Source organism: Moschus berezovskii, chromosome 17 (assembly GCF_049115385.1).
Source record: "Moschus berezovskii isolate FMDL1 chromosome 17, NW_MosBer_1.0, whole genome shotgun sequence".
In the NCBI taxonomy this organism is placed as follows: Eukaryota; Metazoa; Chordata; class Mammalia; order Artiodactyla; family Moschidae; genus Moschus; species Moschus berezovskii.
Window position 1 is genome coordinate 7994438 of NC_142476.1, and position 72089 is coordinate 8066526.

The window sequence follows — 72089 nt, forward strand, 5'->3', positions numbered from 1 at the left end:
GTGCTGTGATTCATGGGGTCGCGGAGAGTCGGACACGACTGAGCGACTGAACTGAACTGAACTGAACTGAAGGTTTACTAGTTGCTAATATAAAGGTTGTCTCATTTTCAGAAAAATCAGCAAATACATAAACATTTTTACTCTTCATTCTTTAGTGAAACATTTTTTGGTAAGAGTTGTGGATGATAAGAAATATGAAATATACTCTTTACACTAAACTAACAGCCATGACAGCTAATATTTAGTTGGTTTAAAATGTATACCAAGCATTATTCCAAGCATTTAAATTATCTCACTTAATTCCATGAGATAGATACTATTATTATCTCCATTTTATAGATGAGGCCCAGTAAAATGAAGTAACTTATCCAGGTCATAGGACTTGTAAGAGATGGGGTCAGGATTCAAACCCAAGCAGAAGACTTGAGAACCAGTGCTATTACCCACTGTGTCACACTGCTTTATAACCTAGTTGAGGAAAAGAACAGACAGAACTAAACAACCTTATAAGATCTAAAAGAGTTCAACATAATGCTGGAAGAGATGTCTCAGATGCATGTAAGCATACTTTCAGGAAAATAAGTGTATTACTGTTGGATTCAGAAGAGATGGAGAATCCTTCTGGCTGATGGTCAAGGAACACTTTTCTTGGACCAACCTGGGCAGGGAGGGCATTCTTTGAGAGAGAGTCAAGATGTGGAGGTAGGAACTGGATGCCAGAGGTCAGCGAGAAAAGAGGTTTCACCAGGGCATTGAAAATTTTGTTCATTCATACATGAGACTGATGAGAACAAGGCAGGGAGGACCTAATGTCAAATTACAAAGAGACCTGGTGTCAGGCTAAGAAGACGACTTGATCCTCTGCAAATGGGAAGTCATTTTTGAACAGATGATAGTTTAATCTGGACATGGTACACATAATTAATGAAGAGCAGGTGACAAAAACAGGGAAGGGTTTATTGTGACAGTCTGGATGACAGTTTTTGAGATCAGACAGTGGTTAGTGAGAGTACAAATAAAGGGCTGCATTCTGGATGGGAAGAATTTGACTTGCCAAAAAATGCTGGGTTTTGTCTTCTCTACCAAGGAGAAATTTTTTCAAACTAGAAACGATGGAACCGATATGATTAAAATGGAGTTAAATTGTAAGAAGTTCAAGTAGAATGAATTAAAATCACTAGATTCAACCAAGTTACAACTGAGGGCGATCCAATCAAATACTGAGCAATTATGATCTTGAATCAGATGACAGGATTTCTTTTAAAATAAGAGAAAGATTTCTAGAATTAATAGTAATGTATGCTCAATAGACAAAATACAGAAAGAAGAAAAATCAGTAAGCTTACTCCACAGGTATATACTTTGATGACATTTGTGGTTACTTTTTTCTTTTATTCATAGCTTTTTTTCATGTTGATAAATAGTCGATTTGATGATGCTATTATATACAGAACTTATCATTTTTATCTTGCTTGAATAATATTGTAATAAAACATTCCGTATTCTGTTACAAATTTATTTGTATATATAATTCTTAATCATTATATAACATTCAGTAATGTAGGTATACATACTAAAATACATTTAACCAAATATAGTTGGATATTTAAACACTTTCTAAAAAAATTCTTTTTACATAAGTGTAGTATCCTTTTAGGGCTTCCCTGGTGGCTCAGAGTTTAAAGCGTCTGCCTCCAGTGTGGGAGACCTTTTACTTAGTCTTTTCTGAATTGTGAACTGTGTCCACAAACTAATACTCCAGATAAAGCTTTTTGGAAAAAACAGGAGAGTATGAAAAGAGCAGCCAGTTTAAACATAATTTCTATTTAGTCGGGGATGAAACAGTTAAACTGCAAAACCTTAGTGAGACAACAAAATGACCGTTTGTTTTAACCACACTGCTGCCCCTGAAGGACAGCTGATAAAGACACATGGGAAATAGCACGTAGAAAACGTCCACAGAGGCACAACTAGGGTTTGATAATTAACTGCAGAAGCACACTAGTTAGGTATAGAGTTGTGTGTTTTTATATTGCATTTACATCTATTTATATGCATTTGAGGGTCTTTTGGACTGCAAGGAGATCCATCCAGTCCATCTTAAAGGAAATCACTCCTGAATATTCCTTGGAAGGACTGATGCTGAAGCTGAATTTCCAATACTTTGGCCAGCTGATGGGAAGAACTGACTCACTGGAAAAGACTCTGGTGCTGGGAAAGACTGAAGGCAGGAGGAGAAGGGGACGACAGAGGCTGAGATGATTGGATGGCATCACCGACTTGATTAACATGAGTTTGAGCATGCTCTGGGAGTTGGTGATGGACAGGGAAGCCTGGTGTGCTGCAGTCCATAGGGTTGCAAAGAGTCGGACATGACTGAGCGACTGAACCGAACTGATATATATTTGTTAACTGGGAAGAAGGACATTGTACATTCTTAAGTATGGGTACAATTATCCCCTAATTCATCCTATTGTTGTTTAAAAACCCTGAATTCATGGAAATGGTAAAGTTTATGGAAAAGCAATATCTGAGACACTTCATAACCCACTGACACTTAACAGTGAAGACAGCGTGTTTGGAATGAGCAGACCAAATATATAGCACTCTGTGGTGTCTGCAGAAGTTGTTTCGTTTTGCAAGACTGTATACTGTGATGTGTGAGTGGTGTGATGGATCAAGTGCAAAATCTGATCATCACTTTTGTATAACTTTGCACTGGTTAGGTAACCCTTGAAATTCACTTAAGGGAGGATCACAACACTTATATCAAGGAGTGGATGGAAGACTAACTGAGGTGTCGGTGATGAACACCCCAGCACGTCTAAATTACCTCCATATCATGCTAGCACAAGACATAGTGGGAACTTATAGGACAGGTCATTGGAGGACAGCCAGAAATCCTCCTCACTAGTTCTGAGAAAACATTACTAGCTCCTCAGATGGAGCAGTGAGAATAAGTTGGGGTCAAAATTGTATGGATGATGGAATCTCCTAGGTTTTCACTTAATGGGAAGTCACACTTGGAAGTTCCCATGGATGTACTGGTAATAATGAGCCCTCTGATTTGACCATGTGCCTCTCAGAATATAGTAAACAACCAGGGTTATACTATCCAAATCAAAAGGTTTATCCAACATGCTTATAAGTTTCTGTCATGTTGTCAGTTTTCTCACATATGTAAAAAACAGGTTTTTGGAAGTCAGCAAAGGTCACTACTGTTGTTCCTTATAGGCGAAGATTACTGCACAGGCTGAAATTATAGCAGAAGTAAACTTTGGTCACCTCATGTGACGAGTTGACTCACTGGAAAAGACTCTGATGCTGGGAAGGATTGGGGGCGGGAGGAGAAGGGGACGACAGAGAATGAGATGGCTGGATGGCATCACCGACTCGATGGACATGAGTTTGAGTGAACTCCAGGAGTTAGTGATGGACAGGGAGGCGTGGCGTGCTGTGATTCATGGGGTTGCAAAGAGTCGGACACGACTGAGCGACTGAACTGAACTGAACTGAAGGTTAACACTACTTAATTAAATCTGATCTATTAGATGAGGGGACAAAAAGGAAAAAGATACTTTTGATTGTAGGACTTCCTTGGTGGGAAGCAGTAAAGAACCAGCCTGCAATGTGGGAGATTCAGGTTTGATCCCTGGGTCAGAAAGATCCCCTGGAGAAAAAAATGGCAACCCACTCCAGTATTCTGGCCTGGGAAATCCCATGGACGGAGGAGCCTGGAAAGCTACAGTGCATGGAGTCACAAAAGAGCCAGACACACTTTGAGACTAAACAACAACACATTTGATTGTGCTGTTCTTGATAAAATGACTTATTTGGTCCTTTGTTGCTAAAGCCCACCAACCCCAGAGCTGAAAACTCTGATCTCATATTTTATCAACTTTATGGGGGTGCGATTTACATAAGCCACATGGAATCATTGACAGTATTCAGTTTGATGAATTTTGACAAATGCATACACACATAACCACCACCCCAATGGATGTTATACAAAGCTTTTTTTGTCACCCTCAGAATTTCCCTGTTGCCCTTTTGCAGTCAGTTCTCCTGCCTCTTTGGCATGCCTACTTTAGATGGCCATTAATTATATTTCTATCATAGTAAATATTTTGCTTGTTCTAGAATCTCACACAAATGAAATCATATAGTATGTATTCTTATGTGTCTAGGTTCTCTTGGCCAAACATGTTTTTCAGATTCATTCATACTGTTGATGGTATCACTGCTGCTGCTGCTGCTGCTAAGTCACGTCAGTCATCTCCAACTATGTGCGACCCCATAGACGGCATAGGCTCCCCAGTCCCTGGGATTCTCCAGGCAAGAACACTGGAGTGGGTTGCCATTTCCTTCTCCAATGTATGAAAGTGAAAAGTGAAAAGTGAAAATGAAGTCGCTCAGTCGTGTCTGACTCTGTGCGACCCCATGGACTGTAGCCCACCAGGCTCCTCTGTCCATGGGATTTTTCCAGGCAAGAGTACTGGAGTGGGGTGCCATCGCCGTGTCCGATGGCATCGCTCATCTGTTCCTTTTTAATACTGAGTGCATATGGAAGTACCGATGTACTCATGCACTACGGTTTTCTTAATCCATTCAGCTGTTGATGGACATTTGAACTGTTTCCATGTGTGGCTATGATGAATAAAGCTGCTAGGAGCATTTATGTGCAAGTCTTTTGTAGATATGTTTTTCTTTTCCTTGGATCAATACTTAGAATCGGAATTGCTAGGTCATGGGGTTGCAAAGAGTCAGACACAACTGAAGGACTAACATACAAGGTATCCATTTAACTTTTTAAGAAGTGACCAAAGTGTTTCCCAAAGTGGTTGCACTATTTTACATTCTCACTAGCAATGTACAAGAATTCCAGGTGTTCTTGTCCTCACTAATAAAAGGTCTTTTAAAACTTTAGTCTCTCTAATGGGGAGTTAGTAGTAACCTACTGCTTTTGATTTTCATTTCCTTGATGAATAATAATGTTGAACTTCCCCCCCCCCCCATGCTTATTTTGGCCATTTGAAATTTTTTTTTTCCATAAAATGTCTTCAAGTAATAGAAGCAAGAGATGGGGAGGTACCTAAATCTGAATGGATAATGATACCATTCTTTGAATAAAGCAGATTTGAAGTAGAGAGAGAGGTGGCTGAAAGTTAAAAGAAGATCATATATTTCTCAAATAAATTCAAAATCATCTTATATAGGTGTTTTATCCTGGAAAATTCTTTACTCTCTTTTCTACCTACTGAGGTTCTAATCAGATACAGAGATCATGGAAGATTTATCTAAATTATGGATTATGAGAGAGAAATGGCCAAAGTTGAAAAAAAGCTTTCAGTCCTTATCTTAGTATATCTGCTGTATTTATTAAACAAATAAATAAATTCCAGGGTCAGAAGGAAGATAGACCGGTAAATATAACAACCATTTATTCAATACTTACTCTGTGCATGAAATTGCACTAGGGAATAAAAGACAAAATGATAAATTAGAACTTGTAATTGCCATAAAGAAGTTCAAACCTTCTTGCAATTTAGAGTTATCCTTCAGTGAGCCCATATGTGGCAGAATGTACTAAAAAAGAATCAGCAAGGAGGGGCAAAGGGCTTTGAAGTACAAGGATTAATATGTAGGAGGGAGAAGAAAGGATGATACTAGAGAAGTACAAGGATTAATATGTAGGAGGGAGAAGAAAGGATGATACTAGAGAAGTACAAGGATTAATATGTAGGAGGGAGAAGAATGGATGATACTAGAGAAGTACAAGGATTAATATGTAGGAGGGAGAAGAAAGGATGATACTACAGAAGTCTTAGAGGAGGTGGTAAAAAATGGAGACCTTGAGGAAAGAGCATTTTCACCAGTGATTGCAGTCAATGCTTGTTTGAATTGCCTTCTTTATAGCAGACTATTTGGCTTTATATGAAAAAGTGCAATTTATTCCAGGGACATGCTCATATTTAGGTAACTGGCTTTTATTTGACAACTAAAAGCAAAGCGGTAAGAAAATATTTACCGAGGGTAAATATCAAGGGGAAATATTCTGGGAAATATCAAGGAACAGTTATCTTTAATTATGTACCAACAAATATAAAGTAACGTGTAGTGGATGGAGTGCAATTTTAAAGCTACCGAGACCTGGATTCCAATCCTGGTTTTACTATATGTATCTCTTGACCCAATCATTTTCTCCTCTGAGCATTTGTGTTATGTGAAAATGCATGTAGTAGTCATTTGCTTGTGGCATTGCCATGATGGCTAAGCAGTGAGGTTAGTCCTCAAACTGAGAGTAGGACGTGTGATGTGATCCTTAATTACACATTTCTTTTTCCTCTCCTCACCCTTGTGCAATTCTAATGAGCTCAGAGTAATTTTGCTTTTTAATTTGCAAGATCATAAATCAAGGCAAACAAAAGGCAGATGGGATTACAGGGGAAGTAGGGAGGGGGACAAGGTTAAACAAATGCAAATCTTCGTAAATGACCTAATTTTGCCAATGGTGAAATTCTACTGGGTGGGGAAAGAATAAGGCGAATAGTGGAATGGTCTCAACACTATTAGCATCTCCTTGATACTTCTTTTATAGATTTTTCAGATTCTTTGTCATGATTTTTTTTTTTTAAATACATTACACGAAAAGTGAGCATGTCCTGGTTTATGAAGTGCTCATTCATGCCTGCCATTGTCATCAGTTGTTGGTAATAGTCATTGAGTATTTACTGTGAGTCACACAGAGTTCCAAGTGTTTTACATATATCACCTCATTCATCTTTCACAAAAACCCTATGAGGTAGGCACCATTATCACATCTGAGTTACAAATAAGTGATCTGTGTCACAGTGGTTGGGCACACTGCCACATAGAAAGTAAGAGAGCAACAGCGTCAGGATTTGGAATTAAGACAGTATGACTCCCAAACTGCCCACTCAGCCTTTGTGCTATGTCGCTTCCCATCACACAGTCACACATACACACTAATACACATATGCTCACACATAGGAACATACATACACACGCATACACGTACATACTCACACATTTGCATGCATTCAGAAGCACGGCCACCCACACATTAATACACATACACACATGTATACAGACACAGACTCAAATACACAGATACACACACACACACACACACACACACACACACACACACACACAGGTTTCTGGTTCCTTCCACCACCTCCACTTCGGCAAAAATTCAGTTGTCTCACAAAATCAGGGCTTGGCTAGAAACATTTGCTCATGTGAGTCAAGCATCATGCTTCCATTTGGCCTCTGAGCCTTTCTTCACACACAAGGAAGCCGGAGGCAGGGAAGGATGCCACCATGCCAAGTGCAAATATCACATGGTATTGTCACTTTCATGGGGTACTGCTAAACCTGCCCCTAGTGGAAAAAAAAAAAAAAAGCTAAATTTGATGTAGGACACTGATACCTTGATTAGTGAATTCCTGAGGAATAAACACTCCTTAAAAGAAGCAGGAGTCTTCTCTTCAGTTTTCACTTACTTTTTATGAATACACTTATTCTGTGCAGCATAGCTGCCCTGGTTTGCAACTGTGAGACAAAATATCTCAGAAAAAAGTTTTGTTTTTCATTGGCCACTTTAAGATTGACTGGGGATATTTCTAGGCTGAGTTATGAATGCAAATATGAAATAGACTGATTTAGAATTGAGGAACTGAAAGATACTGAAAGGTGGTGGTCCTTTGGTACTGGGTCTGACTTTGTGAGCAGGGCATTTTGCAGAGGGGGTGATGCTGAGCAGTGTAACAGAGGGGTTAAGGTCCTAAGCCCCAGCTCCACCCTTCATTGCTAAGTGATCTGGAGACACTTAACCTCCGTAAACACCAACTGCCTCCCTGACAGATAGAATGATAATATCTGCCTTAAGGTTTTGTGTCTCTAGGCTTCCAGGAAATGGCACTTCTTTTCTTTCCACCGTTCCCTCCTTCCCCTTTATTATTTGTACTGTATGTGGAGGTGAGGGATTGATGGGGCAAGGCTCACGCCTCAGGCCTCTTCGAGTTTCTGTTTATATTCTCTCCCTTGGTTACTGTGCCTTCAGCCATATCATCCAAGCTCCAGCTCAACCTTATCTACGTTTTCATCTTATGCTATAGACCCCCACGTGGACGCCCTGCCAAGGCATTTTACATTCAACAAGTGCACAGCCAAATTTTTATTTCTTCCCTAAATTACCTCTTGACTTGGAAACAATTCTTTCAAATGGGACCTCTAGGCTCAAACACCAAAGTGCTGAGTCAACTTTAACACTTTTTTCCCCTTGTTTTCTTATCTATGAGTCACCAAATTGTAAGTTCTTCCATTAAAACATGTTTTGTAAGAACAATCATAAAAACTCAAACGGCTATAATAATTGTGTCAAGGGTTTTTCAGAATAACAAGATTGTTTCCTTAACATGCATTTATTAATTTAAAATTAAAGACATTTCTGTTCTCCAATCTTAAGTGACTCGACCATTGCACGGTTAGTTATAATAAACCGCGTCTTTGCTCAGTCACCCCCATTGCAACATCCTACACACAACTGTGAAATTCACTCAACTTCCTGCTTAAAATCCTCAACAGTCGTTCAGTGCTTCTGAGCAGCACTAAATGTGGAAGCCTTGCATTTAAGTTTCCCTCAAATCTATTGCCAGTCTATGTTTCAACCTTTTATTGCTCCAATTCAGTTCTACAAGCTCTCCCTAAACGGAACTCCTTACTCCTTTTGGAATAAACTGTGCTTTTCCTGACCCCAAATCTCTGCTCATACCATTCTTATCTATTTTCATATTTTCCCTATTACAATGATATTCATTTGTTGTATTTAGTTGAATCACTAGGATGTCAGCCTCCTCTGCCCCAACAGCCATGTTCCTTTCTGTCTTCTCTGAACCCACTGATTGTGGCACGCTCGTGGCATTTATCACATGAAACCTCTCTGTTAGGTTACAGATTCTGGAACACAAGTATCACCACTTTCTTAGTGTGCTTCTGAGTACTAAGTGGCCCTCAGTATATTAAAAACCTTTGATGTAGTTACTGAATGGTGCCTGGGACAGCGGTGGAAACCATGTTTTCTAACCTCAGAAAATTGTAGAGCTATTTTCTATTTTGTTAAATGTTTTTCAACCTAATTATATAAACATTGCTTTGGAATTGCAAAGCTCTGTAGAGCCTATTTTTGTCCCAAATCTTTCTTGATCAATGGGTCCCTGAGTCCCTGAGAATACACAGATGGTTTTTTATGGATCAAGTGTGAAGGCTCAGGACCACTGCTGTCATCAGATGTAGCTGGGTCTCAAATTATCTCCCCAAATTGCCTAATTCAGAGTCCTTCACATGGAAGAAAACTTTGCTGATTAATTCCAACAAAAAGAATGTAGTGTGGTATAGTAGGGTAGGTAAGTAGAGGTTACCTGGATTTAGATTCTGACCTGGTCACTTATTAGCTGCACAGATTTGGGTAAATTGCCTACCTTCTCAGCTTGCTTCCTCATCTATAAAATGTGGACAGTTATCTCTGCTTTAAGAAGTTGTCACAGCAAAATGGTGTATAATGTCTATATTGGAACACAACAAATTGTGGCCAAAATAATCTTCAGTAAATTACAAATTTGAATATTTACTTTTTATTAATCATGCATAGATTTTTATCATAGAAACTTTTTCTAAGTTGAATAAGTGGAATTTTGTTTTTCCTTTTTTCAACATTCAGAGGAAATGTTGAAATTTTGGGAGTGCTATTACTGAAAGCATTACTAGAGTCCACTCAGTTACTTCTCATAAAAGGTCCTTTAAAAAAAGATGAATTATCAACTAAGTAGTTTGGAAGGTAAATGCTTAGAGCATTTAGTGTGGTTAAGCTGGGTGATAGACATTTTTTTTTTCCTACATTTGCAGCCTTCAATGTTTTCTTTGAATAAAAAATTATTATATTCACTTAATAAACACTTAGTTCTAACAGGCCACATAGTTAAGTCTTCTAGCAACTCCATAACTGGCCTTAATCTCCAACTATTTTTTATGATGCCACTTTGCCTTTCACACCACTTCTATGAGCTCAAGCAGGAATGTACACTACCTGCCAATGATGGTGTAGCAAAAGGGAGTGGCAGTTAAAGTCAAGGGAGGCTTTTTGGAAAAATAAATGAATACCTAGTATAACTTCTAAAACACTCTGAGCCCTTATACACTTTGTGATTTTATGCCAAATATGGAAGTAAAAATAAGGTATTTTGATATCAAGGATGAGGATCACATTAGATGGTTTTAAAAGCACTCCCCTCCCCTTCTAAACTCTAAGGTGTTTTAATACCGATTGGCTTCAGTGGAAGCCTGTAGGAGTTCCTTTCCTGGAATGGTCCTAGCACTGGGTGACACAGAGTTCTGTTCAGTACAGTAAGCATGAGTCAGAGAAAATACTGTTGTTGAAATTGTTGTTTTCCTCCTTATAAAGCTCACACTAACCAATAAAGAGTGATCAGAAAGCATTTAGGAAAGGATAAGAGGCATGAACTCCACAGCTGGTCCACGGACCAAGGCATAATTTCAAACTGGGGATCTCATTTAATCAGGTAAAGTGTCTGGGGGGATAGGACACCCAGGCTAGGGCTCTGCTAACCAGCTCAGCTAAACTATTGAAAGGACATATGTTCTGAGTTGTTTCCGGTGAGGATGAATAACTGGCCCTTTCATCAATGTCCTTTGGTGTTTTTGACTACCACTGTCATAGCTCTGTGGTTCTCAACCTGGCTGCAAAGTAGAATTACGTGGAGCGCTTTAAACAATCCTGATGTCCTCCCGGTCCCATCTCCAGGGATTCTAATTTAACTTCAGGTGTAGCTTGAACATTTGGATTTTAAAAACATCCCCATGTCATTCTAAGGTGTGGCCACCCTGGCAAACCCCTGGTATATACTTAAGGTTTTTCTAACAAAGCTTTCTCTTAAAATCCACCCTCTTACTATTTAGCGTTCTAGAGCTCAGTTTTTGGTTTTACAACTTTCTCCCAGCCGACACATGCCTACAGCACAGGACGGTGACTTTCTACTTTCAGTCACACTACAGCAATCCCTAAGTAGAATCCAAGAGGTGTCCTTGGTTTATAAGGAATACCCTTGGCGATGAAAGCGATTCTCACGCAGACATGCTAAGAACACCGTTCACTCCCTGCTGTTTCTCGACCTGTTTTCTCCGATGGTTTCCCGTTTGCTGTTTTCAGATTACAGAATGTTCAAGGAGACAGCACGCGGTGGTTCTCCCCTCTCATCTTCTTGTTGCCATTTGACAGAGCTCCAAGTTGAAGACGCCAGGTCCCTGGGTGGGTCCTGTTTCTCAGCTCCCGGGGCAAACTCCAAGCCCGCCGCACCTACCGCTCAGCTCTGCAGCACTCAAAGGCGCTTCATTTCCACTTAAACTAACCCAGATTCCGTGGGGAGGAACGCCGAGGCCGCTTAACCAGTCCTCTCGCCTCCTTTCCCCCACTATTTTGTTTGCGTAAGAAAGCAGATATTTACATTTCCACTCAGCGGCTCACAGCAGGCCCCACCCTAGCAAAGAGAAAGCAAGGGTCCCAGCGTCCGGCGTCGACGAGCTGCTCTCCCTGCCCCGGGCGGCTCTTTTCCCCCTTTTTCGGATCCCCAGGGCCCGTGAAGATGGGGCACCCGCCCTTACCCCGCCCAGCACCTGGTGTGAGAAAAGCCCTCGCCCACTCATCTCGTTCCCAGTCCTTTGGTGATTCAGCGCCCCGGCCCCGCCCAGGGCGCTAATCTAACTGTTATTGCTTAACTTAGAGCGCTGCCGCGACTTCAGCCCCGGTCTCCAGCCCGCTGTGTCCTCACCGCGGAGGCCCGCGCCCGGTCCCCGGCCCCGCGCGCCATGAGCCCCGCGCGCCCGCGCGCCCGCGCGCTGCTGTGCCTCCTGGGCGGGCTGGGCCCGCAGCTGCTGCTGCTACTCCTGCGTCCTCCGGCTGCGGCGGGTGAGTGGGGGTCCGCGGCCGAAGCCCACCGCTGCGGCTCAACCTTCGGGCAGGGTGGAAGGGCTGGAGGTCGTCGGCGCGGCAGCCGAGGAGTCCGCGGAGCGCGGCGGGAGAGCCATGTGGGCATCCCTAATCGCTCCCGGAATCCCCCACCTGTAAGGGTCAGCCCTCCTACTGGCACGATCCCTGCGAACCGAAAGAGGCTCTTCGCTGCTCACCTGCCCCTAGGAGGTTTACTATGCTGGACCCCCGCTGGCAGGGTTTTAGGAGTGAGCCATCGAGGGGAGGGGGGCAAACATCGAGAAGCCAAAAAGACAGGCAGAGGTCGAAGAGAGTGAATCCGTAGCGTCTCCTTAAGGTTGGGAAGCCAGATCGTTGACCGGCACAGGGTCCAGTCACGCACAGACTTGGCACTACGAGTTTGCACGTCGTCTCCTCCAGGTGTAACGTTCCAAGGGGCCGTCTGTCTGTATTGTGTGCCTGGAAACAGTACCTCTGTGGAAGTCTAAAGCTCTCTCTGTATGTGTATAACGAGGGGCAGGAATTTCTTTTAGTTTTGAAGTTAATTGACAGACAGGAAGCCTGGCAAGTTCTTGATGTGTCAGCTCAGCACTGGATGGAAATATTCTGTAGGCATCAAAAGCCTTTGCTGCCTCCCTTATTTGTCTTGGGAAAAGAATGTTGCTATGAATTGAAAAGTGTTTCCTTCAGTTTTTTTTATTCCTTCCTAGGTGACTGCAGCCTTCCCCCAGATGTGCCTAATGCCCAAGCAACTTTGAGACATCATACAAGTTTTCCTGAACAAATCACAGTAACCTACAAATGTAACAAAGGCTTTGTAAAAGTTCCTGGCAAGGCAGATTCAGTGGTCTGTCAGAATAGTAAATGGTCAGAGCTTGCAGAATTTTGTAATCGTAAGTGCTTCATTTCAGAAAAGTTATGGGAATGGAATGTTTCTTAAGTTTAATTTTATCCCTCTTTGGAATGACTGGTAATTGATAGTTTTCTAGCGTTATTAATCACCTGGGCATACCTTTTGGCAATTCACAATCTAGCTAATTGATGGCATTACTTCCTGGAATAGGTCCTGCTCTTCATTAACAGGTTTATTTATTTATTTATTTTTCCTAACACTGTAACTCTTGAACTGATTAATAGCGAAAATAAACAATAGGTACTGTTTAGGGAGTAAATTATCTATAACTATGTTTGGCAGTTACCTTGAGACACATAACAGAGTCCTCTGTAGGACTGCCCAGTACAACTCTGTGGTGATACTTTTAAAAATTCTCAATTTTCATTTCAAAATCTATCTTTATAGTCATTGCACTAGTTTAGCCTTGACATGTAGAAGTAAATATAAACATTTAATATCTGCGTTTGAACAACTTGAAGCAATAGAAGCTACAGTGAACATAGAAACTGCCACAAGTACTTTTTGAAATCAGGTGTGAAATCAGCTTTAACTTTTTGTTTTTATTTATCCATGATCCCAAGGCAGGAGGTTGAAGTACATGTCTTTGCACATGTATCATGTTTTAGTGTTTATAACTATTCTGCATAGAGTACTTTGTCTAATTCTTCAAACAACTCCCTGAGGGTAGTTAAGGACTTATCCACATTTTACAGCTGAGGAAGCAGCTCCCAGTTAAACAATTTCCTTGGGATCAGGAGCTCCTTATGCAGAAGAGCCAGCGAGTCTGTTGATTATAGATCTAATGCCCCTTACACTATATGATGCCACTATAAATTCGCATTTGTCTGGATGTTTCCAGTTTTTAAATACTTTATGTGCTCCATTGGCTCATCTGATTCTTGCCTCCATAGGTTGTCCTGAGGATTAAATGAGTTTATATGTGTAAAACATTTACAAGTACTCAATAAATGTTAGTTATCATTGGTAACTATTATTGTTGTCCAGGACACTAGCCCAGGGATCTGGAAATGCTGGTTCTTATCTATTCCTATGATACATGGGACAGGGTAAGGGAATTGGCATTAATAGAGTCAATGCCAGAATGATGCCAGGCAACTTAAATAAGTTACATTTTCTGAGTTGTGGACATAGCGACTTTGGTGTACCAAATCTACTTCACAGGGCTCTAGTAATTAGGGAATGAAAATTTACATGTGAATATCCTGATACACTATCAATGCCATAGTGACATTAATGGGAATACTAAATGTACAAAGGCATACAGAGAAGGGTGATTTAAGGACCAGATAATTAGACATAGATATAACATCAAGTGATACTCATTTTTTGTTGTTGTTGCTTTTGTTAATACTTTTAGGTAGCTGTGATGTTCCAACCAGGCTACTTTTTGCATCTCTCAAAAAGTCTTATAGCCAACAGAATTATTTCCCAGAAGGTTCCACTGTGGAATATGAGTGCCGTCTGGGCTACATAAGGGACCCTTCTCTCTCAGGAAACATAACTTGTCTTCAGAATTTTACGTGGTCCAAACCTGATGGATTTTGTAAAAGTGAGTATAGTTTTAAAGAGTAATCTTAATCATATGGTGTTTGGGGAAAATAATATTTCTTCCTTCACTCATAGTGGAAGTCTATGTGTACATATTATTATTTAGAATGTTCCTTAAATGAACCATTAGAGCCTATTTGTTTTAAATTAGGCAAACTAAATACTTGTGAGCTAGAAATATTACTTTGCTCACTGATTTCACATTTAAGATTTCAGTTCAGTTCAGTTCAGTCCCTCAGTCATGTCTGACTCTTTGTGACCCCATGAACCGCAGCACACCAGGCCTCCCTCTCCATCACCAACTCCCGAAGTTTACCCAAACCCAAGTCCATTGAGTTGGTGATGCCATCCAACCATCTTATCCTCTGTCGTCCCCTTTTCCTCCTGCCCTCAATCTTTCCCAGCATCGGGGTCTTTTCAAATGAGTCAACTCTTCACATCAGGTGGCCAAAATATTGGAGTTTCAGCTTCAGCATCAGTCCTTCCAATGAACACCCAGGACCGATCTCCTTTAGGATGGACTGGTTGGATCTCCTTGCAGTCCAAGGGACTCTCAAGAGTCTTTTCCAACACCACAGTTTAAAAGCATCAATTCTTCGGCGCTCAGCTTTCTTCACAATCCAACTCTCACATCCATACATGACCACTTTCTTTAACCTAAGATTAAGGTTACCTAAACCTTTAACCTAGTTTAAGGTTACCTAAAAATGAAATATTGGTAAAGAACTCTCCTGACAATGCAGGAGACTTAAGAGACATGAGTTCGATCCCTGGGTCGGGAAGATCCCCTGGAGAAGGAAATAGCCCACTCCAGTATTCTTACCTGGAGAATCCCATGGATTGAGGAGCCTGGCAGGCTACAGTCCACAGTTTCTCATGGAGTTGGAGGTGACTGAAGAGACTTAACATAGCAGAAAATGACTTAAGTGTATATTTTAAAGAGAATGAAAGTTGCTCAGTCATGTTTGACTCTTTGTGACCCCGTGGACTAATACGTTGCTTTCTTGAAACTGATAAAATGAAGGTACAATTTAAATAATTGGATAAATAATAGCAATGGTTCAGATGGTGAATTTGCATAGATGTGCCTGATAATTTAATGAAAAAAATCAATTTATATTCTTTCCTAGAAAAATCATGTCCTAAGCCTAGAGAAATAGAAAAAGGTCATGTCAATATAACAACTGACATACTACTTGGTGCGACCATCTATTTTTCATGTAACGCAGGGTAAGTTTGAGCATATGAAACACTATATTTAACAACTGGAAAAACAAATTAGGATTTAAGATGGAAACTTTGAGATTTGTGACCAGTGTTTACAAGCAATAAAACCACCCTCTGCTCAATGATGAACTCACTGCAGTTAAAGTTAGTAAAATGGGGCAAGAAAGGAATATTTCTTATAATACCACCAAAATTCTCTCAATCATTAGATTTAATTATAAAATTTAATTGTGACTTGTAGAGGAAAAAACTTGTGATAAGTTGATGATCCTTGGAGAAATTAAATCTTTTCAGTGTTGAAACCAGTCTTTACCTAAATAATGAGTTTGCATTTGTTTGTTTTCTTTGTATGCAAACAATCTGTTATAAAATATCAAAGGTTAAAAACAATCATTCCTAGCGTAAAAATATCATTCCAACCTAAGATCCTTTGTAAGTTCTCTATGTATGGGAAAGGAGTATTATCATTGAGGATTATCAGTGTTTCGAGTGCTGCTAAAAATTTTATATTCATTTACTCATTTAATATCTGTAAATTGAACTATGATATTTTATTATGTGTGTATATGTCCCTGTTATTTATAAAGCTACCAGTATCATTTGTCTCCTGTACTAAACACAGATATTTGGATCATTAATAACAAATCTGGGGATACTTTGAACCCTTTAAATATAAGTACATTCCATTATTCTGTGGAATCTGTATTGATTTTTTAGAACTTGGAAATAGAAAAGATTTAAGCATCTGTATTCTTTAAAAATGTTTTTAAACATTTTAATATTTTCTAACATATGCCTTACCCAAATAAAAAATATTTTGCTTATCTTATACTTTTTTATCTTTGATGTCACCCTTTTAGATATAATTTTTTCTTTTCCTTTAAACTGCCAAATGAGCTTTTATCAACTATTGTTTTGTCTCTGTCTACTGGTGTAATGCATATTGTAAGGTGCTATTCTGAAGGGCTTAAGGGAAGTCAAATATGTGTGAATGGAGCTTAATGTTTTTTTCTTCCCTCATTATTTTAGGTACAAATTAGTTGGTGCAGCATCTAGTGTCTGTGCTTTTGTGGGAAATACTGTTGGGTGGACTGCTGAATTTCCAGAGTGCCAAGGTAAGACTGAAAAATTCTAAGCACTCTGCTGTGGGACTGAATAATCAATGATAAATTGCTTCTTGCTCTTTAGGATTACCCTCAGTATATGTTTGTAGCACCCTCACCTTCCAACGTGTGAATGTATTTCCTAGTTTATATAGCTCTATTAGTAATGCTTCTTAATTTATTAACCATGAGGATAAAGGATTAAAAATTAACTGAGGCTTATATTGTGCTTGGTCATTTATTATCTTATCATTCCTTCTAACAGTCAAATAAAATAGATTTGGAAATTCTTTTCCCCTTCATAATTTTTAATTTTGTGGTGTTTAAAATACTATTCATTAGAAGGTCTGTATGACTTGACCCTATAAGCCAAAATAAGTGGCCAAAGTAGGCCCTTAACCCAGACCTCTTGATTTCAAACCCATCATTCTTCTAAGACCTAGTGTTACTTACACTAGATTCCTTTAAGGATTGTCAACTGAGCTAATTATGTTGAAATGTTTTAAACCGTGATATACTTTTATACTTTTATTTTTAGAGAAATAAGCATACATCGTAATGAAGAAATATCTGCACTTGAAAATTCTGTCTTCTCAAGAGGGAAGAGGGGACAGAGATTAATTTCCTAAAAGGGTATATCAAGTTAAATACATGTGCATTAGAGACATGTATCTCCTGAAAACAAAGGAGTAGATATGTGCAGTGTTTTGAAAAGTAGGCTTTATTTCTCTCATCCTCATTGAAATTATTGCTCTTTTCAAGTTTTGGTGTTATTAAGAGCAGGAAACTTGAGTAGATGTAGTGTAATTTAACAAGCATCATGCTCCCTGGTAGGGAACGCGTGGGGTCAACTGATAAGAAGACAAATGAAATGAAGCCTTGCCAACCAGGAGTTTGCTCTTGCCACACCCACCTTGGGTCCCACCTCCTATATATACTATTTCTTCCTTTTTTTCATTATTATTTTCAAATATCCATCCTTACTACCCACCATCACCTTTCTATTTCCATAAGAATGCTGTAAATGACACTAAAGCAAATATGGAAAGCAAGCAGGAGCTAGACCATATCTTTTTTTCTGACAGAGGCAACAACTTGTCACAAAGTCTGGACAAGCAATCTCTCAGTTGAGGCCAACATATTTACAAGCAACTGCTGTCATGAATTTCACAGAAATGTGTACACCAAGCATGCATTCCAGCACAGAAGAACTTTTGCGCTGCAAACCCAGTTTATCTTTGTGTTTGCTTACAGCTAGTCCAGGTCCTGCTCTCTGTCTAATATCTTCAATTCTGTGGTAAAAACCCTAGTGTTCATATTTTCCACTCTGACTCTCTTACCTGACTCTGCAACTCTGCAAACACTGACATCTGTATTCTGTGGGAAAGAGCCATTCAGCAACCTCATGTCTTCAACTATCCCTATTAAAGCCCTTCTTCTAGTTTAGACTTTCCACCAAAAACTTCAAGTGGAAAGTATAAACTCTTAAGCAATGAGGTTTTTGACCTCAACTGAGCACCCAGCATATCTCAAGTATGCAGCCTGGGCCTTTATCAACACATGAGGCAGCATTGATGTCCCTTTGTGGATGTGGATATGGAGGTGTGGATCTAAAGAGGGAAAGAACGATGGACATATTCAGAACTTTTCCTTGGTCATGCGTCAATCAGAGGTGATACTTGTTCACCTCTGAAGAAAGCCTCAGTGTCAGAAACACCTGTTTTCCTGTCTCTCTGCCAATATTTTCTTTTCAAAAATAATTTTAGTTGACTGCTAGTACACACTAGCCTAGAATCAGTTGCTGCTATATAATATCTGTCATTCCAGGCCCCTCTCTTTATCTTAACCTCTCACTTGTAATCACCAAATATTTTTCCTTTATCTCCTTAATATATTTCTCAAACCTGTATTTTATCTTCTATATATAACGCTTTTAATATGGTTTACTAGCCTTCATTTAGACTTTGCAATAAGGGCTATTCCTAACATTTTCAGGGCCTAGGACAAGAGTATAAATGGAGGTCCCTAACCTAAGATTCAGCCTTTCTCAAGTTGGTGCCCCCTTCTTGCACTGTGAGGGGTCTCTGATGCCTGTAAATGGATAGCTCAATCTACACACCCAAATCATATCCCCTATAATCCTTAGCTCCACTCTGTTGAATTCTGGCCTAAAGGTGGACACATCAGCGGTAAAGACTATTGTCAAGAATATGGACTAGGAGAAGCCCTGAAAGGAGTGTTGGCCCAGGGAGTTCTGAGCACCAGTTCCTGGAGCGTGATTTAGAATGGGGTGGGGAGGAGCTCTCATGAGCATACCGTCTGAGCCCTGCAGATTCCCCATCTAGTAGAGAGAGGCACACCCAGAGGAGAGCAAGAGCATGGCCTTTCCATGTGGGAGCTAGGCAGGAGTTCCACTTGCTCAAGTGATGCTGACTGCAGTGGCCCCCGGCCTCCATTCTCACACACCTTTAGTGTTTTATCCAGCCTCTACCCAGTGATCCATCTGAAACACAAATGTGACTTGACTCTTTCCTTCTTGAAAGAGACTTGATAGTATCTCCTCATCACGTCCAGCATACCAGGTCTAAACCCCTTCATATAGTGTACAAGTCTAGCCATGGTCTACCCAATTCTCCACACTTTATGTCATGCCCTCCTCCTTCACAAACTGCTGAGGTTGTCTGGATACCTCAGACTTCTTCATGTCCCCACATCATTCCTTATGATACTGCCTTTGCTGGGAAATCCCTTCAGCGCCCCCCACCCGTTTTATTTTATTTTTTGAGTTTGCTCTCAAATTTCTCCTTGAAGCTTTCCCTGACTATACCCCCAGTCCCAGGCTGGCTAACTGTTCATTCTTTCCACACCACTGTGCATGCTTCTGTGATGATCCTCACCATTTTGTATGGAAATGATCTCTCTGAATGTCTCTTTCCACTATAGTTTAAGACAGAGGAACTGTATCTTACTTGGTTATACTTCTATTTATAGAACAATGCCCACTACGTATTAGGAGCTCAGAAACTGTTGGGACTGAACTGATGGTAATGTGTGTTGTCTATACCCACTCAGCCCAGTGTAAATCAGATTAGCTTGTTTTTGTTCCCTGCTTTGATCAGTGGCCTAAAAGTAATTTATAAATAGCTAGTATTGTCTGGGTACTTAAGAGTATTTGATGTAATATAATTTGACGTCCCCGTGTGATCACATTGCTTACCTACTTAAAAAAAAAAAAAAAAGACAAGAAAAACAGGTTCATGTCTCTAGAGAATGTGGAACCACTGAATTTTTTATCAGGGAAGCTGCCAGGGAGAGGCTTCTTTTTATAATATAACAATCGCTACTTTGCTTGTATTTGTTTTACAAATTCAGCTGCGCAGTAAGATTTACTTCAAATAAAAGGCCAAGAGTCAACACATGTTTTTAAAAATTTTATCCTCAAAGTCTTTTAAAGACTTTTAAAATCTTTTGCTCTATCCAAAATTTCTGTTTCCCGTGCATGCCACTTACATTCCCAGCTCCTTTCATTCAGTATTGTTTCTTCCTGGAATCAAAAGCAGAACCCTCTTCTCTGCTCTAAGGTTCAAACTCAAGTCCTTTTACTCCTTAAATGGAAGTCTCTGCCTTGCTTTCTCTGAGATGAAATGTTTAATTTAGAAGACTGGTATATTTTTATTTTTTAAATAAAATATTTAACATATTTTAATCTTGTTTATAAAATATCTTGGGGATTTAATTAATTTAACATATGTTATGATGTTTTAAAAGAAATTTTATGTCCAGAACCACCAAAAGTTGACCATGGAATGATTCAAGAGAAACAAAGCAGTTATGCATACAGACAACCTGTAACATATAAATGTATGGAAGGCTTCACCCTACATGGACAGAGCTCTATCTATTGTACTATAAAAGATGACCAAGGAGAGTGGAGTGGCCCCCTACCTCAATGCAGAGGTAATCAGTTTGCAAAGTTACATTTCTGTTTATTCTTACCCTTGGGTCTCTATATGGGCTTCAGAGAGTTTACAGACTCCCTGAGAAATGAATGTAAAACGTTGTACATATGCATATTTACATTTGTCTGGGGAATAGACTCTACGAGGGGGTCTATACTTCCAAAAAGGAAGAAGCAGTGATGTGGAGAACATATGTTGTTGCTGTTGTTGTTTAGTTGCTTAGTCGTGTCCGACTCTTTGCGACCCCATGGACTGTAGCCTGCCAGACTCCTCTTCCATGGGATTCTCCAGGCAAGAATACTGGAATGGGTTGCCATTTGCTTCTCCAGGGGATCTTCCCAACCCAGGAATCAAACTCGAATCTCTACTTCTCCTGCATTACAGGCAGATTCTTTTACTGCTGAGCCACCATATGATAAAATACAAATAATACACACAAGACCTCTGTGAATATATGTATATATATAATAGTGCAAGTGTGTGCATACCCAGTCATGTCTGACTCTTTGCGACCCTATGGATTACAGGCTCCTCTGTCCATGGTATTTTCTAGGCAAGAATACTGGAGTGGATTGCCATTTCCTCTTCCAGGGGATCTTCCTGACCCAAAGATCAAACCCATGTCTCCTGTGTCTCCTGCATTGCTGAACTGCAGAGTTTAGTTTACTGCTTGAACTGCAGAGTAGGATGGAGATGTACTATATATATATATATATATATATATGCACACACATATGTCTCATGTTTTTAGTGAATTAGCTTATATTTGCTATTTCTTACCATGTTACTTTCAGTAAGTTAATATAGATATATTCTTGTATATAAAAAAAGTATATAAAGTGATTTATTTAATTGAGAGGAAATCTTAGATTGAACTGGGAGATCTAAATAATGATCTTATATTTTGTGACAACAAAGAGAAACTCTTGCCTACCTGTTGACTTCATTGAATTGTATTGTTTTCTGCCTCCAGAATTTCTCTCTTATTGACAATGCTCTCTTCTTTACATTCAAGAACTTTCCTAGGACGTGGCATTTATTTAAGCAGTATCGTATTCAAATGCCAGTATAACTCAAACAGATACTACTTTTATAATTATACTTGAATTTTATTAGCATGGTTTTTAAATAGCATTGCTTATTAACAGTAGTTTTTTCATATAAGTGGTATACATGAATATTGTGAAGTAATGTTAAAATTAGGTTTCCCAGGTAGCTCAGCTGGTGAAGAATCCACCTGCAATGCAGAAGACCTCAGTTTTATTCCTGGGTCAGGAAGTTTCCCTGGAGAAGGGATAGGCTACCCACTCCAGTATTCTGGGCTTCTCTGGTAGCTCAGACAGTAAGGAATCCACCTGCAATGCAGGAGACCTGGGTTTGATCCCTGGATTGGGAAGATTCTGTGGAGGAGGGCATAGCAACCCACTCCAGTGTTCTTGTCTGGTTAATCCCCGTGGACAGAGGATCCTGGCAGGCTACAGTCCATGGGGTCACAGAGAGTTGGACTCGACTGAGTGACTAAGCACAGCACAGTGTTAAAACCATGTTGATGATTATATAAAAAGAGAGGCGAAAGTCTCATCTAGTCTTACCCTCAGAAGTAGCCACTGTTTACAAATTTTTGCGTTTTATTCTAGGAAATAAATATACATACATATATTTCTTTTTAAAATCATATTAATTATATGGGTATGTTATTTACTTAACCAGTCTCCTATTGAAGGGAATTTAGTATCTGTTCTAGTTTTTTCAAAAATTATTTTAAAAAAGGTTCTACAGTAAATATTACTGTGTTCCTTGTATCTGTGCAAGTACATTTTTTACAATAAATTCCTTGCAATGTAATTACAATATCAAAGATATATGCATCTAAACTTTTGATAGATGTTACCAATATTGTTTCAAAAGAAACTATACCAATTTACTGTCCCAGTAATATTGTATATTTGTTTTCCGTACCATTAATGATAATGATTATTATGATGTGGAGATGTGATAGTTAAAAGGTGGAAATTTCATTTAATTGTTTGGATTCATTTACAGTGAGTAAAATTTTGATATTTTAATATTTAGCCATATGATCCACTTCATATTTATTTTCCCTATTCTATTAAATAATCAGCTATTTATGGTAACGCTCAAGGATGTCATGGCAGGCCAATGCTGGCATGACAATAACTACAAAACCTGGGTAGATTTTTTAAACCGTATTTTAAAGGCAAAGTCGTTCCCTCAGGGGAATAAATGGGGCTGAATGGACGGAAATTCCGAATGAAGGCAAACGGCTGTGATGTGCGCCTAGGCTGGGGACCCATCTTGAACCAGATAAAAGACCATTGCTCTCAGCCACTGTGGTTAGCTAGGATAGCACACTGGAAACTGGAAGTCCTCAAATGCTGACCCGGTTTTTCCTAAGAGCCATTTGCTGATTTCTAGGAATGCAGATGAGACTGGGGAGCTAGACCCCAAGCTGCCCAAGGACACAATGAGGTCTTCCTGAACCTTATGGTATTTGGACAACAAACCCATCACAAGAACAGGCTTGTATCAAGCATACAGCCAGTGTCCTTCTTACAACATTTAAGCTCATTTTGAAGCTTTGTGGAGAGAGAGGCTGTGTTGCTAGAGAGGGCACTGCTGAAGAATAGACTTGGATCTCCCACAGACTCTCAGGGCTGAGGAAAAAAGGTCTGCTTCCAAGCAGCAGAGGCAAGAGCAGAAATAGACTGAGTCATACGGAAACTGTAACCCAGCTCAGTCCCTCACAGGCTGAGGATGTGATCACCTCAAACCAATCTGCCTATCAGAAAAGGATACCCTCCCTTTGGAACATCATATCATCTGAATTTTATACAACATATTGCATATAATAAAAAATTATTAGATATGGAGAGATGCAAGAAATTATAACCAAATTAGGAGAAATGAAAAGCATATAAGAAAGATCTGGATAATTGAGTTAGCAGACAAGAAATTTAAGTGATTAATATATTAAAGATACTAATGTAAAAGACAGAGAACTTCAACAGAGATTTGGAGTCTGTAAAATGGAGTAAAATAGACATTCTTCAGTGGGAAAATACAGTATCTAAAATGAGCAGCACAGTAGACAGGTTTAACAACAATTTGGACATTGCAGGAGATGGTATTGGGAACTGGAAGAAAGGTTAGTTAAAACTGAAGAACAAAGAGAAAAATGAAAGTAAAATACAGACCAAATTTAAGAGACATTTGAGATATGACTGTTCTAATTATGATTAAAAAAATAGAGGCGAGAGAGAGAGGGAGAGAAGCATAAGAAATACACTAAGAGATAATGACTGAAAAATTTCCCAACGTGATGAAATGTATCAACCAAGAGATTCCAAAAACTTTCAGGACTCTCAGCAGAATGAAAACAAAACCATCTCCAGGCACCTCATAGTAAAACTTTTTGGAAACTCGTTCATTTTACAGATGAGAAAACTGAAGCTTAGAGAAGTGGACAGCGGTCTCTAATATGTGGTCACACAGGGTTACACACTGCTTAGTACTGCCTTATGAGGGAGATTGGATCACCAACCTGAAGTCAAACAGACCTAAAATTTTAATGTTAGATTGGTGACTCTCAGAACAGGGTCTTCACTAAATCTGCACTTCAGATGTTTGTTATCTCACCTAAAATCCAAAGAGGAACTAAACTTTTTCTGTGTAAAGTTGGTAACCAACACAAGAGGAAAAAAGGGATTTACTGTAGTCTGATTGAATTTATTGCTTTAAAAGAGAAGTGAAACGAAACAAGTTCCCAAGGTCACTAACATGTCCTGACCACTTTGGAAAAAGTGACTATGTTGTGCTTATCTTTGTTGCTTCAAGGTTGCATCCTGTTCTCCTTTGGTCTTGGCGTGAGGGAAAGAGGACAATTTATGAGAAAAACTCTTTATTTGAGGGGTATTAAGAATGAGATCACTGCCAGTTCTGACTTTGATTTCCTTTTTCAAATAGAAAACAGTTTTAGGAATCTCAATATTACTTTGGTGTAAATCCACTTTAGTTGCCTATAGGTGCAACTTATTTCAAAGCAAATATAATATATAGCATTTCAGTTCCTCGGGAAAGACATGAGAATACTTGGTTTCCTAAAAGTCATACCTAAGATATTTGTTGGGGAAAGACAAGAGTCAGAGCGAACAGTTGGTTCCTAAATCCTAACTTGGACGACATTATTTACCTAATTTTATTATAACATTTTTCTTCTACAGAAACTGATGTCACACCAACAGTTTCGAAATCCACTGAAGTAAATGTTCCAGGTACCAAAGTCCTATCAACTCCTCAGAAACCCACCACAGTGAATGTTTCAGCTACAGAAACCCCACCAACCCCTCAGAAACCCACCACTGTAAATGTTCCAGCTGCAGAAACCCCACCAACTCCTCAGAAACCCACCACTGTAAATGTTCCAGCTGCAGAAACCCCACCAACTCCTCAGAAACCCACCACTGTAAATGTTTCAGCTGCAGAAACCCCACCAACTCCTCAGAAACCCACCACTGTAAATGTTCCAGCTGCAGAAACCCCACCAACTCCTCAGAAACCCACCACTGTAAATGTTCCAGCTGCAGAAACCCCACCAACTCCTCAGAAACCCACCACTGTAAATGTTCCAGCTGCAGAAACCCCACCAACTCCTCAGAAACCCACCACTGTAAATGTTCCAGCTGCAGAAACCCCACCAACTCCTCAGAAACCCACCACTGTAAATGTTCCAGCTGCAGAAACCCCACCAACTCCTCAGAAACCCACCACTGAAAATGTTCCAGCTGCAGAAACCCCACCAACTCCTCAGAAACCCACCACTGTAAATGTTCCAGCTGCAGAAACCCCACCAACTCCTCAGAAACCCACCACTGTAAATGTTCCAGCTACAGAAACCCCACCAACTCCTCAGAAACTAATCACAATAAATTCTTCAGCTACAAAGCCCCCACTAGTTTCTCAGACATACACCACTGTACATGTTCCAGCTACAAAGGTTCCATCACCTCCTCAGAAACCTTCCACAGCAAATGGTTCCACCATGACAGTCTGGAATTCCCAAAAATCAAACACTGTCTCTACAGCAGTTCAGAATCCCATCATGGCAAATGCTTCTGCAACCACACCAACAACCCAAAGATTCACCCCAGCAAAATCTTTACTTACATCGAATCTTAAAGCTACACAGAAGTCCACTTCTGTACATAAGACTAAGGGTCTCCGTATAACACAAAGATTGACCTCTGCTCGTGTTACAGCAGCAAAAAGTACAGCTGTTCCCAGGACAACCTCGCGTTTTCATGCAACAGGCACACCTAAAGGAAGAGGAAGCACTCCTTCAGGTCAGTTGACTCAGTTCAGGTTTCCACATATGGATTTTAAGTGTCATGGTAGAAATTTCAAATTCATCAGGGTTAAAAAATTAAGTAGTCTCTGGTTTATTGTAGGCAGAGTTTCTTCATAGCAATGTTCTGAGTTTCTTCAGAGGCTAACTTTGGATTGTGCTAGAGCATACCTTTAAGAAAGAAATATTTATGCAATGATATAGAAAAAGGTTGTGGTGTCATGAAAGCAATTCTAAATTAAGGTCAGTAAAAAAATGCTGCTTTTCATGTTAGCTTTAGGGAGCCACTGAATTCCTCATGATCCCTCAAAGAACCAAGTATGTATAATCCTTTGGGTCTGATTCAACGACAGAGACCCATCCCTCAAGCATGCTAAAGGAACTCTCCAAATTCCCTAGAGTTGCTGATTTGGTTAAGTACCTTAATAGTATCTTCGAAGTGATTAAAAACACAGAGTTCTTTGAAATCTTTCAGGTTAACTCTTTAAATGACAGTTTTTATGAAAGCAGAGTAACATATGCTTTAGATTTCAGGTAAACCTACTGAGTGAATGAAACCCATCTAACTAATTAATGCTTTTTCAGACCACCATGTTGTCTTCTTATTTTACAACTTGCTTAATGAATAGCCATTTTTATAGACACTCTTGTTCTCTAATAGAGATATGTAGATTTTTGGTTATTTTTATCCATTTGATTTTATCTTTTTTTTTACAAAAAAATCTCAATAGGACTGAGCCGAGGTAATTTTTTAAATTATTTCAACTTTTCATTGATATCAACACACAGAAAATTGTACAAAATATACATACAAGGTTTAATAACTTTCCTAAAGCAAATAGTGTAATTACCACATATGTCAAGAAATAGAGCAGCATCAGCCCCTCACTTTCCAGATGCTCTGTCAATTCTGAACTCCATTCTCTGACTTCTCCAGCCAGTGAAACTGTGGCTTTCTGCTCTCTGTGCCAAGTGGCCTAGGGATTTCTCTCTGCTGCATGCAGGCAAATCCCACTCCCTGCAGCTCATCTGCTGCCTGAGCTCTCTCAGCTTTGATTTATTTCTGCCTGAGTTAGTTTGTTCTTCCATGTCTTCAAATAGTTATCATTGTTGTTTTTTCAGTACATTGTCCAAATTTCATAACTTGCCATACTCAAGCTCATTTGGCCATTACCCAGAATCTTTAAGAACTTAAAACATTACAGATATTATTGTTGAAATTACCTTTGTATGTTTCTTTATTCTTTTAGGTAAAAGGTCAAATACACAAAATCTCACTCTAATTAGTTCCCTTTTTAAAAAAGGGAACCTCAATTCCTGCCTACTTCATAAAAAAAATTATCAAAGTATTGTTGATTTACAATGTTGTGTTCATTTCTTCCATACAGCAAAGTGACTCAGCTTATAGATATAAATCCCAACCTTCTAATTTCTCTCTCCCTCCGACCTTTCCCCTTTGGTAACTATACGTTTCGTGTTCTAAGTCTGTGAGTCTGTCTCTGTTTCGTAAATAAGTTCATTTGTATCATTTTTGTTTTTAGAGTTCACAGTATGTGACATCATATGATATTCGTCTTTGTCCGACTTGCTTCACTCAGTGTGGCAGCCTAAAGGCCCATCCGTGTTGCACGTGGCATTGTTTCATTCTTTCTGTGGCTGGGTAATAGTACACTGTGCATGTGTACCACCTCTTCCTTACCCGTTCCTCTGCTGATGGACCTTTAGGCTGCCCCCGTGTCTTGTCTACTGTGAACAGTGCCGCAGTGAACATTGGGGTGCATGCATCTTTTCACATTAGAATGTTTATCTTTCCTGGGTCTATATTCAGGAGTATTGGATCATATGGCAACCGGACGTCCTTGGTAGCTTAGCTGGTAAAGAATCTGCCTGCAATGCAGGAGACCCCGGATCTTCCTGGGTTGGGAAGATCCCCTTGAGAAGGGATAGGCTACCTACTCTAGTATTCTTGGGCTTCCCTGGTGGCTCAGATGGTAAAGAATCTTCCTACAGTGCAGGAGACCTGGGTTCGATCCCTGGGTTGGGACGATCACCTGGAGGAGGGCATGGTAATCCGCTCCAGTAATCTTGTCTGGAGAATCCCCATGGACAGGGCAGCCTGGAGGGAGTCCATGGGTTTGCACAGAGTCAGGCACAGCTGACCGACTAAGCCCACACACACAGCAACACTATTCTAAGGTTTTAAGGACTCTCATACTGTTCTCCATAGTGGGTGTACCAATTTACATTCCCTTTTCTCCACATCCTCTCCAGCATTTATTGTTTGTAAACTTTTTGATGATGGCCTTTCTGACTGGTGTGAGATAGCACCTCATTGTGCAAACTCCCTGTGTTTTTATTCTTATGTTACGTGTATGTCATCATAAGTAGTACATATTATTGCTTTGCATGTTTTTTTATAATTTGCGTAAACAGTATGTCATATGTTTCACTACCCAACTTGACTTTTTGCCCTCAACATTGCTTTTGTGGCTTATATTGATCTAATTAGATTCAGTTCATTAATTTTAACATTTATGGGTGGTTACTGACTTCTTAAAATTTTACAACATCTCTGGCCCTAAAAATTTTAGGTTGAATATATAGGTTTAATAGGGCAAGGTGAATAGAAACAAGTTCACTTAGTATAAATTTGTTATAGAGCTAACTGTGTTGAAATACTTTTTTTCTGCATGAATATAAGATAATTTAACAAATTTAACTTAAAATTTTCAATTATTTTAAATGATTATGATAAAAATACAATGAATATTTGGGATTAAATTTCTCTCTTATATACAATTAGTTTACCCTTTAAATATTGTATGCCTTTTCTGCTTTTATTGAAAAAATAGTAGTAGCTGCTACTGAGTGTGATCCATAGTGGCATATGCCATGCACCTTCCATTTGTCAGTGTTAGTCCTTACAGTAACCTTGACTTGCCATCAACTCATATTACCAAATTTACATAGTGTTTCAGTATTCAATAACTCTTTAATCACATTTTATGTTTCTATTGTTGACTGACTTTGTTTAATAGAAAGAAAAGAAAGAAAGTGAAGTCGCTCAGTCGTGTCCGATTCCTTGTGACCCCATGGACTGTAGCCTACCAGGATCCTCAGTCCATGGGATTTTCCAGGCAAGAATACTGGAGTGGGTTGCCATTTCCTTCTCCAGGGGATCTTCCTGACCCAGGGATCGAACCCGGTTCTCCTGCATTGTAGGCAGACACTTTACCGTCTGAGCTACCAGGGAAGCCCTTGTTTAATAGAGATAGATACTAATGTGTGTTACTTGATTGTTAGTAATATGATTGCTTTCGTTAATTTATTTATAATTGTTTCTTTTAGTTACTTTTAAACTTTAAATACAGTTGATTGATAAACTTATATATTTATTAAATTGCTAGCAAATCAATGACTTTAAAACATTTTTACTTTTGTAATTCTTTCCCTTTTTCCTTCTTTAGTTGCTAGCACCACTGCATCGGGTAAGTGTGACTTTCTGAGAGTTCGCAGAATTTGTCATCGCTTTTGGATATATAAGTCCTGGAAAAGAATATTGTTTTTTTACTGTCTTTGTTGTTGCTGTTCAGTCACTAAGTCGTGACCAACTCTTTATGATCCCGTGGACTGTAGCATGTCAAGTTTCTCTGTCCTCTACTATCTCCCAGAGTTTGGTCAAATTCATGTCCATTGAGTTGGTGATACTGTCTTAGGAATACTATCAGAATACAATATGTGTGGGTGCCAAAGAGAAAACAGGTAAAGGCATCTTATCGACATGTTTGTGGGCACCATTAGGTACTTAGTATGTTAGAGTACTCAGTATGTTAAGAACATTTCCCACTATGTTCTTGTTCCAGGGTAATTTTAGGACAACTTCAAATCATTTGGCCAATTAGTCAATTATTATTGCATGCCTAGTGGCTCACTGCATCTCATTTCAGTGCCTAAGAATCACAAGAGGAGAGAGTTATCAATACAGTTTCTATCCTCAAGTGTTTTATAATTAATCATAAACTACTCATTGACTATTTCTAGGTTTGTCCTGTCCCAAGTAAAACGAAGAGTGTTACTTTTGGTTATATCTTCTTCCTTTTCCCTTCCCTGTCTGTGGTTTAAATTAAAATTTCTCCAAAAAATACTCTTGCTGTAAGGCACGAGACCAAAAACATTCCTGTTGTTGCAATTTCTTCTGTCATTCGGTCCAGTCCTTTTTTGTTTGTAAATATATCATCTGATGTGATATATTAACAAGATTTATAAGATGGTAAAAGAAATGTCTGTTAAGAAGCAATACAGCTAAATTGGCATATTGATAAGTAATGTCTAATGGAAAATACACTTATACAAATTTGTAAAAAGCACTTTGATTTATGTGTTTATAAGCTTAAAGCTCATCTTATGCATGCATAAATTAGCCATGTGACTATGAAACTGAAAGTAATACTTGCTTTTATTATTTTCATTGTTAATTATTATAGTTTTTGTTTAAGGCAAAATTCTTTTAAGCTAAAAGATTTATTTTGAAACATTCCAACAGTTGCAATTCACTTTGTCCATTCTATATTTTAAATAAAAATAAATATATTCTAAGTGAAAAATCTCATGATCTAATGCTTAATGACATTTTTAATAGATGAATTTAAAATTTAATAGATAAGCTTTTCCTTACCAGCTCAGTGGCATTCAGTGAAGAATTGAGGTGTTTATTATTTTCCCTGAAATTCTTTAAGTATATATTGTGTGATTTTTCCAGAAAATTTCCCTTAGGGTTAGTTGTAATTCCAACCTGTGCTCAAAAATAAAGAGAAATTCCTTCCCTCTTATATCAGACATATGGTAATATTTTTCTTTGGGATCTTATACTTGTAAAACATAAACCTGAAAATTATCTTTACTTCTGAAATGTATTCTGTGAATGAGGTCACTTTTCTCATTTTAAAGATAAACTCTACAACAAGGAAATTGCTTTTTTTGATTCCACTGCAGTGCACATGAGTGACACAAGTGATATTAGAACTTTGCATTTGAATCCAAAAACTTTGAATTTTTTCCTGTTTAATTTTGTCAAGAAATAGAGACTGACTGCTCATCTCAGAACTTTATCTGCTGTGTAAGTTAAGCCTGCCTTGTTATTTTCTTAAAAAATTTTTATTTATTTATTTTTGACTGTCTCTGGTCTCAGTTGCCACATGTGAGATCTTCGTTGTGGTGCAAGGGCTTTATAGTTTGCCGCCCATGGGCTGTCTGATTGAGGCCTGGTTGCCCCAAAGCATGTGGGATCTTTAGTTCCCTGTCCAGGGATCAAACCTGCATCCCCTGCATTGGAAGGCAGATTCTTAACCACTGGACCTCCAGGAATATCCCTGTGAGGTGATTTTTAAAGCTATTCTCTGCTGTGTACTAGTCTATTTTCCAAAAACAATGTTGGTTTTTTTTTCATTATTACCCTCTCCCCCTCAAGGATCTTGTAAGGCATATTTTCCTAATCATCCCTATAAAATACTACAGATATAATATAAACCTATTTATGTACTGTATGCACATCTGTACTTTATATGTAAAAAAGTAATTTAAAAAAAACCACTTTTTACCATTTAGGGATAATACCAACCCCACTGAGAATACATGCTGTATATAGTTGTGGGGTTTTCTGTTTGTTTTTGTTCACAGTATTATATAGAAGGAAGACTTGTGCTTTGGAGTTAGTCAGACCTTGGTTTCAATCCTGTTTTGGATTTTTTTTTTTCCATTTAATAATTACTCAACCCAAGTGATTTACTTAATCTCTCTGAGTCTCAATTTTCTCATTTATGAGACAGTGATCATGATTCTTATTTAAAGGCTTGGAAGCTTAGTGAAATATGGGTTGTGAAAACTACTGGCATAGTCTAAAAATTGGGTGAGTCTCAGCTTTAAGAATTCTTTTTTATTTTGTCACTATTATCTTTCTGAGATGGATTTCTGACAATTTTATCCTTCCTTCTGGCCACACCAAAGAATCAGATAGCCCTTTGTTAGAGTAACATGTGCATGTTGGGTCGGTGGTAAGGATGGCACTGAAACGCACCTGTGTTATTTCATTTCTTTCTCACAACAGTCCTGTAAGGTGGCTGTGTCCCACCTTGTAGCTGAGAAAACTGTGACTGTGCAGGATTCTTAACTCGCTCAAGGTCACACAGCTATTAGGCACTTGAATAGAGGGAGATGATGAGTCTCTTCAGCACCTAGTGCTTAAAAGGGTAGAAAAATAATTTTCCTAGAGTTGTACAACTCAAATTTAACAATTAAAGATAGTCCTGATTCTTTATAAGTGTTGTTTTTTCCTCTTCATTGCTGAAGTCCTGTGTCATGACACTCATAAGCCGCTTTAGCAATTAGCAATGGTAAAGAAAAAAAATTAAGAGAATGCTCAGTGAAGTATCTACTTTTTCTTTTAAATATCACATGCTTATTTACTTATGCCTTTATGTTAAATAGGATTATAAGGAAGAACAACACCTGTTCACAGCTTTCTTAGTTTTTCACAGTATAGAGAATGCATTTCCACTTTATGGCATGTGTATAAGTGACACCTTTTGAAATGACCGGATGAATCCACATTTCTTCAGGAAAGGAGGCAGCCTCATTCCGATTTGGGTCGTTCAGGAATGGAGATAATACTCTCTATATTAATGTAATACCCATCTAATACAAATTTAGTTTGAGTAATCTCAGGTATTTTCATTGAGAATATTATGAACAGTTAAAATCATGCATTTTTACTATTTACAAGTACCATGCCAATTATTGGAGATAATGTGCTAATATGTGACAAACTGCTTTGCACTGTTTTGAGTAGTAGGTAAATATATTTCTACATAATGGGTAACATTACTAAAATACTCCTTTTACTTAGAGAAAAACATTTCTAGAATTATGTGACTTTCCTACCCAAAAGCTCCTTAAGGACACTGGACTCATAATCTGAATTTCGTTTGTAATATTATAGTTGCATTTATCCAAGGTTGCTGTTGTGCGGTCGCTCCTACTCTTTGCTACTCCAAGGACTGTAGCACACCAGGCTTCTCTGTCCTCCACTATCTCCTGAAGTTTGGTTTGCTCAAGTTCACCTCTATTTAGTCAGTGATGCTATCTAACCAAGTTGGCCTAAATTGTTTTAGTCTTAAATTAGTACTGATTCACCTTTGGGTGAATTTTAGATCATAAACTATTGCCTTTATAAAGTTTTCTTTGTTTTAATTTGCAAAATAGTGTTCTCATTAATTATTAATTGAGGAATTATTTATTTAGAATTATATTTCTCATATTTCTGTAGTTTGCATTGGTTTTCTGTTAAAGCATAAACCTTCACACTTTCTTTTCCCAAATTTTAAAGGAGCCATGATTTATTTTATTAGTTCAATCTTTCGAACTAATGCTATGGTGCTAAGGAATCAATTAAAGAAATTGGGTAAAATATTGTAAATTCTGTAGTAGAAACAGCTGTTTTTAAATTATATATCCACATGGCAGCTCAATTATGTGACATTTATCATATTTTGCTGATTTGAAACTGGACACACTTGTTAGTCCCATTAGCTTCAGTTGCTTTTCTAGTATCATTTATACTTTTCTTTGTAGTACAGATCAAAAAAATAGAGTTCAAGGATTTGGGGGGGTGTAGTGGGGAGGAAGAGGGATATGCTGGGTGGTGAGGAGAAAGGGCAGTGATTGGTTTTAAGAAGAAAGTTTATGTGTAAAAATCAAGGTATGAAAATTTTTTTTACCTCTTGATCAAATTATTTCATCAATTATTTGTTGTTGTTCAACTCAAATAGTGCATTTAATATTGAAAGTAAATACCAGATTCCCTAAATGAAATTTTATCTTCAATAGACTAAACACTGGAAAGCATTTCTGTAGCTTTACTCTCCGTGCCCAGATACTGATGCCTTTCCTATGATGGAGAAAGGCCTGCATCTCTGTTACCTTTACTGTGAACTGAGTAGGTGGCCTTGCCATTAACCACATATGGAAGCTTCACCTTTCTCAGACTCAATTTTATTATCTACAAAATAAATGTGAACTCCAAGACATCTTCTAGTGCTGAAATTGCATAGTACAGTTAATATGTTTAAATAATCAGTGATCAAATAATTTAAAATTAAGCATGGTGGGGTTGAAACATTTTAGAATCCTCTCAAATCTGTAAGATTTTATTTGAGCATTGTGATACTTCATTTTAAATATTTCATTTTCCCTTGAAAGAAAACAGGATAAATAACATGTAGATCTTACTGTCAAACTTGTGACGTAAGCAAGCAAGCAAAATATAATTCATCTCTCCTGTTTTTTCTTTAATTTACCTGATAATCAGTATTTTGTCATTGTGAATTATACTGTATATGTAACTGCTCATCTCTATATTGATTGACTTACCATTTTTTCCCCCTCAAGGATGTGTTTCTGTTACTATAATAATTGGTATCATAATTCTAGTCAAAATTTTCTGGGACAGTGGAAAATCAGGGTAAGCAAAAATTCTGATGATTTTTAAAAATTTGTTCTTAGCTTATTTCCAGTAAAACTTGACACTATAACAGTAGATAACTTTCTAAGTTTAATTGTATTTTTTGACATGCTATATCCTTATTCCTTTTGTCTGTATTTACTATCTTGGATGAATAGACTGTATCTTTAAAAAAAAAACTTAGAAATCTCAGTATATACAAGAACATTAAGTGATTTGAACACCAAAGTCTCATCGCAACCTATTGATCAACTCATTTTTTTTCTCTACTCAGTACAATTTATGAGTATCTGTCTGTTGTACAGAAGTGAATATGTCTAGAAAAAGAAACTCTAATGTATTGTTAAATTGCATATGACTAGGCCTATGAATAAATCGGATTTATTAATAGATGCCAGTCTAGCCAAAGTCAGTCCAGTGGTTTAGAGGGCAGGTTCTAGAACCTGGCTGCTTGATTCCAATTCAGGGTTTACTGTTCACATGCCATTTGACTGTGAGGAGCTTAACCTGTCTATGCCTCAATGTTCTCATTTGTAAAGTGGGGGAAATAATAGTACCCACTTCATGGGATTGTAGAATCTGTTTTGTGGGATCAAATGAATCACCACCTGTAAAGGGGTTAGGATCTTACTTGGCACACAGTAAGTGCTCAGGTAATAAAACAACACAGAAAGAAAAAAAAATCAGTACTTGAAACGTCTGATCTGCATTGAATATACATGTGTTAAATATAAAATCATGGTTGGCTCTGATATATCCTGTAGACATAGTACTATTTAAATTGACCTGTTTTGTAGATTTTATCATTCAGAAAACTAATTGTGGAGTTCACATAAACTGAATTCTTTCTGAAGTGCCCTAATGCCTGTCTATTTTTTCATTGCTTAAGAACAATTATATTTTAATGCTGTTACTCGATTGCCTTTTCAATTCTTTGGATGATGTATCTCCTTTTTAGCCTTCATGGCTCTTTCCCTTGTCTTTAAGTGAACAATATTATTTAAGCCTATTATAAGCTAAAGTATGAAAACATTCTTTAAATCACTAAGCAGTTCAGTCTTTTGCTAAAAGCTTTGGCCACTAAGTTCTATTTTTTTTTTGGGGGGGGACAGGTTTTATAGATATTTGTTTACTGTCAATAAAATATTCTAGATGCTTTAAGAGCAAATGTAATAAAATATGACTTCTTCAGATTTTTCTGAAACTTTTAAAGAACGTGGTTTAGATTTCAGTATAAAAAACAGAATTCTAAGTCATATAAAGTGAGTTAAGTTGGTACAGATGCCTCCTGGACTATTTTGGAAAAAAGAATAAAGCATTTTTTTCTGTACTTCCTTACATTTAGTCCAGTTCTGCTTTTGAATTGGAGCATTATCAGTATAATTCTCAAGTCAATATTCCAGGGCTTGTTAAGTTGAGGGGGAGGGAATGGAATGAGTTTGCTGGGGGCTTTCTCTTGGCTATCATCAGTTTCTTTAGCTATTTTGGTAAAATAATTGGTCATGATATTTTTAATAGAATGAAAAGTGCTGAAATGTAGAGGGAGGGAATATTTATGTTTTATTCGGATTTTGCAGTAAACCTAATTCTTCTACTTCTGAATCAGAGAAAATTCATGCAAGAAAATTCTAAGAAAGAATTTGCCTTTTTTTAATGTCCACTTAAAAACACTCCACTTGCCTTATTTTGGAAGTATAACCTGTTGAGAGTAAGAGCTAACTTTATACATTCCTTGTTATTCTCTCAATTTTATGCTGATTTAATAAAATTTAGTTTTTAATGAGACAGGGGAAAGAGTAAGTAAGTGTGAAGGTGTCTCATACCTTACCTGTTGATCTTTTGTGTTTGCCTACTCACTGGAAAAGACTCTGATGCTGGGAGGGATTGGGGGCGGGAGGAGACAGGGACGACAAAGAATGAGATGGCTGGATGGCATCACCAGCTCGATGGACATGAGTTTGGGTGAACTCCAGGAGTTGGTGATGGACAGGGAGGCCTGGCGTGCTGTGATTCATGGAGTTGCAAAGAGTCGGACACGACTGAGCGACTGAACTGAACTGAACTGAACGCAAGGATTTATTTACATCTTTTAGAAGTGTTGATATATATGATACATTTTAGTTTATAAAAAGAATGTGATTGTAAACAAATGCTCATGTTGCTTTTTGATTGAGCTTTAAACTTTTATAATCCAATCACTATTCAGCTCTTACTACACACATGAGAACGACAAAGCACTTAATTTTCATGATTCACTGTAACTGGTGATGCTGCAGAAGTAAGACGTCTGGTAATTTACCAAAGGTTTATGGTTCAGTAAAATCACATTTCTGTGTCTTGGAAAATGTCCATTAACACAATTGGCTTGATATCTATCTGTGACTATGAAAGGACAATAGAGGTTTAAACCTCTATTATTGTTAGAATTGTTTTTCTTTGTTGAATGGTTGACTAACACATTGAATCTTCATTAATGTGACATGTCTTCAGCCCTCCTCTCTTCAGCAATATACCTATTATCTCATTCTGTGTTTTTTACTCAGTTTATTGAAATGTTTGGATGCACACAATCCTGCAAATAATCTGGAAAAAGCAAAAGGTTGATACATTAGGACTTACAAATAGGAATGTTTTCATTGTGACTACTTGCATCATGAGATGGTTGGCTCATACTGTATTTGTTTCTCCCATTTGTAATATTTAAGAAATATCAAATCTGTTTTAAAGAGTCTATGTCATGCTTATAGATCTTATCTCTATTATGTTGTGAGTCAAAATTATCAAACAAAACTGACTTAATATGTATGTATGTGTGAAACTTTCTAGGTGTCTTCTTCTTTTGATTAAACTTTCTTCTATTCCAGGGAGTTTTCATTGATTTTTAATCTGAAAATATCTTAGTTGAATCTAACTTGGTAATTAATCACAAGAAACTAAAAACTCAAGTGTCATATTTTAGTTGTTGTTGCTTAAAGAATCCACCTGCAATACAGGAGACCTGGGTTTGATCCCTGAGTTGGGAAGAACCCCTGGAGAAAGGAATGGCTATCTACTCCAGTATTCATGCCTGGAAAATTATATGGACAGAGTAGCCTAGCAGGCTATAGTCCATGGGGTCACAAAGAGATGGATATGACTGAGTGACTAACACACTTTCACATCTGCTGCTGCTGCTCGTGTCCAGCTCTGTGCAATCCTATGGACTGTAGTCTACCTCTGCCCATGAAATTCTCCAGCCTAGAATACTGGAGTAGGTTGTCATGCCCTTCTCCAGGGGATCTTTCCAACCCAGGGATTGAACCCAGGTCTCCTGCACTGCAGGCAGATTCTTTACCACTGAGCCACCAGGGAACTATCCTGGGTGGGATTGTCCATGCTCTATAATTTACTAACTTTGCATTTTTTTTGAACCCCAAATTAACCAACTATTCTATTTCATGATTTATCACATAGTAATTAAAAAATGAATATATATCACCAGTAAGTAAAGTTATTTTGGTTTTAACTTTTCTTTTTTCTTACTTTCAGGACATATGTGCATAACATTGACAATTTTGCTTATGATGCTAGAAACTGTTGGCTAACTGAGCCAAAGAAGTTGAGAAGAAAGTGTTTTGCATGTTATCTTGTTTTTAAAATGCATAGGAATGTCCACGAAGCAAGGAAAGATGAATCTGTCCTGGAATCACATTCTCAACACACCTAACACCCTTGATCATAGAACAATTCATAAGATTAAGAGTGATTACTTTGATATAAGTGTGGGAAAGTGGAGAGATTTGTTCATGTTTAGAATGTGAGAAAGAAGAAAAAAAAAGTGAACTTTTTCCACCAAAAATGTAATGTTATTTTTATTTATAAAAGACACAAAAAATTAAAACAATTGGATATTGAAAACAAATGAACCAGTCTCTTATAAGGCAAATTGTCAAAAAGATAAAACACATTATATAATAATCCTCCTTGACTAAAGGGCATTTTCTGCTTTTCTTATTCTATTAAAATGAGCCTGAATTTGTTGGCAAATTTTTTTAAAGGAAAAACATGCTGATGATCCAAGAGTGTTGTTTCTTGGGTTAGTTGGTGACAAAGGAGGAATACAGAATGAAGGAATAATTCTTCCTTTTTCATACAAGCACAGATAGTGAATTAGCCCCTTATTTGTAAGATAGATCAGCTATAATTTTGTTAGAACAGTTTTTTCTATTTGAAAAAGTACCCCCATGAAAGAGTGAAAATTGTCTTAGATTGACTTAATGTCTTTAAAACTCTATAGAGACATTATAATATTAATATAAGAAAAGATGCTATATTTCTGAAGTGAGATGTTCATATTCAAATTGTAAATCTTATTCTTTTGTAATATTAAGTTTAATTTATATTTATTTATGTTTTACATGTGTATCAGAAAAAGTTCAAGGAGATATGTAAAGAAAAATTTATTTTCCCTAAATAGAAATGACCAAATTTTTGTCTCATGTGGCATTTGACATTCATTTTCTTGTGTAAATTATTTATAAATAAGGGAGTCCCTGCCTGCCTTTCACAGGAGTTTAGAATGCTGCCCTTTGACCTAGTGGGAATCACTTTTAATGGATGACTTGTTGTTGATTTACCTAAAGGCAATCACATCAGTTTCCAGATTCTTAATATGTTCTTGTCATCTTGCCAGTTACATGTTGTGTTGGAATAGACTAGAATATATACATAAATAAATTTCACAATAATTATTTTGTCACATTTTTTCATTGACTTTGTTGCTCAGTTCAGTTCAGTTGCTCAGTCATGTCCGACTCTTTGTGACCCCATGAACTGCAGCACGCCAGGCTTACCTGTCCATCATCAACTCCTGGAGTTTACCCAAACCCATGTCCATTGAGTTGGTGATGCCATCCAACCATCTCATCCTCTGTTTTCCTCTTCTCCTCCTGCCCTCAATCTTTCCCAACATCAGGGTCTTTTCAAATGAGTCAGCCCTTCGCATCAGGTGGCCAAAATATTAGAGTTTCAGCTTCAACATCAATCCTTCCAATGAACACCCAGGACTGATCTCCTTTACGATGAACTGGTTAGATCTTGCAGTCCAACAGAGTCTCAAGAGTCTTCTCCAACACCATAGTTCAAAAGCATCAATTCTTCAGCGCTCAGCTTTCTTTATAGTCCAACTCTCACATCCATACATGACCACGGGAAAAACCATAGCCTTGACTAGATGGACCTTTGCTGACAAAGTAATGTCTCTGCTTTTTAATATGCTGTCTAGGTTGGTCATAACTTTCCTTCCAAGGAGTAAAAGTCTTTTAATTTCATGGCTGCAGTCACCATCTGCAGTGATTTTGGAGCCCCCCAAAATAAAGTTTGTCACTGTTTCCATTGTTTCCCTATTTGTTGTTAAAGTGTTTTAAAATAAATTCCATAAGCATCGTGACATTTCACTATAAATATTTAAATATGTATTTCCAACAATAAAGACTTTTCCCCTAACTCGCCACATCATCACAACTAACAAGATTTATGGTAATTTCCTAATAGTTTCTAATATTAGGAAATTCTTTTAACTTCCTTAAAAGTTCTGCAAATAGACCAATGTCTATCAACTCATTCATTCATTTATTAAATAGGAGGACCTACTCTACTTGCTGTGACAGCCTGTGCTTCCTGGGGTAGTAGCAAGGATAATACTGATTTAGTTACTCAGAAAAATACCTAAGAGCCTACTCCATGCAGGTTATCATGTGCTAGGTGCTGCAGCTACCAAATGACTGCGCCGTATCTACCCACTTATGCACTTAGAAGAAGACCAAAACCATACACTTGTTGAGAGACAGAATGCAGAGTTATAAGTGTTACACTTGGACAGAATATAGGGAGTGCCTAAGCTACTTTTGCTAGGTGGTGGGCTGGGATCATTCAAGACTGTGCAAAATGAGAAAGGACGAATAGATGAGATTCATATGGCAGGATTGGGGACTGCAAATAGTGTAGCAAGCTCAAAGTGGGAAAGGCTTGGAGAGGGGACCATGGTGTGTCATATGTTTAGTGTGAAATAATAAATTCTGGATAGTTTATTTTGATGTGATTAAATTAAAAGTTGGAATCAATGGTCACAAGTTTATAGTAGCAAGAGTTTTAGATACTGGGAAGCATTAAACTGACAATAAATTATACTGAGTTAGTCTTTGCATCTTATTATTTAGATAAGGGTATAAGCTGAAAAATATCTAACAACCAGTTACATGAAGAAAATAATAATAGAAATAAGTATGTTAAGTATAATGGGATTTTCCTGTAAGACTTATAATTTGTATCCTGTAATCATGAAGCTGAATAGTTTTAGATTTTCCCAAGGTAAGCTCTTCTATAATATTATACTTTAATTGCCAAGACTGTATTTTTGCTTCTACTCTTGAGACTGGTGCTTATTTGTTGTAGGAAATTATACTTTCTCACACCATAGAAAGTTGTGTTTTATAGTATTTAGCCCACAATTGCTATCAGATTTCTTGAAACATTTGAACATTAATTGCTTTTGTCTTATCACACCTTAGCACTGTTTTTTTAGTCAATGCCCAGAGTAGAAATGCCTTATTTTCCACACACCCACTTTGAGTGTTCCCTTCACCCACCCCTTACCTAAGAACTGCCTCTTCCCTAAGGTTGGTCTTCCCTTGCAGCCCACTCCAGTGGTGGATGGTTTATTCTCAGGCTGCAGATGTTTCAGTATTCACAGGTAGTGGCATTTTCCTGGCTTCCCCTTGCCGCTACTTCCATCTCAGGTCTCCCATATATTCTTTAAAACATAATTATTATTTTTACTCTGGTTGGGTAATTAACTAAAATGTTAATATTTTTTAGTTTTAGTTTTTAGTTTTAGTGTAGTTTTTCCTCTCCCAATTTCAAACAGCTAGCCAAATTTCAATCTTCCTTGCCAAAGGGAACAACATCAAAGCAGAAAATTTAAAGAAGCTTAAAGACGGTTCTCATGCGACGAGTTGACTCACTGGAAAAGACTCTGATGCTGGGAAGGGTTGGGGGTGGGAGGAGAAGGGGACGACCGAGGATGAGATGGCTGGATGGCATCACCGACTCTGTGGACATGAGTTTGAGTGAACTCCGGGAGTTGGTGATGGACAGGGAGGCCTGGCGTGCTGTGATTCATGGGGTCGCGGAGAGTCGGACACGACTGAGCGACTGAACTGAAAGACGGTTCTCTTTCTTGTTTTTTTTTTCTGAAATTCTGTGTTCACATCATAGACTAAGTTGTGCGAAGGAAGTTAGAATCAGAACCAGGAAGAGAGAAGATCCTTGTAAATAAAAAAGAAGACAGATGTTGTTCACAATCTGAAAGTTTGCAATCCAAGCATCCTGATGGTTTCTGGGGTGGGGAGGTAAGGGACTGGAAGTGAACCTTTTGAAGTTGGATATTTTGAAATTAAGTTTAGCAGAATTTGTTAAAGGATTAGGTGTGCAGTTGAAAAAACAAAAAGGTGTCAAGGATGACACCAAGATTTTTAACCTGAGTAACAGAAACGAGGAGGTTGCCACTTACTGAGCAAGGAAAGACTTTTGTAACGGAAAGATGAGGAGTTTGTTTTTATACATGGTAAGTTTGAGATGCCTTTGAGACATCAAAGTGGACATGTATGAATAGTCAAAATACAAATCTGGAGCTCGGAGGAGGTGTCCAAGCTCGATAAGTTTGGGAGTCATCAATAGAAGAACATGTGTCAGGGAACCCAAGAAAGCAAAATAAAGATCAATAGTCAACTTTTGGGTTTGCAATACACAGGCTATTGGTGGCCTTGTCCAAAATTCTTCCAGTACAGTTGTTGTGGATAAAAGCCTGGATTGAAAGAGAAATCTGACAGACATCACATTAATCAACTGATCAAAGATAGTATTACCAATAATGGGACAAGTAACATGAAGTTGCTCCTGACAGATCACCTTGAGCAGAACTCAGTATCATTTGCATGGTATTCCTTTTAAAAATGCAAAATCTAGATCAATTTATGAGAAAGGATCAGAATAAGGCAGTTCGAGGAACATTCTACAAAATAGTTAGCCTGTACTCTTCCAGTGTCTAGGTCATGAAAATCAAATACTGCTCCCTGCCCCCCGCAAATAATAAAGTGCAAAAGTTTTTGAGATAGACTAGCAAAAAGTAATAGAAAAAAACAATGAAATCAAAAGTTAGGTCTTAATACAACTGACAAAATTCCATTTTGACTGATAAAGAATAAAGAATAAAAGGAGACGACAATATCATAGTATCAGAATGTATCACTCACTACAGAACCTGGTCATTAAAAGAAAAATAAGATAATACTAATTTCGTGCCAATAAATTCAACATTATACCAATAAGTTCAACAAAAAATTAGGTTAAAATGAATAAATTAGTTGAAAACACAAATTATATAAAGTCTAACCCAATAAGAATACACAACTTGAATAGCCATATGTTTAAAAAAAGTTTTCAATTAGAAATCTTTCCAAAAAGAAAATTCTAGGCCCAGATGGTTTCACTGGTAAATTCTAATATTAAAGGAAGAAATTAGACCAATGTTACACAAATTATTTTAGAAAATAGAGGAAGAGAGACTATTCCTAAACTCATTTTATGAGGCCAAAGACATCAGAAAAGAAAATTATGAACCAAGATCCCTCATGAAAATAGACACAAATAGCCTTAACAAAATTTTAACGAAACAAACCTAACAATACATAGAGAATATGGTGCATCATAATCAAGTCAGTTTTATCTCAGTAGTAAAAGGTTGATTTAATATCCAAAAATCAATCAGTATAATTCACCATGTTAATAAAACAAAGGAAAAAAAATGATCAGTTCAATGGATGTAGAAGAAGTTTGAAAAAGTTCAACATCAATTCATGATAAAATCTCTCAGAAAAATAAGAAAAGGGAAATTTGTTAACCTAATCAAAAGCATCTTTAACGAATCTATTTTCTGCTTTCTACCTAAGGAAAGGAAGAAAGCATGGATATCTACTACTTATATTCAGTATTTTATATGAAGTTTTAACCAGTGCCATAAGGCAAGAAAAAGAAGTGAAAGTCAATGAATTGGAAAAGTAGAAGCAAAGTTGTCTTCATGAGCAAATGGTATAATTATGTACATAGAAAAGACTACTAAAATAAGTGAATTTAGTAAGGTCACAGGATACAGTGTTAATATACAAGCAATTATAATTTTATAATTCATATACTAGTAATGAATAATCAGAAAAAGAAAATTTAAGAACAATCCCATTTCCAGTAGCATCCAAAACATGAAGTATTGAGAGATATATTTTGCAAAAATGTGAAAGAACTCTATGAAGAAAACCATAAAACTTTGTTGAAAGAAATTATACATCTAAACAAATGATAAATCATTTTCATGAGTAGGAACAGTTAGGGGAATTAAAATGGAGGAAACCTTGTTCAGGTTTCATAAGTAGGAGAACAGGCCTCTGATCTTGCTTCTGACATACCTGGACACTGCAGATTCCATGCCTGTCCACTAGCGCAGATAGTCAGGCAACACTTTAGATAAGAAAGGGAGTGGGTCTTGGAATTCTTGAGCCCCTGGAGGTCTGGCCAACTGTACCCAGGGTTTAGTGAAATCTTATGACTCACAAGATAAACCAAATTTTACACCATTGTAAAAATGTTAAAGTAAAACCAGAGCTGCATTTTTGCATGCAGACTGATGATGATATCTATTTGCAGCCTGGAATTATAAGTGGGAATCCCTGAAACTGCAATTTGAAGTCTCACTCATGAAGTAGACACACTCCCTGGGATCTTTTCCAAACTCAAACTCCAGATTACTGTTAACAAGGGACTCCCCAGTGTGTTGTTTAAGTCTGGATATTAATCAGCCCAATTTGATGATGTTTGTGTTGTTACTCTTTTTTTATTGTTTCTATTTTTCTTTTCTTTTAATGTTTGTATATTGAAATTAAGTTAAAGAACCCTCTATTAAATATTGAATTTATTTATTTTGTTTGTGATGAATTGTATTTTTTTTTTTTTTGGTTAATAATTTCTTTGAACCTAAAATGAAAGTTAAAACTTCAACAAAACATAAATTGGCGCTATGAGCAGGATTCGTAAAATGCCCCTCTGTAAAAAGAAAGAAGTTAAGACTAACCAAGTTTTTATTCCTGGATGAGAAGGTTTGCCTTACTGCTCATTAGCTACTGAAAGGGACATTTCCCTGGATTGTGTGAGAAGTGGGACCCCAAATTAAAGTGGACCAAACCTTTACAAGTTATATGGAATGGTTGTGGTTCATGCCAATTGAGAAAAAACAAGACTGTACCTTGCTGGGTCCAAAAGGTTGGATCCTCTTCCCTGCCTAATGTAAGATATATGAAACCAAATTAAAATTGGTTGAAGAGAAATTAAAATTAGAGAAAGAGTTATGTGACTTGCAAGGATGATTGTCCATGTTACAAAGTCAAAATTGCATTTTAGCTGACTTGAGTCTCCACCGGTCAGTAGCCAAAAAGGCCTCTCTGTAAAGACTGCACAAGTTAAATATGGAAAGCAGTGTGGCAAGGTTAGCAAAAAGGAAAAAAAGAAAAAAGAAAAACTAAAAGAAAACTCATCTGGCAACAGCTAAAGCAGAGGTAGATCGGAACCCCAACACTTGGGATGGGAGATCAATCTCTCCAAAATCCAGGGACCTGCCCAAACTGTAAACTTTTGGGGGAATCAAATGGGCTAAAGGACATAGAGAGATTTTACCTAAGGCTAAACAAAAGATAATGAAATTTACAACTCACCAGGCAAGAAGGGAGGCTCAAAAATATCTAGGGCTATTTGGTTTCTGGCAACAGCATATTCTACATTTAAGCCAGGTATTGAATCCACTTTAGAAAGTAACTCAATATTATCTTTTAAGGAAAGAAAATGTAAGTAAGAGCTTTTCAGTTCAGTTCAGTCATTCACTCGTGTCTGACTCTTTGCGACCCCACGGACTGCAGCACATCAGGCCTCCCTGTCCATCACCATCTTCCAGAGTCTGCTCAAACTCATGTCCACTGAGTTAGTGATGCCATCCAACCATTTCATCCTCTGTCGTCCCCTTCTCCTCCTGCCCTCAATCTTTTCCAACATCAGGGCTTTTCCAGTGAGTCAGTTCTTTGCATCAGGTGGCCAAAGTATTGGAGTTTCAGCTTCAGCATCAGTCCTTCCAATGAATATTCAGGACTGATTTCCTTTAAGATTGACTGATTTGATCTCCTTGCAGTCCAAGGGACTCTCAAGAGTCTTCTTCAACACCACAGTTCAAAGGCATCAATTCTTCTAAACATCCAAGCATCTAAGAGCTTTTAGACAACTATTAAGAATAATTATGCTTTAGGAATGTCTACCTAAAATAGTTTCTGCAAACGTTGGTAACTTAAATTGCTAGGGCTGTGCTAAATTAAGTGATGGAAGTTTATTGAATAGTTAAGCCACTCCCCTGTAAGATACTGAAACTCATTGCTGAACACTGGCTTCCTCTTACATTAAACCTGTCAGTGAATGTTTGGTACCACCCTGAGATGTTCTCTATAAGAAAGCAAATATTTTAAAAATCATCACTGGTATTTATGTTCACCAATCTACAGAATGCTAATATAAAGGACAGTTCATTGTTGCTTAAGGGTAGTATGCATGCTTTTAGTAAAGAAAGTATGAGGAATAAAATTGCATTTAGTTAAGAGAAAAGGAAGTGGTCTTACTTATAGGTGTCTGTTTCTGAATGGGAAAATAAAGTAATGAATATAAAAAGAGATAAGAAAGTTTTGTGGAAAGTGGACTCTGAGAAAAGAGTTTTATGCATCGTATGTGTTTTTCTTGGGATTTTGTACAGCCTTTGATAATACATTTAAGTTTCTTTACCTCTTAAAAGGGGCCTTCCTGGTGACACAGTGGTGAAGAAAACACCTGCCAATCAGGAGACAGGGGTTCAATCCCTGGGTTGGGAAGGTCCCTGGAGAAGGAAATGGTAACCCACTCCAGTATTCTTGCCTGGGAAATCCCATGGACAGAGGAACCTTGCAGGCTACTTCCTTGGGGTCACAAAAGAGTCAGATATGACTTAGGGACTAAACCAACAACTAACAACGTCTTAAGTGATCTGTATTTGCTTTTGAAAGCTGGTATTATTACTTTAGCTGAGTGAATAACTATTGTTTCACAATGACCTGTGATCTCATCTGACTGAGTTTTCTAAACCCTTTAACATTTTTGACCAACTTCCTAAAATCAAATTCTAATGAAATTTTTTTGACCTCTAGTGATCTTTGGGGTGCTTCAGAGGGCTCTTGAGGCATCCCAAAGAAAGAGATGAAGCTAATTAGGTTCATTTGATAGGTTAAAGGTACATGGGAAGTATTGTTAATAAGTAATAAATCTTCTCAGGTTGCATTGTATGGTAAATGTTACTAATATGGATATTCTGGAAATTATATAGAATTCATGAAGATCTGATATGTCCTGCTAAAGTGTTATCAGTCATAGTTCCAGTTACTATCTTAAAGTGTTACATGTCATAGCCGTAAACAAGTTACTTTGTCAATTGCGTTGTCATCAGACTTTAAATGTGCCTTCTTAAACTTTTTGTCATTATAGAGAGCTATGGTTTCATTCTAATGCCTTAACAAAAAAAACTACCTCTTCAAGATTTATAGAAAAGACTTTCTAAGATTAAATTAAAATTTAACTAGATAAACAAAATTCTGTTATCAACAGTAAGCTGGTATCAGACTGGAATTCGGCTTTCTCTCTGTTAAGAGAACAAAGTTTTCTTGGAATGTGGCTTTTGATAACAGACTATGCATATTTCTTCACCTTTAAGTAATTTACATTTGTTTTTAGAATCTTTTGTTACTTTGGTAAAGTAAATATTATTTCACAATGATCTATGAAGATTGTGGCACACATAGATAAAGCTCATTCTTCTTCTACAAAAAATTAACCGCTCTTTGTCAGACTTCTGCTATCCTGATGTCCATAAGATATGGCAACAGCCTACTCCTAAATCAAGGAATTTAAAATGGGTAAATAATAGCTATAAATCACACAGCTAGGGCTATGGGAAGTCCAAGATGGCTGCTTGTCTTTTTACCAGATCTCTGACAAACCTCATTTTTTAATTTGAGGGGATAAAACCTTCCCTAGCAGCAGGGTTAACACTCTCACAAAACGTTTTTTATACTTCACTGAATAAAAATTCTAGTTTGGTTAATTGAGATCTATGTTGACTAGGATTCACTTCCCAGATAGTTCCTCTCTCTTTGGATAGAAATTGGTTACCCCATGAGCTGCAACCAAGGGCCACACATTAAATGTTAATTGGAGCTTATGGCAAAGCAGCAAGACAAAAGAATACCTTTGGGCTTCCGGAGTAGGGAAATTTCCCGAGGCCAGGAGAAATTACACTATCTTTGAAAAACAGTTATTGACTTATTATTGGGCTTTGATTGATATGGAACAATTTACTATAGATCATACTGTAATATTAAGGCCTCAAGTGCCAATCATGCAATGGGTACAAATTTTCCCAGAATCTACAGGGTTGGGCAAGACCAGGAGTCCAACATAATACAATTGAAATGGTACACTCAGGACTGAGCCGAACCATGGCCATATGAGTTCACTGCCTTATATGAAAAGATTTCTGAAATTTCACTGAAGGACTTAAGCAAGAGGTTATAATTAAACCAGCAATAACTGTATTCTTTGTAAAATGGGGAAAGCACTTTGACACTTGAACTACACAAGAAAAATTTTATGCATTGTTCACTGATGGATCAGCTAGATATATAGGATCTACTCACTATTGGAAAGTGGTGGCATATAATTCGGTGACTACTAAATTGCTAACAACTACTGGGAAGGTAAATGCAAAAAGGTTGTCTGAGGAGGCCTTACAAAAGGCTGAGAAAAGAAGAAACACTAAAGGCAAAGGAGAAAAGGAAAGATATACCCATCTGAATGCAGAATTCCAAAGAATAGCAAGGAGAGATGAAAAAGTCTTCCTCAGTGGTCAGTGCAAAGAAATAGAGGAAAATAATAGAATGGGAAAGACTAGAGGTCTCGTCAAGAAAATTAGAGATATCAAGGAAACACTTCATTCAAAGTGGGCACAATAAAGGATAGAAATGGTATGGCCCTAACAGAAGCAGAAGATATTAAGAAGAGGTGGCAAGAGTACACAGAAGAACTGCACAAAAAAGATCTGAAAGACCCTGATAACCACGAAGGCGTGATCACTCACCTAGAGCAGACATCCTGGAATGGGAAGTAAAGAGGGCCTTAGGAAGTATCACTATGAACAAAGCTAGTGGAGACGATGGAATTCCAGCTGAGCTATCTCAAATCCTAAAAGATGATGCTGTGAAAGTGCTGCACTCAATATGCCAGCAAATTTGGAAAATTCAGCAGTGGCCTTAGGACTGGAAAAGTCAATTTTCATTCCAATCCCAAAGAAAGGCAATGCTAAAGAATGCTCAGACTACCGCACAACTGCACTCATCTCACATGCTAGTGAAGTAATCCTTAAAATTCTCCAAGTTAGGCTTCAATAGTACATGAACCATGAACTTCCACGTGTTCAAGCTGGATTTAGAAAAGGCAGAAGGAACAGAGATCAAATTGCTAACATCCATTGGATCATTAAAAAAGCAAGAGAGTTCAAGAAAAACTCTACATCTGTTTTATTGACTATGCCAAAGCCTTTGACTGTGTGGATCACAATAAACTGTGGAAAATTCTTCAAGAGATGGGAATACCAGGCCACCTGACCTGCCTCCTGAGAAATCTGTATGCAGGTCAAGAAGCAACCGCTAGAACTGCACATGGAACAGCAGACTGGTTCCAAATCGGGAAAGGAGTACATCAAGGCTGTATATTGTCACCCTGCTTATTTAACTTATATGCAGAGTACATCATGTGAAATGCTGAGCTGGAGGAAGCACAGCTGGAATCAAGACTGCCGGGAGAAATATCAATAACCTCATATGTGCAGATAACACCACCGTTATGGCAGGAAGCAAAAAAGAACTAAAGAGCATCTTGATGAAAGTGAAAGAGGAGAGTGAAAAACTTGGCTTAAAACTCAATATTCAGAAAACTAAGATCATGGCCCCTGGTCCCATCACTTCATGGCAAATAGACGGGGAAACGATGGAAATAGTGAGAGACTTTTGTCTTGGGCTCCAAAATCACTGTAGATGGTGACTGCAGCAATGAAATTAAAAGTCGCTTTTTCCTTGGAGGAATAGTTATGACAAACCTAGACAGCATATTACAAAGCAGAGACATTACTTTGCAACAAAGGTCCATCTAGTCAAAGCTATGTCTTTTTCCAGTAGTTATATATTGATGTGAGAGTTGGACTAGAAAGAAAACCTTGCACTGAAAAATTGATGCTTTTGAACTGTCGTGTTGGAGAAGACTCTTCAGAGACCCTTGGACTGCAAGGAGATCCAACCAGTCCATCCTAAAGGAAATCAGTCTTGAATATTCTTTGGAAGGACTGACACTGAACCTGAAACTCCAATATTTTGGCCACCTTATGTGAAGAATTGACTCATTGGAAAAGACCCTGATGCTGGGAAAGATTGAGGGCAGGAGGAGAAGGGGACGACAGAGGATGACATGGTTGGATGGCATCACTGAGTCTATGGGCATGAGTTTGGTGATAGACAGGGAAGCCTGGCATGCTGCAGTCCATGGGGTCACAAAGAGTCAGACACGACTGAGTGACTGAACTGAACTGAACTGAAAGCAAGAGAATTTATCTGAATGAAATCTATTCACAGATTCTTGATTGGAAGTCAATGAATTGGACCTGGTTTCCCCTATGGCTAAAGAAAAACTGACAAATTCACTCCAAGGAGCTATGTAGAAATAAGTTATGGTCTGACCTTTGGGAAATTGTTCAATTATTAATGTTTCGGTCTTCTTGTAGATGCTTACAGTGTTCCAAATTCTACAAAACGATGGTATAACTCTATTACGGGTAAATAAACATTATCCAAGCAGTAGAAGTCAATCCAGACTCCAGTGACTTAAAAGGCTTGACTTTTTGGGCACGCCAAAAATGTGGCCATCTGGGAGAAAAAGCAACATATGGTTGGGCTCAGAATCAAGGTATTTCTTTAACTATGGATCTCATTAAATTTGTTATTTGACAAAATGTCTGATTTTTTAACATATTAAACAGAAGTTTGCCACAGTCAAAGGACAATTGACACGTGACATGCTGCCTGGGCACACATGGCAAATTAATTATATCAGTTCATTGATTTGAGATAAAAGATGCCAATATGTATGTACTGCTGTGGACACCTTTTCTGGATATTTAGTGGCAATTCCCTTTGGGAAAGTTAATCAGACTAATATAATTAATTTATATTATGGAGTTCTACTTCAAAGTCAACTTAGCAGTGGATCACATTTTAAAGGTAAATTAATACAAGAATTTGCTCAGAAACACAATATATAATGGATTTTTCATATTTCTTATTATTATCAAGCTGCTGGCTTGATTGAAAGAATGAGTAGTTTGCATAAACAGAAGTTAATTAAACTTGGAGAGGGCTCTTACAAAAATTGGAAGACTAACTTTATTACTGCCCTCACATTTTAAATAATAGACCTATAGAAGAAACAGAAACTCCTTTGATAATGACTATTCCAAACTTACAAATTCATAAAGTAGACTTTCAACCTGAAACAACTGAGTATTGGGAAATCAGTCCAGGAGCACTAGCTACTTTCTGAGCTATTCCTGAGGCTTCTGAACTGGATTTGTACTCTATATCTGAATATAGACTTACTAAAAGATTGATATGTATTATTTCAAGTATTGGAATTAAGATGTCTCCTGGACACCTTGGATTAATTAGAGAATATTCCAGTTTAGCTTTAAAAGGGGTCTGTGTCTGTGGGGGAGTTATAGACCCAGACTGCCAAGGAGAAATATGGGTAATTTTACAAAAGGAAAAAACGGATGATCTAGTTATCAGTAGACATGATTTATTGTTGTTCAGTCACTAAGTTGTGTCCAACTCTTTGCAACTCCATATTCTGATACCTGAGAGGCTCCTCTGTCCATGGGATATCCCAGGTAAGAATATAAGAGTGGGTTGCTATTTCCAGGGATTGAACCCACATCTCCTGCATTGGTAAGTGGATTCTTTACTGCTGAGCAAAAAAGAAAGCTCCAGTAAACAGGATGGAATCACCGAATTGCTGATTCTTCCGTGTGTAATTGGCAAAGCATGAAAAAGAATATCTCCCATCTTACTAACAGTGAGGAGTGATGGCCAGTTTGGGTCCATAAGTGAAATGCTTGCAATTGGAGCTAAAGTCTGGGTGAAGCAGCGTAACAGCCCTCCCATACCTGCAGAAATGATTGTGCAGGGGAAAGACAATACTATGTTAGTGATAATCCCCTGACAGGAAAAAATGGAAATACTTATCATTAAGCCAATGTTATTTTCATGAATAGATTATTCTTGAAAGCCTGACTGTAATGTGGATTGTCATTCATGCCTTGACATTCATGGATATCCCAATTAAAAGAAAAATATGAAGAAAGCAATTAAGAAATTTTCAGCTGGAGAAACATGAGCCAGACCCAAACTCAGGATAATTTCACCTGCCCTGCAAACAAGGCTTGTATTTTCTGAACTTCGCCTTTCTACAGACAAAAAATTATCTGTCTGCTAGATTTCACAGCACTGGTAAAGATATAGCTCAAGCCTTGAACACAAGTATTATGTGCCAATATTTGTAAAAAATAATAATAATCATACTCACTTACTGATAGAATGTGACAAAGCTACCAAGGGACTGCTATATGGATCAACTTCTTGCATTTGGGAACCCTACTTATTGGAGAACTCCATGAATATCTCCTCTTAATCCCTTAATGTGTTTTTTTGAAATTGCCCCTCAATTTGTGTAGCTGTTAACCAATGATTGTAGAAACTACTACATATTAGTTGGGAATCCCTTTTTCCAGAAGCCTAACACATTTTCGGAGAAGGCAATGGCAAGCCACTCCAGTACTCTTGCCTGGAGAATCCCATGGATGGAGGAGCCTGGTGGGGTGCAGTCCGTGGGGTCACTGAGGGTCGGACATGACTGAGCAACTTCACTTTCACTTTTCACTTTCACACATTGGAGAAGGAAATGGCAACCCACTCCGGTGTTCTTGCCTGGAGAATCCCAGGGATGGGGCAGCCTGGTGGGCTTCCGTCTATGGGGTCACACAGAGTCGGACACGACTGAAGTAACTTAGCAGCAGCAGCAGCAGCAACACATTTTATCATTTATATTGGAAAGGGACCACATGTTACATTCCCCCCATGAGAACTCAGGTATCGTGACCCAAATGTCATTCCCTACTCTTTCTGTTCCAAATTTTAGCTTCCCCTTAGAACCCTTATGTAAACTTTGGCAAAAAACCAGAGTTATAAATTTTCATCAGTTCAGTTCAGTCGCTCATTGGTGTCTGACTCTTTGTGACCCCATGGACTGCAGCACGCCAGGCTTCCTTGACCATCACCAACTCCTAGAGCTTGCTCAAACTCATGTCCATTGAGTTGGTGATGCCATTCAACCATCTTATCCTCTGTCATGCCCTTCTCCGCCTGCCTTCAATCTTTCCCAACATCAGGGTCTTTTCCAATGAATTAGTTCTTCACATCTGCTGCTGCTGCTGCTAAGTCACTTCAGTCGTGTCCGACTCTGTGTGACCCCATAGATGGCTCCAGGCAAGAACACTGGAGTGGGTTGCCATTTCCTTCTCCAATGTGTGAACGTGAAAAGTGAAAGTGAAGTCGCTCAGTCGTGTCCGACCCCTAGCGACCCCATGGACTGCAGCCTACCAGGCTCCTCCATCCATGGGATTTTCCAGGCAAGAGTACTGGAGTGGCTTGCCATTGCCTTCTCCGGTTCTTCACATCAAGTGCCCAAAATTTTGGAGCTTCAGCTTCAGCACCAGTCCTTCTAATGATATTCAGCTTTTTAATATGCTGTCTAAGTTTGTCATAGCTTTTTCCCCAAGAAGCAAGTGTCTTTTAATTTCATGGCTGCAGTCACCATCTGCAGTGATTTTGGGGCCCAAGAAAATAAAGTCTTTCACTGTTTTCATTGTTTCCCCAACTATTTGCCATGAAGTGATGGGACTGGATGCCATAATCTTAGTTTTCTGAATGCTGAGTTTTCAGCCAGCTTTTTCACTTTCCTCTTTCACTTTCATCAAGAGGCTCTTTAGTTCTTCTTCACTTTCTGCCATAAGGGTGGTGTCATCTGCATATCTGAGTATTGATATTTCTCCCGGCAATCTTCATTCCAGCTTGTGCTTCATCCTGCCCCACATTTTACGTGATGTACTCTGCATGGAAGGTAAAGAAGCAGGGTGACGATATACAGCCTTGATGTACTCCTTTCCCATTCTTGAACCAGCCTTTTGTTCCATGTCCAGTTCTAACTGTTGTTTCTTGATCTGCATTTAGATTTATCAGTAGGCAGGTCAGGTGATCTGGTATTCCCATCTCTTGAAGAATTTTCCACAGTTTGTTGAGATCCACACCGTCATAGGCTTTGGTGTAATCAATAAAGCAGAAGTAGATGTTTTTCTGAAACTCTCTTGCTTTTTCAATGATCCAACAGATGTTGGCAATTTGATCTTATTATTATTATTATTTATTTTTATTGGAGGCTAATTATTTTACAATATTATATTGATTGGTTTTGCCATACATTGACATGAATCTGCCCCGGGTGTACCTGAGTTCTCCCTCCCGAACCCCCCTCTCACCTCCCTCCTCCCCTTATCCTCCCTCTGGGTCATCCCCGCATACCAGCCCCGAGCATCGTGTAACATGCATTGACCCTGAACTGGCGATTCGTTTCACGTATCCTCTGTCTTTTCTAAATACAGCTTGAACACCTGGAAATTCTCAGTTCACATACTGTTGAAGCCTGGCTTGGAGAATTTTGAGCATGACTTTGCTAGTGTGTGGGGAGTGCAGCTGTGCAATAGCTCATATATTCTTTGGCATTTCCTTTCCTTGGGATTGGAATGAAAACTGACCTTTTCCAGTCCTGTGGCCACTGCTGAGTTTTCCAAATTTGCTGGCATATTGAGCGCAGCACTTTCACAGCATCATCTTTTAGGATTTGAAATAGTTCAACTGGAATTCCATCACCTCCACTAGCTTTGTTTGTAGTGATTCTTCCTAAGGCCCACTTGACTTCACATTCCAGGATGTCTGTCTCTAGGTGAGTGATCACACCATTGAGATTATCTGGGTCATGAAGATCTTTTTTGTATAGTTCTTTGGTGTATTCTTGTCAGCTCTTCTTAATATCTTCTCTTTCTTTTAGGTCCATACCATTTTTGTCCTCTATTTTGCCCATCTTTGCATGAAATATTCCCTTAGTATCACTAATTTCTTTGAAACTTTTATAGATAAATGTAATTGTATCCTGATAGGTTTTGGAGCTACAGTCTATGGGGTTGTAAAGAGTCATACAGGACTTAGTGATTGAGCACACACCTTGATAGAATATTCTATTGTTACTACTATTGCTGCCAATGAGTTATTGGATATAGGAGCAGATGTACAAAAACATACTTCTCATTCATGGTAGGACTTTTTCTTCGCTAAACCCCCTACTGTTGAAAATTTGTTTCCTTCGTTGCTTAACCCACTACTTAATTCTTTGATCACTTTATTGATGATCTAGAATTTTTATTTGGCATATACGGTTAAGAAGGCTGCTTATGTTATTTTGCCTTATTCCCATGCTCTTCAGCCTAAGTAGTCCTGAGGCTGTTAGGGAAATTACAATGGAGGAAGTCTTGTTCAGGCTTCACAAGTTGGGAGAGCAGGTATCTGATCTTGCTTCTAACCTGCCTGTACACTACCCAGATTCCGTTCCTACCCGCAAGCATATTTAGTCAGGCAGCACTTTAGAAGATAAGACGGGGAGTGGGTTTTGGAATTCTTGAACCCCTAGAGGTCTGGCCAACTGCACCCAGAATTTAGTGAAATTCCATGACTCATAAGATAAAACAAAAAGCATTGTAAAAATGTTAAAGTAAAGGCAGAGCTGCATTTTTGCATCCAAACCGATGACAATATCAGTTTGTAGCCTGAGATTATAAACAGGAGCCCCAAGCACTACAATCTGAAGTTTCAAACAAAAGTGAAACTTTTGGAAAAACAGGAACACACAGTTAAGAAATCAATTTTCCACACATTGTTCTATAATCCCAGCAGTGATTTTAAGAACTTGATCCTAAATCTAGATCTGAAGTATATATTTTTTCTCAGTACTCCTTTTACAGTGTCATTTTTTAAAAGGGTCAGAAAATGAAGAATGGACACACTAGAGGTAATACAATTAATTGAGATTGCAAATTGAAATGATTCTACTGTCCATTTCCAAGATAAGTTGTTTTATATCTGACAGTCTGTACTTCATATCTACCTTTATTAGCTTAGTTATTAATGACTGTTTATCCTTCATTAATTTCTCAAAACACTTATTTTGGTGTTTCTATCATAGTTTTTTATTTTAAAAAATTTCACCCATAGTGAATTCCTGTTAAAACGTTGATTTCTATTGGCTGTTTCCTACATTTTTTCACATATTTTATATGCTTGATTTGCAATTTAAGATAACCTCCCTTGATCTAACAGCAAGAAGTGATTTCTTCCTCTTAATGTCTAAGCACTCTTTTTATGGAAAGCTAAAATGCATTGTTAAAGTGCTGCCCTCTGTATGTTAACATATTTGGAAAACCCAGCAGTGGCTACAGGACTGGAAAAGGTGTTTTCATTCCAGTCCCAAAGAAGGGTGCCAAAGAATGTTTAAACTATTGTACAACTGTGCTCACTTCACTTCACATGTTAGCAGCTTGTGCTCAGAATACTTCACACTAAGTTTTAGCAGTACATGAACCAAGAACTTCCAGTTTTGCAAGCTGGTTTTTGAAGAGGCAGAGGAACCAGAGGTCAAATTGCCATAGTTCATTGGATCATGGAAGAACCAAGGGAGTTCCAGCAAAACATCTACTTCTGTCTCATTGATTACCCTGAATCCATACTTTGACTGTGTGGATCAAAACAAATTGTGGAAAATTCTTAGGGATAGGGTCTCCTGAGAAACCTATATGCAGGTCAAAAAGCAACAGTTAGAACCAGACATGCAACAACTGACGGGTTCCAAATTGGAAAAGGAGTATGACAAGGCCATATGTTGTCACCCTGCTTATTTAACTTCTATGCAGAGTATATGGTACAAAATGCTGGGTTGGATGAATCAAGAAGATTGCCAGGAGACATATCAACAACCTCAGATATGCAGATGATACCACTCTCATGACAGAAAGTGAAGAGGTACTAAAGAGCCTCTAAATGAGAGTTAAAGAGGAGAGTGAAAAAGCTGACTTGAAACTTGACCTTCAAAAAACTAGGATCATGACATCTGGTCCCATCACTTCATGGCAAGTAAAAGGGGGTGAAAGGGTAAGCAGTGACAGATTTTAATTTCCTGGGTTCTAAAATCACTGCAGATGGTGATTGTAGCCATGAAATTAAAAGACAGTTGTTTCTTGGAAGAAAACCTATGACAAACCTAGACAGTGTATTAAAAAGAAGAGACATAAATTTGCTGACAAAGATCTGTTTGGTCAAGGTTATGGTTTTTCCAGTACTTATGTATGGATTGAGAGTTTTTACCATAAGAAGGCTGAGCACTAAAGAATTGATGCTTTTGAACTGTGGTGCTGGAGAAGACTCTTGAGAGTCCCTTGGACAGCAAGGAGATAAAAGAAGAAAATCTTAAAGGAAGTCAAACCTGATTATTCCTTGGAAGGCTGATGTTGAAGCTGAAGCTCCAAAACTCTGACCACCTGATGGGAAGAGCTCACTCATTGGAAAAAACCCTGATTCTGGGAAAGATTGAAGGCAAAAGGAGAAGGGAGCAGCAGAGGATGAAATGGTTAGATAGCATCACTGACTCAATGGCTTGAATTTGAATAAACTCTGGGAGACAGTGGAGGACAGAGGAGCCTGGAGTGCTACAGCCTATGGGGTCACAAAGAGTCAGACAGGACTTATCAACTGAACAACAGTGACACTTGCTTTTATTATTTGTTTTACTTTTTTGTTGAAGTTCACAACATGTACAACACATTTAAATACAATTTATAAAAGTTGCTTTGCTGTTGTTGTTCAGTTACTCAGTCATGTCTGACTCTTTGAGATGCCAAGGACAGCAGATGACAGGCTTCTCTGTCCTTCACTATCACCCAGAATTTGTTCAAACTCATGTCCATTGAGTCGATTATGTCATCCAACCATCTCATTCCTCTGTATCACCTTTCTCCTCCTAGGAAATACTTTTACAAGTAATCATTTAGATATTTTATTTATAAACTCATGGGTATGTTTCTTGTCAAAATGTGTTACCTACTTTTAATGTTATACCATTAACCAAAAGGTTTAAAACTCAATTGAATATATCTTTTTATTATTAATACTGTTTTTAAAATAAATTTGAAAGGTGTTATTTCTAAGGAGAAAACAACTTTGAGGTAAAATTCTCTGACTATTAAATTCATTAACCTATTTTATATACAAAGATTACAGTTACCAGGTGACTGTAGAACCTTCACTTTTCCCCGAGTACATGAATTTTTAAAAAATAGGAATGTCACATAGAAAGAACTGAAAAAAAATTGCCCACTTTCTTATTTTTTCAATTTTTATGGTTATTTCATATTTAGATAACTACTTAGTGACTTTTAATATTAATTAAAATAGAGATTCTGCTGTTTGAAATTATTTTGCCTCTTAATTACAAAATTATCTAAAAGCAAATAAAATAGTCTAGATAAAACGTTGTGAAGTCACTCAGTCGTGTCCGACTCTTTGCGACCTCGAATTGAAGCCTACCAGGCTCCCCCCTCCATGGGATTCTCCAGGCAAGAGTACTGAAGTGGGTTGCCATTTTCTTCTCCAGGGGATCTTCCCAACCCAGGGATTGAACCCAGGTCTCCTGTATTCCAAGCAGACGCTTTAACCTCTGAGCCACCAGGGAAGCCCAGATAAAATAAAATCTTCCAATCAAAGCTTACAAATTGGAATTATTTCATTCTGCGAGAAGTGTAGACAGCCAGAGTGCTTCATCATCAAAGGCAGAAATCTTTTTTGGGAGTTTTGGGACTCTCCCGTTTCTCAGGGTAGATTTAGATTTTGTTGAGACTTGAAAATATACAACTGTTGGAAGGACTGATGCTTTTTAAGAAAATGAATACAAAATGATGAATTCAAATGTAGTTCCCAATACTACCACCTTGAAAGGGACCATGCAAAGGAACACCCCTGAGCTTTAGCTTTATTGATGAAAATAACCAATAAATAATCTATAATAGGAACCTAAAATAGAAGTAGAAAAGAGTTTTATTTGAGCCAAACAGGACTGTAGCCTGAAAGACAGCCTCTCATATAACTCTGAGAAGCTGCTCTGGAGAAGTCTTGGTTTCAGAACAGTTTTGTATCTTGTCAGAACAAAGAACATTAAAGAAGTCAGGAATATATTCCTTTAAGATTTCAAAAATAAAAAGCAAAAGCCCACAACAGATTAGCAGGTACACATAAGTACTCGGCATAGCTTTGCACCTGGCGAGGGAATTTTATTATTGAAAGAGTACTTGCCTTTGTGTCCCAGGGGAAAAAAAAAAGTAATTTAATATTTGTTTTTTAACACGAATATTCTTTACTTCTGGTCAATGTGCCTTTTTCCTAATAAAGTAGATGTATAATATATGTTTGATGGGCCACAAACTGGCTGTTTTAGTTAGCAAAAAGTTGAAGTTAACTCATGTGGAACCTAGAATTAAAATAGGAGGGAAGGGAACAGAGCACAACGTTTCAAAGAATGACATAACCTGAGAACACAACATAAACCGATTAGAACCAAATAGGTCCAAGATGGTAGAAGAGTTGACTTCCACTAGAACTTGAGCCTCAGTATACGCTCAGTGTACTACATCAGCAAGCTTGCGGGTCCAAGGCGACCATAAAGTCAAAAAATGGGTGGTGGGCCAGTTCCTGAAAATCCCCACTCCTTTCCCCCAATAACTGGAATAATCCTTCCTCTCATTAGCCTATGAAATTACCCAACCCTTTAAGAACTGACAACCCCATACCCTGCGGCTTCTCTCACCTTCTGAGATGGCCCACAGTCTGCCTGTGACATGTGTTTCTCTCTAAATAAATCTACTTCTTACCTGTCAATTTGTCTCTCACTGAATTCTTCCTGTGATGAGCCAGCAAGAGCTGGACCGTCATTAAGTCTTGAGACCAGGTGTGTGATATCAGGTAAAAGAACATGGGTTCAAGTCCCAATCTGAGTTGCATGGTTTTGGAATGATTTCTCCAGACCTCAGTATGGGAAAATGTCTCTTATCAACTTTGGATACAGTCCATGTCAGTTCATGTTGGCTTTCACCAAGTGTAGGGAGAAAATGACCCTCAAATTGTGACTACAATTTTCTTCCACAGGGGGAAAAAAAAAAAGAATTTGTATATATTCTGAACAAGTTTAGGTAGGCAGATAAAAGGTCATCTTTCCATTTGCCTGCTTGACATAGATTTAGGAATGAAGCACATATTTAGAAGTATAAATACAAACATACAACTTTCCTTTCACTCAGATGCCCTGGCTTCCACTTCTGCCACACCAAATCTTCACCTGCCTTACATTCTCATCCTCCTAATGGTGGCAGTTTCTTGTCATGAGGAACAGCCTTCTACTAAAGATAGGAGTTCACCAGAGCTTCAGTTCTGTACTCTGGTCCTACCTGTTGTTGTTTTTCACTTCCTAAGTCGTGTCCACTGTTTGTGACCCTATGGACTGCAGCATGCCGTGCCTCCCTGTCCACCATCAACTCCCAGAGCTTGATCAAACTCATGTCCATTGAATCGATGATGCCATCCAACCATCTCATCCTCTGTCACCCACTTCTCCTCCTGCCTTCAATCTTTCTCAGCATCAGCATCTTTTCCAATGAGTCAGCTCTTTGCACCAGGTGGCCAAAGTATAGAAGTTTCAGCTTCAGCATCAGTCCTTCAATGAATATTCAGGGTTGATTTCCTTTAGGATTTACTGGTTTAATCTCCTTGCAGTCCAAGGGACTCTCAAGAGTCTTCTCCAACACCACAGTTCGAAAGCTTTAATGGAACCATTTGTTGAACAAAAGCCAAGAGGATTATACTATTTCATTGTAACTTCCATGTTGAACAAGGGACTTAAAATGGTCTTGTGTGCTTGTTCTCAAATCACCAGTTTATCAGAACTGATTTCTCTTCATTTCCTTATCTTTCTGGGATTTCTTTCACTGGAAAAGTTTTAAAATTAAAGAGTATTAATGTTTTAAACATTTTCTTGACCAAGTCTTAATATGTATTATATCTTCCTACAGAAATTTTAAAATTGCATGTTTTTGTTCAGTACACCATCCACTTGCCCATGAAAAAATAGACATGTATGTCTATTAAGAAGCAAACAAGATTAGCTCATTCTGTTTAAGAATATATGGCAATTATTTATTTCAATAATTGCCTTCACTTTTCATAATTTTATATGTTTTATGTGTGTATTTCTATTGAATTAATCTTTCATTTTAATAACTATTTTTCTCATAAGGAGAAATTCTTAACACTGCTTTTATGTATTTTAGCTAAGCCTTTTAAGAATTCATTTCCACATGCTTAACTATTCTCATTGCGAATTTGTATTGAAGTTAATAGATAAACCTTCTATGACTTCTGAACTGCCTTTGCACCTCTAGCCTTAATTACAGCCTGCCCAAAAATGTCTGAATCATTGAATTTTTATTATTATATATTCCCATCAATTTGTTATTTTTTTAATCTAATGTGTATTTTATGTGTAGAAGTGAATACAAGCTTATTGAAAAATGATTTGAAGTGGCTTGCTTGATTTAAATCTTGTATTAGATCATTCCAAAACAACTAAAGTTATTATCTTTTTGTGCCAAATTAAAAGATCTGGAAATTTTCTAAAATGTTGGCTAAAGTTATGGACATTTTTCTTAGCATTAGTATGGCTAAGCATTATCTATCCAGCATACTAAGCATACTCAGCATTATCTGTCCAGATTTTAGTGAAGTTTTCAAATAAATGTTGCTAATGGAAACCATTTTTATCAAGAAATAAATATAAAATTTTGTTTACTTAGATGTTATGCTAATTCAAGCTCTACCAAAATTATTAAATTATAAAGAGCTTTATATTTTAAGTAATTAAATAAAATACAAATTATACTTATGTCAAATAATATTTAGTAATAGACACAGTTCTATGAGGGATCTTAATATATGACTAAGGTATCATATTATGGTGTGGAAATTGTAGTTCATTAAACTAAAAATGCTGTAGCAATAGTCAACTGATTGAAACAATAGTGTTTACTTTGTAAATTTTCCTAAGAGCTATCTTTTCGTTTTAGTAGAATATGTGATGTGATAAGTGGTCCATAGCACTGGGTAGCAATCATAAGATCAATATTACTTTTTTGAAAATGTATTAAATATTTTACCTGAAGATGCTTCATTATTTTTTCTATTTGATCATAAAAATTAAAATTACTGTTTGTTTTAATTTCATTTATTTTTTCCCACATACTGAAATAAAATTTCTTTTTCAGAAATTTTACTTCAGAGGAAGGAATAAGATGGCAGAGGAATAGGATGGCGAGACCACTCTCTCCCCGACAAATTCATCAAAAGAACATTTGAACGTGGAGTAAAGTCCACAAAACAACTTCTGAATGCTGGCAGAGGACATCAGGCACCCAGAAAAACAGCCCATTGTCTTCGAAAGGAGGTAGGAAAAAACATAAAAGATAAAAAGAGAGACAAAAGAAGTAAGGACAGAGCTCCATCCTGGGAAGGGAGGCTTTAAAAAGAGAGAAGTTTCCAAACACCAGGAAACACTCTCACTGGTGAATCTGTGGTGAGCCTTGGAAGCTCAGAGGGCCACATAACCGGGAGGGAAAAGAAAGAAATAATTAAAACCCACAGATTACACGCCAAACGATAACTCCCAGCGGAGAAGCAGCGCAGACGCCTGCATACGCCATTAGCAAGCGGGGGCTGGGCAGGGAGGAGCCTGCTGAACTGCTTAGAGAGAGGACTGGGCTTGAATGCCGCGAGGGCTATCTGAGAGAACTGGAGATAGCAAAGCAGATTGTGGGATAGCTTCCCCACGAAAAGGCGGAAAGCTCTAATCTAAGACTCTGCCAGCCCTGCTCACAGAACAAAGGACTTAGCAGAGCGAGCCAGCTGTGGTCGGCCCATCCCCCATCCCCTGCTGAGACAGGCAGGGAGGTCAGCCAGAGCCGGAGGGGGCAACCGCAGCCCCAGAAAGGCATCCGATACCAAACTGCAGGCAGGCTTTGTTGCTAATCAAGACTTCTTGGGCTCGGGCCGGTCGATATCCGCCTGAGAAGGTGCGCCGGTTGTACACCCAGAAAACCGAGTGATAGGGACTGGGGAGGCGATAAGTCGCATCGACCGCCCTTGCCAAACACCTGGTCACCTGAGCTTCTCAGACTGGGGAAGGCACAAAACGCAGGCCCAACCAAGTCTGTGCCTTTGTGAAGTACCCAAGAACCTGAACTTGAGCCGCTCAGACCTGGGAAGTGCATACAACCCAGCGCCAGCCTCGGACAGTTCCCTGCAGAGCAACCTAGAGCCTGTGGAGTGTAGACTGGGACAGCACACGTGCTGTGAGTGGGGGCAAACCCAGTGTGGCTGAGACACTGCGAGCACTCCCCACAGACGCCAGAGATATTTGTCTGCAATGTTCCTCCCTTCCCAGAACAGGACTGAACAACTGAGCCTTAAAAAGTGTCCACCCGCACCCTAGTGTCAGGGCGGAAATTAGAAACTGAAGAGACCAGCAAACAGAAGCTAAAACAGAGGGAACCACCTTGGAAATGACAGATAGAGTAGTCTAGAGGCTACTCCAAGAATAAGACCAAAAACCAGAGGCAAGAAGCTTAAGCCTGAATCCTGAGAACACCAGAGAACTCCTGACTCCAGGGAACATTAATCGATAGGAGCTCATCAAACGTCTCCATACCTACACTAAAACCAAGCACCACCCAAGGGTCAACAAGTTCCAGAGCAAGACATACCACACAAATTCTCCATCAACACAGGAAAATAGCCCTGAGCTTCAGTATACAGGCTGCCCAAAGTCACTCCAAACCCACTGACATCTCATAATTCATTACTGGACAATTCATTGCACTCCAGAGAGAAGAAATCCAGCTCCACCCACCAGAACACCGACACAAGCTTCCCTAACCAAGGAACCTTGACAAGTCACCCGTCCAACCCCACACACAGTGAGGAAACTACATAGTAAAGAGAACTCCACAAACTGCCAGAAGAGGGAAAAGCCACCCCAAGCAAAGCAATATAAGCAAGATGAAGAGGCAGAGAAATACCCAGCAAGTAAAGGAACAAGATAAATGCCCACCAACACAAATAAAAGAGGAAGATATAGGGAATCTACCTGATAAAGAATTTCGAATTTTGGTGGTGAAAATGATTCAAAATCTTGAAAGCAAAATGGAGTTACAGATAAATAACCTGGAGAAAAGGATTGAGAAGATGGAAGAAAGGTTTAAGAAGGACTTAGAGGAAATAAAAGAGTCAATATACAATGAATAATGCAATAGATGAGATCACAAACACTCTGGAGGGAACAAACAGTAGAATAACAGAGGCAGAAGACAGGATAAGCAAGCTAGAAGATAGAATTGTAGAAATAAATGAAACAGATAGGAAAAAAGAAAAACGAATTAAAAGAAATGAGGACAATATTAGAGACCTCTGGGACAATGTTAAACGCTCCAACATTCGAATCATAGGAGTCCCAGAAGAAGAAGACAAAAAGAAAGACCATGAGAGAATACTTGAGGAGATAATAGTTGAAAACTTCCCTAAAATGGGGAAAGAAATAATCACCCAAGTCCAAGAAACCCAGAGAGTCCCCAACAGGATAAACCCAAGGCGAAATACTCCAAGACATATATTAATCAAATTAACAAAGATCAAACACAAAGAACAAATATTAAAAGCAGCAAGGGAAAAGCAGCAAATAACACACAAGGGGATTCCCATAAGGATAACAGCTGATCTTTCAACAGAAACTCTTCAGTCCAGGAGGGAATGGCAAGACATACTTAAAGTGATGAAAGAAAATAACCTATAATCCAGATTACTGTACCCAGCAAGGATCTCATTCAAATATGAAGGATAAATCAAAAGCTTTACAGACAAGCAAAAGCTGAGAGTTGACTCACTGGAAAGAGTCTGATGCTAGGAAGAATTGGGGGTGGGAGGAGACGGGGATGACAGAGAATGAGATGGCTGGATGGCATCACCGACTCTGTGGACATGAGTTTGAGTGAACTCCGGGAGTTGGTGATGGACAGGGAAGCCTGGCATGCTGTGATTCATGGGGTCGTGGAGAGTCAGACACGACTGAGCGACTGAACTGAACTGAACTGAAAAGCTGAGAGAATTCAGCATCACCAAACCAGCTCTCCAACAAATGATAAAGGATCTTCTCTAGACAGGAAACACAGAAAGGGTATATAAACTCGAACCCAAAGCAATAAAGAAAATGGCAACGGGATCATACTTATCAATAATCACCTTAAACATAAATGGGTTGACTGCCCCAACCAAAAGATGAAGGCTGGCTGAATGGATACACAAACAAGACCCCCATATATGTTGTCTACAAGAGACCCACCTCAAAACCAGGGACACATACAGACTGAAAGCGAAGGGCTGGAAAAAGATATTCCATACAAACAGAGACCAAAAAAAAGCAGGAGTAGCAATACTCATATCAGATAAAATAGACTTTAAAACAAAGGCTGTGAAAAGAGACAAAGAAAGAAACTACATAATGATCAAAGGACAAATCCGAGAAGAAGATATAACAATTATAAATATTTATGCACCCAACATAGGAGCACCACAATATGTAAGACAATTACTAACAAGTATGAAAGGGGAAATTAACAACAATGTAATAATAGTAGGAGATTTTAATACCCCACTCACATCTATGGCTAGATCAACTAAATAGAAAATTAACAAGGAAACACAAACTTTAAATGATGCAATAGACAAGTTAGACCTAATAGATCTCTATAGGACATTTCACCCAAAAACAATGAATTTCACCTTTTTCTCAAGCGCACACGGAACTTTTTCCAGGATAGATCACATCCTGGGCCATAAATATAGCCTTGGTAAATTCAAAAAATTGAAATCACTCCAAGCATCTTTTCTGACCACAATGCAGTAAGATTAGATCTCAATTACAGGAGAAAAACTATTAAAAATGCCAACATATGGAGGCTTAACAACACACTGCTGAATAATGAACAAATCATAGAAGAAATCAAAAGAGAAATCAAAATATGCATAGAAATGAATGAAAATGAAAACACAACAACCCAAAACCTCTGGGAAACTGTAAAAGCAGTGCTAAGGGGGAAGTTCATAGCAATACAGGCACACCTCAAGAAACAAGAAAAAAGTCAACTAAATAACCTAATTCTATATCTAAAGCAACTAGAAAAGGAAGAAATGAAGAACCCCAGGGTCAGTAGAAGGAAAGAAATCGTAAAAATTAGGGCAGAGATAAATGCAAAAGAAACAAAAGAGATCATAGCAAAAATAAAAAAAGCCAAAAGCTGGTTATTTGAGAAGGTAAATAAAATTGACCAACCACTAGCCAGACTCAAGAAACAAAGGGAGAAGAACTAAATCAATAAAATTAGAAATGAAAATGGAGAGATCACAGCAGAAAACACAGAAATACAAAGGATTATTAGAGAATACTATCAGCAATTATATGGCAATAAAATGAATAACCTGGAAAAAATGGCCAAATTCCTAGAAAAGTACAACTTTCCAAAACTGAACCAGGAAGAAATAGAAAATCTGAATAGACCCATCACAAGCATGGAACTAGAGGAAGTTATTAAAAATCTTCCAGCAAACAAAAGCCCAGGTCCAGACGGCTTCACAGCTGAATTCTACCAAAAATTTAGAGAAGAGCTAACACCTATTCTACTCAAACTCTTCCAGAAAATTGCTGAGGAAGGGAAACTTCCAAACTCATTCTATGAGGCCACCATCACCCTAATCCCAAAACTTGGCAAAGATCCCACAAAAAAAGAAAACTACAGGCCAATATCACTGATGAACATAGATGCAAAAATCCTTAACAAAATTCTAGCAATCAGAATCCAACAACACGTTAAGAAGATCGTACATCATGACCAAGTGGGCTTTTTCCCAGGAATGCAAGGATTCTTCAATATCCACAAGTCAATCAACATAATACACCAAATTAACAAACTGAAAAATAAAAATCATATGATTATCTCAATAGATGCAGAGAAAGCCTTTGACAAAATTCAACATCCATTTATGATAAAAACCCTCCAGAAAGTGGGAATAGAAGGGACATATCTCAACATAATAAAAGCTATATACAGCAAACCCACAGCAAACATTATCCTCAATGGTGAAAAAGTGAAAGCATTTCCCCTAAAGTCAGGAACAAGACAAGGGTGCCCACTCTCACCACTACTATTCAACATAGTTCTGGAAGTTTTGGCTACAGCAATCAGAGCAGAAAAAGACATAAAACGAATACAAATTGGAAAAGAAAAAGCAAAACTCTCACTGTTCGCTGATGACATGATCCACTACACAGAAAACCCTAGAGACTCTACCAGAAAACTACTAGAGCTAATCAATGAATACAGGAAAGTTGCAGGATATAAAATCAACACACAGAAATCCCTTGCATTCCTATACACTAATAATGAGAAAATAGAAAGAGAAATTAAGGAAACTATTCCACTCACTGTTGCAACGAAAAGAATTAAATACTTAGGAATATATCTACCTAAGGAAACAAAACACTTGTACATAGAAAACTATAAAACACTAGTGAAAGTAATCAAAGAGGACACTAATAGATGGAGAAATATACCGTGTTCGTGGATTGGAAGAATAAATATTGTGAAAATGAGCATACTACCCAAAGTAATTTATACATTCAATGCAATCCCTATCAAGCTATCAATGGTGTTTTTCACAGAGCTAGAACAAATAATCTCACAATTTGTATGGAAATACAAAAAACCTCGAATAGCCAAAGCAATCTTGAAGAAGAAGAATGGAACTGGGGGAATTAACCTGCCAGACTTCAGGCTCTACTACAAAGCCACAGTCATCAAGACAGTATGGTACTGGCATAAAGACAGAAATATAGATCAATGGAACAAAATAGAAAGCCCAGAGATAAATCCACGCACCTATGGACACCTTATCTTTGACAAAGGAGGCAAGAATATAAAATGGAGAAAAGACAGTCTCTTTAACAAGTGGTGCTGGGAAAACTGGTCAGCCACTTGTAAAAGAATGAAACTAGAGCACTTCATAACACCAAACACCAAAATAAACTCAAAATGGATTAGAGAGCTAAATGTAAGACCAGATTCTATAAAACTCCTAGAGGAGAACATAAGCAAAACACTCTCTGACATAAATCACAGCAGGATCCTCCAAGACCCACCTCCCAGAATATTGGAAATAAACGCAAAAATAAACAAGTGGGACCTAATTAAGATCAAATGCTTCTGCACAGCAAAGGAAACTATAAGTAAGGTGAAAAGACAGCCTTCAGAATGGGAGAAAATAATAGCAAATGAAGCAACTGATAAAGGATTAATCTCCAAAATATACAAGCAGTTCCTGCAGCTCAATTCCAGAAAAATAAATGACCCAATCAAAAAATGGGCCAAAGAACTAAACAGACATTTCTCCAAAGAAGACATACAGATGGCTAACAAACACGTGAAAAAATGCTCAACATCCCTCATAATCAGAGAAATGCAAATCAAAACCACAATGAGATACCGTTTCACACCAGTCAGAATGGCTGCTATCCAAAAGTCTACATGCAATAACTGCTGGAGAGGGTGTGGAGAAAAGGGAACCCTCTTCCACTGTTGGTGGGAATGCAAACTAGTACAGCCACTATGGAGAACAGTATGGAGATTCCTCAAAAACCTGGAAATAGGACTGCCATATGATCCAGCAATCACACTCCTGGGCATACCCCCCGAGGTAACCAGAATTGAAAGAGACACATGTACTCCAATGTTCATTGCAGCACTGTTTATAATAGCCAGGACATGGAAGCAACCTAGATGTCCATCTGCAGACGAATGGATATGAAAGCTTTGGTACATATACACCATGGAGTATTACTCAGCCATTAAAAAGAATGCATTTGAATCAGTTCTAATGAGGTGGGTGAAACTGGAGCCTATTATACAGAGTGAAGTAAGCCAGAAAGAAAAACACCAGTACGGTATACTAACGCATATATATGGAATTTAGAAAGATGCAAATGATAACCCTGTATGTGAGACAGCAAAATAGACACAGATGTATAAAACAGTCTTTGAGACTCTGTGGGAGAGGGTGAGGGTGGGATGATTTGGGAGAAAGGCATTGAAACATGTATGTTGTCATATGTGAAACGAATCACCAGTTCAGGGTCGATGCATGTTACAGGATGCTCGGGGCTGGTGTGCAGGGATGACCCAGAGGGAGGATAAGGAGAGGAGGGAGGTGGGATGGGGGTTCAGGAAGGGGAACTCATGTACACCCGGGGTGGATTCATGTCAATGTATGGCAAAACCAACAAATATAATTTTGTAAAATAATTAGCCTCCAGTAAAATAAAAAAAAAATGAGAGAGAAAAAAAAAAAAGAAATTTTACTTCAAATATTTCAAGGTAGAGTATAATATGTGTTTTTAATTTTTCTTTTTGAGGATCACAGCTTTTCTTCGAGCATGAATTTTAACAGAACATTTTAGTCCCGTCTTAATGAAATATATGAGTATTTCAGCTTTTAAAGATGAAACTTGAGTGACGTTTTCTGTTTGTTCTTTTCCTTCTAATAGCCTTCACAGAAGATGCTAGTTTTATTCTGTAGCTTTCAGTCTTAACTACTGTTGTGCATTGGTTGGATATTATTTCAGATCTACTTATTTGTAATTTAAGCAGATTGTTTTAATTCTCTTGTTTGCGACAAAAAAAAAAGTTGTTTTTATAAGTAAAGCTGTTTTGATGTACGAATGAAGTTAAGATGTCATCTTCTCGTCTGTCCTGGTTGATAAGTACTTGCAGCTCAGATGTTGAGGGGCCCCTCTGGGGGCTTATGGATAAGAATGTGTGGGGAAGCAGCTACGAAGAGGGGACATTTAGACTTTACCTACGGAGAATTTGTGAGGAATATTCCAGAGTTCGGGTCATAGCAGAGCTACCCTTTTAGGTCTAGCTTTCTGAAGATTCTCAGACATATGCTTCTGCTGTAGCCGGGCTACGCTTGCTGGGCAGTGGTGGTAAGCCATACGACAGTCTCGGGGATAGAAGGGACTTGAGGGGCTCAAGCCAGGACAAGTCCCTGTAGTTCACCCCCGGGAGCAGCTTAGCTGGCAGGCCAAACTGGCGCGTCAGTCCCCTAGCAACAAGGGACTTTTATTTTTGCTCTGGCAGCTGGACTCTAGTTGGTTCTGGTTGGAAACCAAAACTCTGGAACTAAATTTGGGCATTATTCCTTCCATCTCCCCTTGCCTGGAAAAATAGTGTGATTAACTTATTCGTTGGTTTGGAGTATGTTATTGCTTGAGTGGCTTATTATTGTACACTGTTGGTTTGTGAAATTCCCGCAGTGAATCTGTGTTAAACTATTGGCAAACACAGTCTCAGCCTTTGAGCATAATTTGCTGCTCACCCAAAGAAAACGTTATGGTGCCCCTCCATTCTACCTACACTTTTCACTTCTCTGTCTCTTAATTTAGGTTGCCTCAAAAGCACACTTTCACATTTCACACACATTGTTGCATACAACTCTCCATATTGCTTATCTCTCTTTGTTATCATAATTGCATGTCTTGCATAATTTTTTGTCTTATCACTCAGCCCTAAACTTCAAGAAAGCAAAAACTATATTTATCCTACTCAGCATTGTATTTCTGCTCCTTTCAATGGCTGCCCATTATGGGTACTTAGTACATATTTACTTAAGAAAAACAAGCAAATAATGACAAAATAAACAATGTGATGTGATATTTATCTTGCTTTATTGTTGACTGAAAATGATAGTTTTATGGTTGAAATTATTGGAGAGTGTATTTAAATTATTGTGGTGGTAAGAATAACTATTTTATGAACTAGTTTTGTGAGTTATAAATAGATTTTAACTTGTTACTCTCTTTTTATATTAGATTCTGAATTCTATTGCTGGTTTCCTGAGAAATATTTTTTGCTTTATTTTTTAGGCTCATCATATGTTTTTTACAATTTGTCTCCTCAGATTTCTTCTCTTTCTCTGCTAGTGTTGTGTTAACCTTATGCCAGAATCAAACAATTGATGAGGATTAAAATCAAGTGATCATAGAACATTACATTTTTATTTCTTCCTACCTTTGAGAAATATTCTACGTTAAAAGATGAGATATTTCTCATTAAAAAATTTAATAAAATTCATTTTAACCTTTACAAATCATGTTTAAAGGAACACAGCATAGTAAAAATATCCAAAGTCCATTTGCAACTTGGGTGGAAGTTTTATCTCAAACTCTGCCTTTTATCACATAGTGGCAAGTAATCCTCCACATTTACCAATTTCCTAGATGTCCTAGTAAAAAAAGTCTGAGATCATATACTGTTGTTTTTTATATTTAATTAAGAACCAAGTAGAATCAATTACTAATTTCTTTTCATACATAATGCTTGTATATTTACAAAATTACTGGACAGTGACAAAGCATTCTGTAAGGTACTCAGTAGTTTTGTCAGTTGGCTCTTTATCAAACTCACCACTTCAGTAATACAGGTGCCTTGTTATAAATCCAGATAACCTGAATTAGGTTTTCCAGTGGTAAGGAATGGAATCTGAATTTGTAAAAGATAACAGGTGACTCGTATATAGCTAACTGTGAGAACCACTGTTTTAGACAAAAGTGTATTTACAGAATGAGTAGCTAGATATTTAAGTGTCTTCTATAAAGTCTGGGCTTCCCTGATAGTTCAGTTGGTAAAGAATCCACCTGTAATGCTAGAGACCCCAGTTCAATTCCTGGGTTGGGAAGATCCCCTGCAGAAGGGGTAGGCTACCCACTCCTAGGCTACCCACTCCAGTATTCTTGGGCTTCCCATGTGGCTCAGCTGATAAAGAATCTGCC

The 72089-nt window shown here is 38.1% G+C and overlaps 1 protein-coding gene across 5 annotated transcripts; it reads left to right on the plus strand.

Moving 5' to 3' along the window:
- Positions 1-10509: 10509 nt before the first annotated feature.
- Positions 10510-39385, plus strand: CD55 (CD55 molecule (Cromer blood group)). 5 transcript variants are annotated; one of them, XM_055419943.2, is made up of 11 exons: positions 10510-10601; positions 11820-12004; positions 12736-12918; positions 14299-14490; positions 15620-15719; positions 16746-16831; positions 20588-20776; positions 25020-26138; positions 29608-29628; positions 31133-31256; positions 38184-39385. In XM_055419943.2, exons 2-10 carry the CDS (start codon positions 11905-11907, stop codon positions 31219-31221), a joined length of 2079 nt encoding a protein of 692 aa, XP_055275918.2. In that variant the 5' UTR covers positions 10510-10601; positions 11820-11904; the 3' UTR covers positions 31222-31256; positions 38184-39385. The 5 variants fall into 5 exon arrangements, with proteins under 5 accessions (XP_055275918.2, XP_088701288.1, XP_055275921.2 ...); XM_088845162.1 differs by lacking the exons at positions 10510-10601; positions 20588-20776 and having other exon boundaries at positions 11587-12004; XM_055419946.2 differs by lacking the exons at positions 10510-10601; positions 31133-31256; positions 38184-39385 and adding an exon at positions 30182-30744 and having other exon boundaries at positions 11590-12004.
- Positions 39386-72089: the final 32704 nt, after the last annotated feature.

Excerpts from the sequence above, each read along its gene's own strand:
- CD55 (XM_055419943.2), top strand. The coding sequence starts at position 11,905 with ATGAGCCCCGCGCGCCCGCGCGCCCGCGCGCTGCTGTGCCTCCTGGGC. Across the intron at positions 15,720-16,745 it reads TATTTTTCATGTAACGCAGG|GTACAAATTAGTTGGTGCAG; the intron begins GTAAGTTTGAGC and ends TCATTATTTTAG. Across the intron at positions 26,139-29,607 it reads AAGAGGAAGCACTCCTTCAG|TTGCTAGCACCACTGCATCG; the intron begins GTCAGTTGACTC and ends TTCCTTCTTTAG.